This window comes from Lithobates pipiens, unplaced genomic scaffold (assembly GCF_037356315.1).
Source record: "Lithobates pipiens isolate NorthernLeopardFrog02 unplaced genomic scaffold, aLitPip1_a1.2 Scaffold_8, whole genome shotgun sequence".
Classification (NCBI taxonomy): domain Eukaryota; kingdom Metazoa; phylum Chordata; class Amphibia; order Anura; family Ranidae; genus Lithobates; species Lithobates pipiens.
In genome coordinates, this window is record NW_027507903.1 from 79,956,039 (window position 1) to 80,028,127 (window position 72,089).

Genomic DNA, 72,089 nt, shown 5'->3' on the forward strand with positions numbered 1-72,089 from the left:
CCAAATTGTAAAAAGACCTCTGGTCATTTACCAGCAAAATGGTCCGGTCTGAAAGTGGTTAAGAGGCACTTTACCAGCGTTTTTCGGGTGCTGGCAGTGTGAAAGGGCTTTTATAGCACTTGGGCTTTCACATTGGGATTGCAGATGAGGCTTCTTTCAAGCGCTTTACAGGCGCTTTTTTTAACGCTAACTCGCCTGAAAAACGCCTTAGTTTGAAAGGGGTCTGAGTGTGTGTACATGAATGGATTCCTTGATGCTGGTTGTACCATGAGTGCTGTATGATCATTCTTTAACTGGCGGTCATGCACATTTGGTAAGGTACATCTGTATGCACTGAGGTGATTGCAGAGGGGTTTTACCTTTCTCTTTTATTGGTGGATAAATATGGGTTGTAGATTTAATCGCTTTATGGTTAGTTTCACTATATGATGATAATTTTCAAATTCACTGAACTTTTCACTTAATTTTGAAGAGAAGATGGACACATTTGATCAATATTACTTCTTCTATTGATTCGTTATTTTCGCTATTTTGGCATATGAGCACAGATGTTTGTGGGGTTTTTTTTTTTTACTTTTTGATGTTTCTATATTATTATATGTATTTATTGTGATTTGGTCAATTTATTACGTTGCACTTTTTTTTACACAGTTCTATTTTTATTGCACCTAAGCGTTTTCCTTTTAATCAGTCTCTATATTTCACTACAGCTTTCCACTAATGCCACATACACACGATCAGAATTCTCATCGGGAAAAAGCTCTGATGGTTTTCCTGTCGGAATTCCAATGGAATTCTGCTCAAATGTCTTGCATATACACGGTCACACCAAATTCCGACCGCCAAGAACACGGTGGCGTACAACACGTACCACGGGACTAGAAAAAGGAAGTTCAATACCTAGTAGCCAATAGCTTCCATCTCGTAGTTGAATCTGAGCATGCGTGAGTTTTTTCGAGTTGAAATTGCATACACGCGATCGGAATTGAGAACATGTTATCAAACTTTTGTTGGTGGGAATTCGGCCAGCTAAATTCCGATGGAGCATACACACGGTGGCATTTTCCGATGAAAAGTTCTCATCGGTCTTTTGCTGGCCGAAATTCCTATTGTGTGTACACAGCAAGTCTGGTAGCAGTATGTTTCATCAACCTCCAGAACTTTCATTATTATTTGTTTTTAACATCCCCAGACTGGAGATGAAGGTTGTTCAAGGCCCTGTTAATACCATTACATTACAATGCATGGTAACACATCAAACACTGTCCAGATGCTTATGTACAGAAGAGCTGCAATATTAATTTGCCGATTATGGCAATCATGGTAAACTGGCCTCTAAAACCTCTTTCAGACACCTCAAGATGTAAGTATGACTGATAATTTAATTGGTATTACCCAAATTTCGATCAGAGCTCCAAAGGTTGAGCCTTGGCCTGTCTGTGGTTCCTATTTAATATCTCCATATTGGCTACTAAATGTTTTGGGCTGGACACCATGCTTTTATAAGCCTTTTAAATTTGTGAGATGACAGAAAGCTGTAGATATAGTTTTAGGTTTACAAATAAAGAGCATTACCCCTATCACCTTGGTCTTCAATTAACTTCAAACATGGAATGTTGCTCTCACTACTGCTTTCCATTTTAAACATGAAGGTCTATAGGATATATTAGAAAATGTAATTGTGTTATGGACTCAGAAGTGGTCCTCTGTAGATCACTGAGCATTTGGTATTTTGTTGGCTGCAAAACATCATATATTTTAAAAAAAATGTCTGCACTGTATCAGGACATCGGTCTACTCTGCAGCACGATAATAGCTTTGCCTTAAGATAAAGGAAAACTGCAATCAAAGGTGAAAGATTTTGTATGATTTGTATTCCAATATTCAGTGTGGTATTGACATGGAGCTGAACAATTAAGGCCAGTCCTGCTGATCAAAAATTAAACTAAATTGAATTTATATCTCTATTTAGACATTTCCCTAGTGACTGTTGTTTGGCAATCATCCCAAATCAACCAATAGAGGAATAATTAGGCTCTGTCTGACCCTTGTAGAGTATTTGTGTTCAAAGTAATTTAAAGTCTCACAGGATTACTTACAGTGGATACTCGGGATAAACTATGCAACCTAAGGGTATTTAAAATATTCAGCATTTGGAAGCTTCTATTGTATAATTAAGCCTGTCCAATTCTTGAGTTTGTCTATGTGAATGACATTACTAATTGTGCTAATGTCTTTGGATTTTCATATCTCCTACCCACTGTTAGAGATCCCTGGAGAAATGGTGAGGCTGTCAGGTTCCAAGAAATTTTCTTTTGCATAAATCTAGAAGTAATAGAGTGCTATGCTATCTCTAATAACATAAACACATACAATTCTTAAGAAGAAACTATATCTTATGACATATACAGTAAGTTTAACTTGAGACTGCAAATGGTGTCAACATCCCAATCAAAATATACTGTATATCCAAAGAAAAATTCTAACGTGAGTGTGTGAGACTTTTAGGACACTAACACATAAACGTAATTACTAAGAAGAATGCGCTGCGCCGGTTCATACTTTAATTTGTGCGCCAGATAAATTATTAATTGAGCGTGTGAACCGGCGCACGCATAAGCACAACAGATAATATGCCGGCGCACGCGATAATAATATGCCATTGATAATAGCACACGCTATATCATTAACAGTCCATTCACACAGGGGCAACACGACTTCCAGCGTGACTTTGAGAGGCAAGTTGGACACGACTTGAGTATGAATCACAGCGCGACTTGGGGCGACTTACAACACGACTTGGGGCAACTTACAACACGACTTTAAGTCGCCCCCAGGCCAGGCGACTTTAATTTTAAATAAAAAACTTGCATGGGTTCCCCTCCAAGAGCATACCCTGAAGGGCCTGGTATGGAATTTCGGGGACCCCCACACATTTTTTTTCTTAATTTTTTTTTTTTCTTAATGTTAACATGACCTGTGTGCAAATAGCGTTAAAAAAAAACATAAAAATGAACCAGCGTAAAAAATAAAAAGTTAAGTTGAGAGGTGCGCCCGTTCAAGTTATGCAAATGCATTTACGTTGCTTGACATTTACTAAGATTTTACAGGCGCAGTGAACCAAAGCAAATGCCGCTTGTGCATGCGCAGTGCATAAATTGACCTTGCGCAGTTCTAAATGTCTTTGCAGGCACAGCAGGCTTGTTCAGAGAAAGTTACTTTTCCATTCTATTTTGGGCATATTTGTTACTTGGACAGTTATAACTATATTTCCTCACATCACCCACATCACCCCCATAATATTGGCACTTCCACCTTCTTTAAATTCTGAATTGAAGATGCTTAGTAACGTCTGATAAATTACATTGGGTTGGGATTAGAGGTATTTGATATGTTTGAAGGAATCTGCGCATAGGGGATATTTCACTCTAGCCTTGTAGTGATTATAAATGGAGAAGACCCCCGGCGGTTTGGTTGGGGTGTCATTCTGGGTTATAGAATACAGACCTCGGTGAAGGAGGGGTATAGGTTGGGTGTAGTTTGTTGGTTTAGGTCACCCATGGGTATCTATTATGAGAATAGGATTGATCTGTTTATTAATTGTAGAGAATCTCTACAAAGAGATTTTTTATATGTTGTTTTAATATGATTCCCTGTAGGCTTGATTATTTAATGCTAAGGGTTAAGAGTGGTCACCATTTCACAATGGTTACTGGCATTTTTATTTCAATTTTGATTTTAACAGTATTGTTGTTTTTTATTTACATGTTTAAGTTTATTTTATTTTTAAGTTTATTTATTTTTATTTTCATTTTTATTTTTATTTATTTTTTTATATATTTTTTTTTAATCTTATTTTTCTTTGATTGGTATTCATGGTATTGTGCAGCATCTCTTTGGGCTCTGGCTTTATTGTTTTATCATGAGGGTGATTCGGGTTAGATGAGAGGAAGGAGCTGTTGTTGCCTGCTATATTGTAAATGCTGGCGCATTGGTGGCACGGTGACACGCTATCTGCGCATGCGCGATCTCGGGGTGCGGGATCTGCGCATGCGCGGCTTCTATTCATTTAGTATGTGCGACGCATGGTCTGCGCATGCGCGGCTCTCAATCCCTGGGTATGTGTGATGTAGGGCAGGGGAATAAAAGGAGGTGTGCCAGATCAGATAGCCAATCCCATGATTAAGTCTGGTATGACGAAACATGTCGGGGGCGTGGCTATCTGGCGAACATCATTGAGTTATTAGCTTGAGTACGTGATGGCGGGAGGTGACGCTGGACGGAGGGGATGGAGAAAGCTGGTTAAGGCGCCCTAATCGAAACACGAACCTGCTGTGTGGGACCAGGTGGGACGAGGGGTGAGAGATAGCTACCCGTTTCCCTGTATAGAGGTCCGCTGTGACCACCAATGCCCCGGCATACTCAAGCAACTGTTGAAGTTCAAGTGTGAAGTGGATTGATTTTGGATTTGGCTTATTCTTTCACTGTTCATGTGAGTGCATAGAGATTGGTTTTAATGATTAAAGTGTTTTAACATTACTATACTATTTGAGGCTTCCATTGTTATTCCTTTTGAGGTATATATATATATATATATATATATATACAGTACACTTCTAATCAGAAGAGATCCAGGGATACAGGCTGCGATATTGGCATGCCCTATAGCGTTCATCTTCTAAGAGGATTTAAAGTTTTATTGGCCAAGCACGCGAGTGTGAGGCTTATTAGCTGGTGAGTGTACTCACAACGGGAGATTCAGTCACAGAAGGTGTGGTGAAGGAGCAAAATAGTTGTTTTGGACACCAACTATCACTCTCACGTGGATTACTTACATTGGACTGATTTATAGTTTAAATATGTAATTGTCTATGGTGATGTCATTTTTTACAGTCGTTTGATTCGTTTATTTTGTGGGGTTCACTATACACTAAGTATAGATATATGAAGACTTATTTATCTTTATGTACACTAGGTGGGTGGTATTCAGAGTGATGCACTTATAACACTTGCATTTTGTATTGCATATTTATATGTGAATATATATATTATTTCACGTGTGGGAGGTAGATAGTGTGAGTTGTATTATTCACATGTTTATAGCGCTACGTGGCATCAGTTATTTTTTCATTTAAAAAGAAACAATTTTGGTGCACCTATTTGACTGAAGATGCTTTGCACCATTTCTATAGCGGCGCACCGATCGCCGCCTCCCGTACGCCGGCAATATGATAGGAAATGGGGAATTGCGCTGTGTTACAGATGCAAATGTCTTAGAAATACAAAAATGGCTGTTGCACATCGGCGTGCGCCGCAACTCATGGCGCAAACCGTTCGTAAATCAGCCCCACAGTGTATATAATAAAAAACACATTTTATTATAACAACAATAAAACAAATAAAACAGATAAGCTGGATATCTAGCGTTACATATTTCCTCTCATAGCTGTACATACAGTGGTTTCAATATCATAATATAGTTCATTGGTTGATAATTAGACCTCAACAACAACAGAATATCCGTATCTCAACGTATATTACTGACATGTTTTGAGTTCCCTCTTCTTCAGAGGCAAAACTGAACCTTCATATCAAAACTAGAACATATACAGTTATTTATCTGCAATAGGAGTCTACAAACTTTCTAAGGAAAGGGGCAGTTAACTGTCATTCAGGCTTTAGGCGGGATTAGAAAACACTCTGGCGTTAGTGGAAGTAAACAATGCCCTATTGTTGGTTTAGAGGGAGAAATAGTGCCCCATAGGTGGAATCAGTGGGAGAAATGGTGCCCCATTGTTGGTGTTTATGGAAGGAATAGTGCCCCATCATTGGTGTCAGTAGACAGAATGGTGCCTCAAGGGCCAGGTAAAGGCAAGCAAAGGGCCACATCTGGCCCACAGGCCACAGTTTGGAGACTACTGATCTACAAATTGAATATACATAACAAGAGCTATATAGTATCAGATATATGCTAGTTCAACACCATTGATGAGAGATATGAGCAATCAGCCTATGGCAAATTTTGAAAACAGTCCAGCCCGTGCACTCCAATGGCAGTCAGAGCCTGAGGGCAAGAGGGGCAGGAAAGCACGCAGAGATCCAAGGGTCAGTAGGGACACTTAAAAATATAAAGAACACTACAATAACCAAAAGAATATTTTTTCATAAAGCTCAAAAACCTATATTTAAAAATATAGCAACCCAAATGAAAAAATAAATAGACAGACCAAAGAAGCATGCTTGATGGGCTCTGTGCACAGGTACATCCGGCCACCGAGATCCACAGACCAGGGACATCAAAAGTCGTCACTCTTATGGAGGACTCCTTTTACATGCTTCACCCAGGAAGGAAGTGTCCAGCAGATGACAAGAAACCAATAAGTTTCCAGTCTAACAGCCAAGCATTCCCTCCATACTACAGAAAAAAGATATACAAAAGTCTGCCGCCCTCTGGTGGATCCCCCACTGCACATACACAAGGAAGATACCACAGCAGCGAAGACACCACCGCACATGTACGACATGGAGCAGCCATCCCCGAATGCAGTTTGCGTTCCAGCCAGAGAAATATGCCAGGCAGAACAGAATGTATATGATTAACCACTTCAATACCGGGCACTTAAACACCTTCCTTCCTGCACGGTCATGCTGCACTGTACCCAAACTAAATTTTTACCGTTTTGTTCTCACAAATAGAGCTTTCTTTTGGTGGTATTTGATCACCTCTGGGATTTTAATTTTCTTCTAAACGAAAAAAGACCAAACTTTTTGAAAAAAAAAATATTTTTGTTTCTGTTGCAAAACTTTTTAAAAAAGTTTTCTCCATCACTGATGGGCACCGATGAGGTGGCACCAATGGACACTGATAATGGGCACTAATATTCGGCACTGATGGGACACTGATGGGTGGCAATATGCAGCATGGATGGGTACACATAGGTGGAATTGATGAGCACTTGGGCATGGATGGGCACTGATAGGTGGTACTGATGTATACTAATGGATGGTACCGATTGATGCCAATCAGTGCCAAACAATAATGCCTGCCAATCAGTGATGCCCATTGACATCCATTGTGGGCACTGATTGCCATCCTGGTGGTCTAGGGTGGCATACCTGATGGTGACTAGTGGTGGCATCCCTGGTGGTCCTGGCGGTGTCCCTGGTGGTCCAGTGTGGACTCCCTCAGGGGGCCTGCACTGATAATCATTTAGCACAGACTCCCCCCATCAGAGGAGCAGCCGATTGGCCTAGTCAGGAAAAGCCAATCAACAGCTCTTCCTGTTTACATTGTGATCAGCTGTGATTGGGCACTGCTGATCACGTGGTAAAGAGTCTCTGTCAGAGACTCTTTACCTAGATTGGAGTTGCGGTGAGTCAGACTGACACACTCCAACAACGATCGATGCGGATCTGTGGTGTAAAAGGGGCCCCTGCTATAAAGGGGAGACTGATGTGAAGAAGGCCTGTGATGTGAAGGTGGGCTTCTGAAGTAAAGAGGAGATCTCTGATTTGAAAGGGGGAACTCTGATGTAAAGAGAGCTCTTTTTGTGAAGGGGGGGGGATTTTATGTGTAGTGGGTCTTTAATTTGAAGGTATGGCTCTGAAGTAAAAAAGGGGGGGGGGGCTCTGTTGTGAAGGGGCATCTGATGTAAAAGGAAGGTACTCTGATGTGAAAGAGGGCTCCTAATGTGAAGGGGAGCCTCTTTTGCAGTACTAATAAAATGGTAACATCATCATCCAGAGCAGATGGCAGATATAAGTTTTCTTTAGCCAGGTAAATACAGTGCCAGATTTATGGACAAGGCATAATTTCGGTGCTTTCCATGGGCTCTGTTTTCTGTAAATATTCCCTGGCTGCATATACAGTATTTACTGGCAGTAGGAGTGTGTGTTAAGCACCCCCACAAAATCTCCATGCCCCAAAATCAGCTGCCAAAAATCACAATTCACATTTTCATCCTCAGTGAGGGACTATTTCTCTGAAGCTGGGCCACAATGTTATATTGTAGGTGCATTCTCCAAAATATATAATAAGAATAATAATATAATAATTCAATATGTATATCTAAGGAGGTGGATTACTATGGGATTCATAAAGAAATGTTTATGAGATATAAAACTTTTATACATTTATTGTTTATTTTTACTAATGTTCATTTTATACTTCTGTTGGAGTATGAAATTTGTTAATTTACTATGCTAACCCAAAGGAACTTGTAATAAAGAGGGAGACGTCTATATTTTCTAAATGCTATATATTCAAACATGCCAGTCTTAACTTTCAATGACCATAATAAATACTGTATATATAAAATATGTTATAAGCAGCAATCAATGGTTCAAAACTGTTTAAGAGAGGCTATACCAGTAAAAAAAAAAATATATATATATATATATATATATATATATATATATATTGCACTTTGGATTCAGCAAACACCTAAAAATGGCAAGTTATATATGGACAAAAAGATTATTCCTCATGCCTAAAAAGTATTAAATATTTAATGGTAATTATACAGTATCATGATAATAAGGTCATTGAAAATGGCTCATTGACTTGATTCAAATTATATGCTACAGCAACAAAGAGAAAGGAGACTGCTTAAAACCAATCCAAGGAAATTTATGCCTACAGTTACAGTCATTTCCAGCCTTTTGTCATTCTTAATTTTAGAGCAATTATTTTCAATCACCAGTCATTAGATAAAAAAGGGTGACATAACATTTCTGTCCACATGCTTTTCTCTGTGATCTGAATGTTTTAAGTATTTGAGTTATTATATTTTAATATGGTCTTGATGTGCGGATGACAGCAATTGGACAGTTACCAAATAATGGTCAATGCTAAAAATTATCCAAAAGATCTATGGTTTATTGTCCAATAGGTATGAATTACAGTGTCTTATACTGCCATGTTTAGAGCCAGAGCTTAAAGTGTTACTAAACCCACAAAAGTAAAATCAGTGTGTATATGCAGTAAAGCATACTTGTTATACTCACTGTGGAACCTAAGGAGTTAGTCGTTTGCATTGTGTATAAAGGCTGTTTTATCCTATCTCTCTGATCCTCCTCTTCTTTCACTGTCTACAAAAAATAACCTGATATTTACAGAGACAGAGGACATGCTCAGTTTGGTGTATATTGCTAGAGAATTTTTTTTTTCCTTGGTAGAGGCCAATCAACACTGGGCCAATCAACACTGTCCAGATATGTCCAGATGGAGGATCAGGGGAGAACGAAAACTCCTCCTACAAGCTTTACTAGGAACTGATACAAGTCACAAGACTGCTATATACTGCTGATATGAAAAGGTATTTATCCGTCTAGATTTACTAAAATAATTGCATTTCCATCTTCTGTGTACTATGGGAGACCAGATATAGTGAATGCAGGTTCTGGGTTTAGTAACACTTTGAGAAAATGTCAAGTGTATGACCTAAACCAAGCATAGCTTAACCCCCCTGGCAGTATTCCCGAATGTGGCTCGGGGTGAAAATTCAGAACCATTAGTGGTAACCCCGAGCCAGACTTGGGATTGCATTGCAGGATCCAGGATGAGTATGCTTACCTTGTCCCCTGGATCCAGCAGTGTCTCCCCACATTGCGAGCGGCTCGTCCTCCGCTCAATGTATCACAGAAGCCGGGCTTCATTCCCTGCAAGCGCTGCGATGCACGGGGCAGAGAACAGCGCCAAATTCAAAAAGTAAAATACACACATTACATACAGTATAATGTAATCTTACAGATTACATTGCTGTATGTAATTATTTCACATCCCTTTTGTCCCTAGTGGTCTATGCAGTGCCCTGCACGCAGTTTTATATTATAAAAACTGTTCTTTCTGCCTGGAAACTGGAGATTGTCCTTAGCAACCAAAACTGTCCCTTTACATCAAAAGTGGTTTTAGACCAGCTAGAAAACAGCGATAATAAATTAGAATCACTCACAGAATTGAGCGATAGTGATTTGTGACATGCCCACCAGGAGGAACTTTTGGCAATGCCGTGCTTGCTGCACATGCTAGAGAGGGCCATCAACGAGTACCTGTGTGAGTATGGCATAACAACAGGCTCAGGCCGCCTCGGCTTTTTTCCATGCGGTAATGGCTGCTCATAAAGGTTGCATGCACTGTACTGTCACATTTGGGGAAGCCACAAGGATGATGAGCCGTGACAATGCATGCATCAGTGACACAATCCCTGTTGTGTTGCTGCTGGAGCAGACTCTGTGTAGCATTATGGACAGGGCACCAAAGCAGAGCAGTGGGACGAAGAGGAGGACTTCCTTTCCTCTCAAGGCCCACTTCATGTAGACAACATTGTTCCTATGCCACAGAACACACAAGAGGAGAGAAAGGAGGAAGAGGATGAGGAGTCATTGAAGCAGAGAAAGACATACATCAAACAGTAAGAGTTGGTTCATCCGCAGAACCCTTGGGAGTAGTTTGTGACTGGGAGGAGGCAGTTCCAGATACTATAATCCTCAGTGACCCTGAGGAGTCTGATTCTAATGCCTCCGCAAATTTTTGGTGCATGGGCTCCCGCATGCTTCAAAGCCTGCAAAAGGACCCAAGAATATGCGGCGTAAAGGAAAAGGATCACTATTGGATGAAAACCCTCTTGACCACCGTTATAGGGGGAAAGTCTCAGAACTCACCCTGTCCCCACAGAGAGTGCAGAAGATGAAATCTCTTGAAGACACCTTAAAGAGGAGTTTACCGAATGCTCTTCCAGACTCTCTCAAAATGTAGTTTTGAGGCTTCTGTTAGTCAAGAGAGGAGAGAAGGTGGTCGCCTAAGTGATTCATTTCTCTATTTTTTTAATCCTCGCCGCCCAGGGCTGTCAGCCTCGACATCCCATTGGCAGCATCTGCATCACATGGTGGATGATTATCTAGGGGTAAAAACAGAGATGGAGAGCTTTCTAGTGGATGATCCACTGTCTTACTGGGTCATGAAAATAGACCACTGGCCAGAACTTTCCCAGTGTGCTACTTAGCTGCTGGGCTGCCCTGCATTCAGCGTGCTTTCCAAACAGGCATTCAGTGCTGCTGGAGGTTTTGTTACTGATCATAGAACGTGTCTGTCCACAGACTCTGTGGACCATCTGACTTTTATCAAAATGAAACAGTTCTGGATTACCAGCAGCTATGAAGCCCCTGATGCCGATGTCCAAAGTGTTTTTGGCATGTGGAATCTCTGCAGGATTTCTAGGCTGCCTAGTGTTGTGGGTGTTGATTTCACCTGGAAGAATGTTTTTGGTGTAGGTTTCATGGGCACAATTAACACCCAAAGACCAATTTTTTCACACCTGTTTGACAGGTGCATATCATTACAATTTTTTTTGACAACAAGGCCAATTCTTGCTTTCATCAAGAGTACCTTTATAGGGTTGCGGTGTGAAGGCGACACCGACACGCAAAGAACAATTTTTCTGCACCTGTTTGACAGGTGCATATCATTGCAATTTTTGACAGCAAGGCCAATTCTTGTTTTTATCAATTATACCTCTATAGGGTTACGGTGTGAAGGTGCCACCGACAACCCAAGAACAATTTTTCCACACCCATTACAGAAGTAGAACTCCAAAGTCTGTGGTAGAGACACCAGAATGTATCCAAAAAATTTCTATCTTGTTCCCAGTGCACTACACTGTGGCCTCATCATACAGACTGGCTCCTCAAGCCATTGATTACAAAATAAAGAAAGCTTGCAGGGAAAATTAATTTTTTTGGGCTTTATAAATGCAATTATTGCTGCAGCAGCTTCTATACAGGGTACAGATGTTACACTTTACAGGTCGACTAATTTTTCCTGTTCAGTTCCCATAGACTTCAATGGAGTTCGTTATTCAGTTCCGAACTTTTGCGATGTTCGAAAGTTCTGGTGCAAACCAAGCATGGGGTCGTTCGGCCCATACCTACAATTTTGTTGATGATCATGCAGATTTATGAGTGTGTGGTTCAGTATTTTTAGACAATGAGCCCAGTACAATTTTATAGACTGCAAATATTACACACATTTATTATTGCAGTGTGTTTACCCCTGAAAACTTGACTGTACATCTTCTCATGTTTCACTGGAGGCCTAAAAACATAAATTGTTCTTTATTATTATACATTATATTTTAATAAGCCAGGCTAAATAGTATATTGTAGGTTTATATTCTAGAGCATCCTATGTTAATCTTTTTAACACAGAGGAACCCTTGAACTAAAAAATATATTAATAAAGGTTAGAAAAGAAACAGACAGTGAAAACCATAGTGTTCCCTTACATTTATAGATAGTGAAGTGTCCCCTTACACATAGTGGTGAAGGACTCCCTTAGATCGGTGGTCAGTGGGAAAAAGACCATCTTACACTGGTAGTCTTTGGAGAAAGGCTCTCTTACATTGGTGGTCATTATGGTAAGGGAACTATTAAAATGGTGTTCAGTGAGAGAAGGGCCCCATTTACACTGGTGTCCAGTGGAAGAAGGAGTTCATTACAGTGTGGGTAAAGGGAAGAACGGCCACCTTACAGATAGCTAAAAGATTATTGGTGTCAGATGCAACTTATCTAAAAGCCAAAAATGGCTTTTTGCTCATGGAACCCCTAGAAACCTCTGGAAAAACCCTTGTTGAGAAACGCTGGTCTAGAGTGTGAAATAACAAAAGGGTCACTTTCTTATTCTCTCGAATGTTCTTCTGATTTAGAAGTTATACATGTATTGCTTGTAAATTTCAAAATATTACATTTGTCTCAACTATAATAAATGTTTTATATGTTTATGTGAATAAAACTATATTGTATATAACATTTATGACACTTTGAGCTAACTCAATAATGGGGTAGTTTAAAGCCTAGCTCAAGGAAAACAGCTTAGTCGAAGTACATATTTGGAAACTATACCTGCTTAAGAATTTGTATTTCTGTAAATTCATTTTTGGGATATACACAGCACAGTCAGGTTAATGACCTCACTTTTAACTATTGCATTAAACAATATAGCTAAGCTGACTCCCTGCCTTCAGCCGGGTACATTATTGCCTACGTCCATTAAAGTGTAGGTATACCGAAAAGTTGTTTTACTTTCGGATTGTGTCAGGAAGAGCTAAATCTTCTGTCAGTTAATATGTTTACTGCCTGTGTCCCAATGTGGAGTTTTCCCTTAATTTCCTGTCTCAGAGATCCAATAGAAAGAGGAAATCTCAACAAAGTGAGTAGAATTCCTCTTTGAGACAGTTGTAGCCCATTGGGAGATTTACCCTCATCTCTTCTTCTGGTAACAACTCCAAAATCTTGACTTTTCCATCACTTATTGTCTCATACCTAGTGGGGGCACAAACAGCATTAAAATTGTGATGGGAGTTCTAATCCTTCCCTACTCCATCCAAGTAAAAAAAAAAAAAGATTTGGCTATACCTACACTTTAATTGCTGTTTTTTATACCTGACTAGAATTTAGCTTTAATGTAATTTATAGTTTTAGATGCTAATATATTTTCCCCTCTTTACCTATTTTTTCTGTTGCAGCTTTTTGAGCACCTTCTGTCTAGAAAATGAAAGACATTAACTATGAGACTATGAAGCAGTTCTGGTACATTGCACATTTCTTAGATAATAATAGAAGCAAAACCTCACCAAAGAACTGAAAGACCATAACATGGAACAATGAATGTAGTGGTAAATGAAATAGCAGAGAATTTAACCAAGAGGTAAAAAGTATTTTGAGAAGCCCTATTTAAAATATGCTGGTGATTTAAGTAATTTTATGCTGTATGTGTAAAATGATGTTCACTTTAAACCAGGGAAGTGCAGTCAGGGGAGGCAGGTGAGGCGGAGCCATCAACATACATAAACAATATATAATAATTATTTGTATATTACTTACTTATGGTAATTAACCAGTTGCCACCAAGGCCAATTCTGACACTTCTCTCCTACATGTAAAAATCATAATTTTTTGCTCGAAAATTACTCAGAACCCCCAAATATTATATATATATTTTTAACAGACACCCTAGGGCAGAGGTGTCCAAACTTTTTTCAAAGAGGGCCAGATTTGATGAAGTGAACATGCTCGAGGGCCGACCATTTTGCTTGACATTCTTTAAACCATTAAAATTCAGTCTAAGTGTGTTCATCCGAGCACTAATACACGGCCCAACAAGAATTCTCTTGCCTTTGTGCTGTGTGTGGTGAACAGATGAGCTCGGGTGTGTTATTTGGATATACTGTATTTAATCGGCTTATACCACACACCTTAACTTTAAAAAGGAAGTCTCAGGAAAAAAAAAAAAAAATCTTAAATTTTAAATAAAGACATGTGAAGCAAAATAAGGGTCAGTGCCCATCTGCAGCCCCCAGCGTATTGCCATGAATTCAGCCCCCAGCGTATTGCCATGAATTCAGCCCCCAGCGTATTGCCATGAATGCAGCCCCCAGCGTATTGCCATGAATGCAGCCCCCAGCGTATTGCCATGAATGCAGCCCCCAGCGTATTGCCATGAATGCAGCCCCCAGCGTATTGCCATGAATGCAGCCCCCAGCGTATTGTCATGAATGCAGCCTCCCCCGTATTGCCATGAATTCAGCCCCCAGCGTATTGCCATGAATTCAGCCCCCAGCGTATTGCCATGAATTCAGCCCCCAGCGTATTGCCATAAATGCAGCCCCCAGCGTATTGCCATAAATGCAGCCCCCAGCGTATTGCCATAAATGCAGCCCCCAGCGTATTGCCATAAATGCAGATCCAAAAGTGGATCAAGGCTTGTCATAAACCCATGTAGACCTCCAAATGATCACTATGAGGCAGCAGAGCTCTGCAGGAATGTGGTTAGGTGAAGCAGGGACAGAGGGGCACCAGACTAAGTGCAGCATTAATTGTAGGTTTATTTATAAAAGCAAATTAGCAACTCACAAGATAGATGAATCATAAAAGCATGTGTACTAGTAATTGCCAGTCCTGGGGTCACTCCAAGGACGGACGATGTTTGTATCCATGCTCGAGGCTGCCACGGCCATCAGGATGATTTGGAGTGACCCCAGGACTGGCAATTACTAGTACACATGCTTTTATGATTTATCCATCTTGTGAGTTGCTAATTTGAATTTATATATAAGCCTACAATTAATGTTGCACTTAGTCTGGTGCCCCTCTGTCCCTACTTCACCTAACCACATGCCTGCAGAGCTCTGCAGCCTCTTGGTGATCCTTTGGAGGTCTATATAGGTTTATGACAAGCCTTGATCCACTTTTAATTAGTGAGTGCATTTTTATTGCCTTTTATACTTTTTAATTAATTGTTACACCTAGATGGAGGCACCCTCTTGTGTTTTGTTGTTTATTCAGCACTGACAAGTGATCCCCAGGACTGGCGATTACTAGTACACATGCTTTTATGATTCATCTATCTTGTGAGTTGCAAATTTGCTTTTATAAATAAACCTACAATTAATGCTGCACTTAGTCTGGCGCCCCTCTGTCCCTGCTTTACCCACAGAGTCCACTGTTTTGCTCTAAGGGTTCTGCCTCCAGGTGCTGATCGAACAATTTCATGGACTAATTTATGGATTATTTCCAATTATATGATCTATTACTATCATTATTATTTTGGTTATTCCGGTTGTTAACCTATTCACATCACTCTAGCACCACTGTTCCCATTTTGTTTTATGTGGTTAGGTGAAGCAGAGTTCTTGATGGAAGCACAACTGTCAGGATTCAGGAGGCGCCCTCTTTTGTTCTTTATATGTGCATTAGGATCTCAAGACCTAATCTGAGAGGAGCTACATCCACTTCACCTGGCATAGTTGGCAACATTGTAAAAAAAAATTATAAGGACACTTTTTTGTCTGTAGGTGAAGTCTTATTATAATTATGGGGCTGGGTGTTCATTTGTAGGTGTGGCATGGCGAGAAAAGAAAAATGTGGTGCGCTAAGTGTGCCGCAGCTAAAATAGGAGTGGTTTAAGTAAAATATTGGGTGTGGCTTAGAGGGGCATGTCTCAAAGGGGTGTAGTTAGAGTCTGAGATGAACGAGGGAGAGAGAGAGAGAGAAAAAAAGAGATAGGAAGGGAGGGAAGGAGAGAAATGGAGGGAAAGAAAGAGGAATGGAGGGACAGCAGGCCCAGATCCTATATGGCAATAGAAATATGTCTATACCAGAAAGTTTAACAATCAGCAGATAAAGATACTCCAAACACTTGGTGTTAGAGCTTCAATCATCACGGCACCATGGTTGATATGGTGTCAGGATGATTGAAGCACATTATTTCTATTATTACATTGTAATATAAAATTAAATCATTCAACTCACCATAATGCAGAATCAGTGGGAGCCCTGTGCATGTCACTTGCCACTTCGCCTGCCACCAGATGCCATCAGGTGCCCCCAGCAGAGTCCCTCTTTACACCAGGTGTCCCCAGCAGAGTCCCTCCTTATATCAGGTACCCCCAGCAGAGTCCCTCCATACATCCGGTCAATCACAATGCTGGAGCCCATGAACCTGGAAATAACTCTGGGAGACATGTCGCCGGTCACATCGGTGTACAGGGACTGCTGAAACAGCTTCAATCTAAATCCCCATACACACTATTAGATTTTCTGAAGATTTTTGTCTTCAGATTTACCAAAACCATGTAGTGCAAGGGCCAGCCTGGTTGCATACAAATTGAAACTCTTAAGGTTTGACCTCATATTATATGGTTTTGGTAAATCTGAAGACAAAAATCTGCAGAAAATCTAAAAAGTGTGTATGGGTCTTAAGGTAAGTATTTCATAATGAGCTAGTATGCGATGCATACTAGCTCATTATCTAGCATTGTCTTTTTTTTTTTTTTTTTTTATTGAGAGTTTACAACCACTTAAAGATAAAAAAAAACCTTCTGACTTTACAATCACTATAAGTTGCTTCTTGAGTTTTGAGTCTAGCACTGTTTTGGAAAAAAATAGCCAATAAAGAAATAGTATAACTGCAAGACAAATCATATTGTAATTGTATATACAACTGCAAGACAAATAATATTGTAATAGTATATACAACTGCAAGACAAATCATATTGTAATTGGATGTTATTGAAAATTACATTTCTTTTTCATTCTGCAGCTCTGTAATTTTCTGTAAAATGCAATGCAGTATGGCAACCTGGAAGTGTTCTGTAGATAGAATGTGTACAGAACGCCCCCCCCCCCCCCCCCAGAAATATAATTTCCTGCTTGTGTGATTGCCTTAAAAATTATTCTAGACGTCTACACTAAGATACAAGTTAGATTTTTTGGCATCCCCTGCAACAAAAATGTCATTTTTGGTGAGATACTCCTAAGTGAAGTCTCATCTAAAGGGATTCAGACCCTGCCACTTCCCTCATTTGAACCCTGCAAGTGAAGCAGCTGATTGAAAATGATAATATCACTCCCATTCACATTTATTTTTACACATGGACACAGACAAACAGCTATTTCATCAGAATAACAAAAGGTCATAATCTGCATCAAAGTTTGTTAAAACCCTTGTAATGTACATAGATCACCCAGAGGGGGAAGTTTTTTTTTTTCTCAACAAAAGTGGAGTTACTCTTTAAAAATACTTGAATAGATTACATATTTTTAAACCTGAGTTTAGTGTCACTTTAAAATTGGGCCATCATTATTAAAACAATGTTGTGAGAAGTAGCATTGACCTTGTCATTGGCGGTATGGTTTGTCAGTATACATGACTGTCATGTCTATATGTGACTAAATCAAAACCTGAAACACGTAAGAAAATGAAATGCATTTAACTACTGTACACTTACCACTGTAAGAAAACAAAAGCTGCTTCCATTACACATTGTCCTGCTACATTAATCTTTAATAATGCTTTCCATTTCACTCCTACTGAGGAGATTGCGCTACATGTGGGAGATCAACTTCTTCTGAATATAAATAGACATTCACTGAATAAATGAAATAAGGCAGCAATTCATTTTGCTCACCACTGAGCTTACAGCCTCACGCCAGTCATTTTTGTAGGTTTAGACAGATCAGAGAAGTTAAAGCGACATTAAAGGCAGCGGCGGAACTATAGGGGTCGCTGCAGTCGCACTTGCGACTGGGCCCTGCAGTTCTGTCGCTGTGGGGGGCCCAAGACCTGGCATCTCCCCTGCACCTCTGGCTGGCACTTTAGAAAGCACTGGGGGGAGGTGGAAAGCGGCGATCGGCAGCTCTATGGAGCCTGTGAGCGGCGGGATCTGCCTGGGGCTTGTAGTTCTCTCTTCCCGATTGTCAGTATATACAGTGGAGAGGAAAGGGGAGGGGCCTCTGACCCTGGCAGGTATCAGTTTCACTTTCAGTGAGTCGCTCTGCTTGTACACTGTTTCGGATACATGCCCTGGTCAGAGGCCCCTCTCTTCTCTACTGTATACACTCGGTAGAGAAGAACTACAAGCCCCAGGTAGATCCCCCTGCCTGAGGACACCATAGAGTTGCCGATTGCCGCCTCCCACCTCCACCAGCCAGGTACAGGGAAACCTCTGGAAGGGGGGTCAGCTGTCTGGGTGCCCTGATGTAAAGGGGGGCCCTCTGGGGACACTAATGTAAGGAAGGGGCCCTCTGGGGAGACTAATGTAAGAGGTGTTGCTCTCTGGGGACCCTTATGTAAGAGGGGTTGCTCTCTGGGGACCCTTATGTAAGGAGGGGGCTCACTGGGGACCCTTATGTAAGGAGGCGGCTCACTGGGGACCCTTATGTAAGGAGGGGGCTCTCTGGGGACTCTTATGTAAGGAGGGGGCTCTCTGGGGACTCTTATGTAAGGAGGGGGCTCTCTGGGGACCCTTATGTAAGGAGGGGGCTCTCTGGGGACCCTGATGTAAGGAGGGTCTTTCTGGGGACCCTTATGTAAGGGGGGGCTTTCTGGGGACCCTGATGTAAGGAGGGGGCTCTCTGGGGACCCTGATGTAAGGAGGGGTTGCTCCCTGGGGACCCTTATGTAAGAAGGGGGCTCACTGGGGACCCTTATGTAAGGAGGCGGCTCACTGGGGACCCTTATGTAAGGAGGGGGCTCTCTGGGGACTCTTATGTAAGGAGGGGGCTCTCTGGGGACCCTTATGTAAGGAGGGGGCTCTCTGGGGACCCTTATGTAAGGAGGGGGCTCTCTGGGGACCCTTATGTAAGGAGGGGGCTCTCTGGGGATCCTGATGTAAGGAGGGTCTTTCTGGGGACCCTTATGTAAGGGGGGGCTTTCTGGGGACCCTGATGTAAGGAGTGGGCTCTCTGGGGACCCTGATGTAAGGAGGGGTTGCTCTCTGGGGACCCTTATGTAAGGAGGGGGCTCACTGGGGACCCTTATGTAAGGAGGTGGCTCACTGGGGACCCTTATGTAAGGAGGGGGCTCTCTGGGGACTCTTATGTAGGGAGGGGGCTCTCTGGGGACCCTGATGTAAGGAGGGTCTTTCTGGGGACCCTTATGTAAGGGGGGGCTTTCTGGGGACCCTGATGTAAGGAGGGGGCTCTCTGGGGACCCTGATGTAAGGAGGGGTTGCTCTCTGGGGACCCTTATGTAAGGAGGGGGCTCACTGGGGACCCTTATGTAAGGAGGCGGCTCACTGGGGACCCTTATGTAAGGAGGGGGCTCTCTGGGGACTCTTATGTAGGGGGAGGCTCTCTGAGGACTCTGATGTAGGGGGAGGCTCTCTGGGGACCCTAATGTAGGGGGAGGCTCTCTGGGGACCTTGATGTAAGGGGAGGCTCTCTGGGGACCCTGATGTGGGGGGGGGGGCTCTCTGGGGAACCTTATGTAGAGGGAGGCTCTCTGGGGACCTAATGTAGGGGGAGGCTCTCTAAGGACCCTGATGTAAGGAGGGGCTCTCTGGGGACACTGATGTAAGGGGGGCTCTCTGGGGATCCTGATGTAAGGGGAGGCTCTCTGGGATCCTGATGTAAGGAGTGGATCTATGGGGACTCTGATGTAAGGGGAGGCTCTCTGGGGACCCTGATGTAAGGAGGGGCTCTCTGGGGACACTGATGTAAGGGGGGCTCTCTGGGGACACTGATGTAAGAGGAGGCTCTCTGGGGATCCTGATGTAAGGAGGGGATCTATGGGGACTCTGATGTAAGGGGAGGCTCTCTGGGGATCCTGATGTAAGGGGGGATCTCTGGGGACCCTGATGTAAGGGGAGGCTCTCTGCGGACCCTAATATAAGTAGGGAGGTTCTCTGGGGTCCCTGATGTAAGTAGGAAAGTTCTCTGGGGTACCTGATGTAAGTAGGGGAATCCCTGGGGACCCTGATGTATGTGGGGGACCCATACTCAGATATGTAATGACATATATATATATATATATATATATATATCTCTAATATACATGTGTATGCCCGCCCAAGTGTATGACTTTCTTTTCTTCGCTGCTATGGGCTCTAGCCCGACATCTTTTGTAGAGCTAGCAACAACCTTGGTGGGGGCCCTTCATGGTTTCTTGCACTGGGGCCCTGAAGATGCTAGGTACGCCTCTGATTAAAGGTTAATACAAAATAAAAAAAATAAAAAAAATAACAAACATGTTATACTTACCTGTTTTGCGGAATGGTTTTACATAGAGCATCCCAGATCCTCCTCTTTATGGGTCCCCTGCTGGTGCTCCTGGTTTCTCCTCTTCAGCCAATGCCCCCAATAGCAAGCGGCTTGCTCTGGGGGCACTGGTGCGTGCTCGCTCCTGAGCCCCGCTGTATGCATCCATAAGACCCACAGAGCAGCTGCTCGACTCCACCCCCGCTCTCCTCATTGCCTCCCTGTTTGCGATTGACAGTACCAAGAACCAATGGCTCCCACTGCTTTTTCAGCCAAGAGAAATGAGAGACTCGGGAGAAGCTCAGCTCTTGTGCACATAACTGGATTGAGAGGGGGCTCAGGTGAGTATTAGGAGGGGCCGCTGTACATAGTTTTTTTTTTACTTTCATGCATAGAATACATGACGATAAAAAACATTTGAGTCTTTAACTACTTAACGACCAGCCGCCGCAGTTGTACTGCGGCAGGTTGGCTCTCCTGCTCGAATCGCCCTCATTATACTTTAGGCGCATACATTGCGATCTGTGGGTGTCCGCCGGCCACCTACAATGGCTCCACAGAGAGGCAGAACGGGGATCTGCCAGTGTAAACAAACAAACAAAACCCCTGTTTTGTCAGGGGAGTAGAGTGATATTGTCTATTCCTAGTGATTAGGAACAGCGATCTCTCTGTACTCCCAGTCAGTCCCCTCCCCCCACAGTTAGAAATACCTCCCTAGGGAACATTTAACCCTTTAATTGTCACTGGTGTTAACCTCTTCCCTGCCACTGTCATTTATATGGCACTTTTATAGCACTGATCGCTGTATAAATGTCACTGGTCCCAAAAAAAATGTGTCAAAAGTGTCCGATCTGTCCACCGCAATGTCGCACTAAAAATTGCAGATCGCCGTCATTACTTATAAAAAATAAATAAATAATAGAAATGCCATAAATCTATCCCCTATTTTATAGAGGCTATAACTTTTGCGCAAACCAATCTATATACACTTATTGCTATATAAAATATGTAGTAGAATACATATTGGCCTAAACTGAGGAAGACTTGTATTTTTTTTTTTTTGGTAAAGATATTTATTATAGCAAAAAGTTTAAAATTGTTTTTTTTTTTTTAATTGTCACTCTTAAATTGATCACCGCAGAGGTGATCAAATACCACCAAAAGAAAGCTCTATTTGTGGGGGAAAAAAGGACATAAATTTGGTTTGGGTACAGTGTTGCACGCCCACGCAAGTCAGTTAAAGTGCCGCATCGCAAAAAAAGGTCACTAAGGGGGAAAATCCTTCCGATCCTTAAGTGGTCAAAACCACTTTAAGGCTGGGTTCACACCGCTGCGATGCGGGAACGCCGCGAATCCGCTGCGTTTTCCCGCATCGCATGACTCCCGCCGGCAGTTCACACTGCCCTATGCGGACGGCTGGGAGTGTCAATGATATGTTAATGACACCCCCAGATCCGTCCGCATATCGCAGTGCGATCTGCCGACTCGCACAGGAATCGGATCGCATTGTGTGAACCCCCATGCGATCCGATTCTGTTGCGGACCAAAAAAAGGGTCCCGTGCGAGTTTGCTGCGGGAGCGATGCGAATTCAGCCATACTATCTGTATGGCTGAACTCGCATCGCTACGGAGATCGGATGTGATTTGCGGTGCGAATCACATCCGGATCTCCCCCCGCAGCAGTGTGAACCCAGCCTAAAGTATAACAGTGTGCCTATGAGCCCACGTTCACATTGGGCTGATTTGATATGTCAAATCGCATTCCAAATCAGAGCCTATTGCCGGAAACAGCACCGTCTAAATCGGTGCTGCACATCTTCCCAAAAGTCGTTTCTGCACTACTTTTCAATAGACATCTGTGCATGAACTCGTACAGATGTCTGTCAAATCGCCCCCGAAGTCAAACTGAAATTCCAGTTTGAAATTTCAGTTCAGCTGAACGCTTTCAAACCCGTCCGCCCTCAGTGTGAACCTGGGCTTACGGAGATTCACCCTCTCTATTTGTCTTCAAGTGGTTGTAAACTTTGATACTGTAAATACTCGGGCTTCATTCACACCTGAGCGTATAGACTGGCGTTTTTCGGGCATTTTTAAAAAGTGTTTTTGCAGTTTTTTACAAGCATTTTCAAAGCATTTTAGAAGTGTATTACATGCGTTTTTCAGCTTCAGGCATTTTTGTTTAGCCAATAGAAAACACTGGGGGGAGGAGAGGGAGAAGAAATTAGGGGTGAAGAACTGCTATTAGAGCAGAAAAGCTCTTAAAAAGTCAGGTATTTATAATGAAGTCTATTGGGGCCAAAAGCGCTTGTAATCTGTCAAAAAGAAAGTCCTGTACTTTTTTGAGTGACAGGCATTTTCCTTCAAGCGACAGAACGCACAGATCTGAACAGGGGCCATTGAAATGAATGGGATTTGGCTTGTTGAGCGTTTTAGAGATAGAAGCAGAAAATTGCTCAGGTGTGAATGGAGCCTGAGTGAAGTGACTAGCCTCAGGTGATACACAGAGATAAAATAAATTCTCCTACATATGTTGTACCTGTTTATATGCAGCCCTCGAAGATACGAAGATCAAAGGCTTTTAATTTTCAGCTCCAGAAGGTAAGGACAGGGATCTAACATCACAGACTGAACAGCATAGAGCAGAGAGCTGAGTGTAATGAGTGAAGGAAATGTACATATACCCCCCCCCCCCCCCCCCCCTCTACATTGTCTCATAGGGAAACATGCACAGCTTAAGTTATAAACAGTGTTAATTTCATCGACTAAAACATTTTAGTCGATTAAATGAATCAACTAAAACTAAAACAATTGAGATGACTAAAAAAACGACTAAAACTAAAATGGCATTTTAGTCAAAAGACTAAAATGGCATTTTAGTCAAAAGACTAAGACTAAAACTAAATTGAAATTTGACTTCAAAATTAACACTGGTCTGTAGTGCATGTTCATACCTCAATACCTTAAATAATATATGAGATTTTTCACTCCAGCAGTATATAATGAGTTTGGAAATTGTAGAGAAATGTTAACTAATACATTACAAGTTAATTACACCCATTTGATTTTAGATGACTAAAATGAGTTTTAGTCGACTAAAATGAGTTTTAGTCGACTAAAATGTACTGGAAATTTCGTCAACTAAATATGACTAAAACTAAAAGAATTGCAGAAGAATAAAATGGAACTAAAACTAAAATGCCATTTTAGTCCTAAGACTATCACATTTTCTGCAGATTTTTTCCTTCAGATTTACCAAAACCATGTGCAAGGGTCTGCCTGATTGCATACAAATTGAAACTCCTAAGGTTTGACCTCATATTATATGGTTTTGGTAAATCTGAAGGAAAAAATCAGCAGAAAATCTGATAGTGTGTATGGGGCTTTAGACTAAAACAAAAACGAATTTTGCTGCCAAAATGAACACTGATTGTAAATCAATTGCTGTGTGTTGAGGGGTGTAGGGTCATCTCCTGCAATTGCTTGGTGTCATCATAGACTGTCAGAAGTGACTCATGCAGATAGCAGAGGAAGAAGAGAGGAGACAGAAATCTGACTAGGTGCTTTGAGTTGAGGCAAGTATACTCTGTAGAAGGGTGTGCTTTGCTCATTTTTTCATTTTAGGGGTTTACAACCACGTTCATGACTGTTATCACCAAAAGTGAAAGAAAATACATAATTTTGAGTGGTCACTAAAACAGGAATAGAAGGGAACTATGCCTTTAGTTACACCACTTCTGCTGACTAGCATTAAATCCCTCAGTTTGGATGGATTTCTTCTCATTTCCTTGGTTTTGTCTATGGATGGGGGTCTACTGCACCTGTGCACGTGGGATAACACATTGCCCGAAGGCGTGCTCAACATTGCCTGGGACCAGATGGAGGCTGTGCCTCATGTGAAAAATAGAACATTAAGTGATCAGGATTTTTATAATGCTAGCCTGCTCCCGGTGACCTGAGGAGAAGGACAGTGGGGGAGGGAGTCAGAGCACTAACCCCCTCGCTACCACAGGACCTGTCACCTAACCAGGTACCACGACAATGACCGGTTGCTGTAGCTGTTTTCCTTCTGGTTACCCATGGTAACTACGTCCTTTTCTTTGCCTTGCAAGTTACCCCTTTGTAGTAATATTATACATACCCCATAGTGCTATTACAGACCTGGGTTCTTTGGGATTATGCCAAGAACCAATATGCACCCCTTGAATGACTTCAGACCAGGCCTTAAAGCAGTTGAAACAATTTTTACTGAAAATACAGCAAAACATGTATAACATTGTGTAGCACCCTCTACTTTAGGATTTTTGTCAGTACAGGTAAATTTAATCAGGCCTAGCTGTGAGCTAGGCCTGTTTGTTTTGATCTATGTGGGCTGGAAGTGGCTCAGTGTAGGCTGGGGATTCACAGACAGCATCACCTTCCTGTCACCTTCTTACTGAGGATTCTAGAAAGGAGGAGGGGAAGTGGGGAGGGGCTGTCTGAGGTGTCTCAGGGAGCCCTGACCAATCACCCAACTAGGATTGGCAGGCCTCCTTGAAACACCCAGGATCAGCGAAGCTGGGAAGGAGTTGCCGGGTAGAAGAACTGGGGGATGGAGTACTAATTGTCATGGCCTTTGAGGAAGCTCTCCAGTCGGGGGGGGGGGGGGGGGGGTTACCTTGGGCCTGGAACTCAGGAATGGAAGGGACCCATGTACAAACCACAGGGGTGTTCTGACCAGGAGCAGGAGAGGACAGTGGAAGTTACTGCCAGGGAAAGGCTACAGGAGGGATCCATCAGGTGTCGGTAAATGGCATGCACATTCGGGAGAGCTAGGGAAGCATGCCAGAATGGACTGGTAGTGTGCAGTCTGAGATGGATGTAGAGCCAGCGGGAGAGACTGTGATGCCTTGGGCAGTGGAGTCAGGTAGCTACAGCCAGGAGGGCTGGTGGGGCCTGAAGAGGACTGCCTGGCAGCAGTAGTCAGGGGCATATCTGCTGCGAGGAAATCAAGACGTTTGCCTTGGGTGGCATTTTTCGGGGGGGGGGGGGGAGCGGCACCACAGAAAGACTGCTGTGTATGGGCTGTGGTGCTTTCTCCTGGGAAACGCGGCTCCCTGCTCCACAGCCACCTCTTCAAAACTCTGCCAGAGCTACAGTGTGCTTTGGGTCAGGGCCAGGGGCAGATTGGGCACTTCTGCACTGGGGATCAGAGGCTTCTGAAGCACAATACCCCCACCTCACATTGGCTCCCACAACCTCCCCACCAATCCAGGTCCTTCCAGGCTGGTTCTCAGCGCTGCTCGCCATTAAGAGCTGAGAGCCAACACAGGCAGAGGCGAGAGTGCTCACATGTCATGATCACAGTAAGCCGGCAGCTCACACACAGAACTCCACTCTCTCCTTTCGCTCCTGTAGCTCCACAGGCGCCCTGATCCTTTGATATTCCCACTCCTCACCACCAGATTCCTGTCACTCCCCGAAACCTGGAGATGCCCAAAGGCAAGCTGACAGCACCCAAAAAGCCACCAGTAAATCAGAAGCATTTGGGATAAGCACTTACACCTCTGCAGTGGGGGGGGGGGGGGGATTTGTGAAGAGTGAGGGGGGGAAGAGATAAGAGCTATGAAGAGTGGGATTTGTGAAGAGTGGGGGGGTTGTGAAGAGGTAAGAGCTGTGAAGAGTGTGGGGGAGGGGATTTGCGAATAGGGTAATTTGTGAAGAGTCGAGGAGTTTACAAATGAAGGGGTGGATCATAAATAGGTAGGGGTGGGACAAATTTAGATGGGGAGATGGTAGGGGGGCATGCCTGATTTTAGTCTTGCCTAGGGCAGCACAAAACCAAAATACACCACTGGCAGTAGTCCACCAAGGACATCTAGCATTTAACCTTTTCTGGCTACACCACAGGAGTCTGCGGTCCCTGCCTGCAAAGGGCATTTCTACAAGGCCTGTGCTAGCTGTGCCTGAGGAGAAGTGATATGCTGGAAAGAGAGAGAGAGGAGGTAATAGTCTGCAAGCAAGTTTGTGCAGGAAGAGTGTGAAGTGTAAATATGCACAGGGAGTTCTGTTCCAATGCAAATGTTTCTACTGAAATACTGGGCATCTCATAAATCCCCTAACCTACACCCAAGTTTTATCCCTCAATAAAAACACAAAAACAAAGTTAACAGACTATTCATTTAATCTGTGTGCTTGAGAAAGTGAATGCCGGGCTGGGCAGGGTGACAGACGGACTACAACTTTCAGCAGTCCCTACAGGGGTAACGTTACACATGAATAAACGTCTTTTCCCTACCTATCTCTAATTGCATCTGCCCCAGCGTACCGGCATTGGTAAAGTCCCTTTCAGGTAAAGTCTACAATTGAAAGAACTTCAGTAGAGGTGTTCATGGTTATGGGAATCCCTATGAGTCCTTTGTTTGGCAGCACAGTGGTGTAGTGATTAGCACTCTCACCTAGCAGTAAGCAGGGTCACTGGCTCAAATCCCAACCATGACACTACCTGCCTGGAGTTTGCATGTTCTCCCTGTGCCTGCGTGGGTTTCCTCCCACACTCCAAAGACATGCAGGCAGGTTAATTGGCTTCTGTCCAATATTGGCCCTAGTATATGAATGGGGACCTTGCATTGTGGGCTCCTTGAGGGTAGGGACCGATGTGAATGTGAATGTACAGGGATAGGGACAATTGTAGACACCTCACTCAGGATGGACTGGTGTCTTTATTCAACCTTACAAACTGTGAGTCGGTGCCCTGATGGTTGACCACAAGTCCCAGCAAACTGCTGCAAGGTTCCCGTTCTCGCACTTGCTTTTTAGTGCCCTGGGACCCAAACCTCTTCCCCTTTTATATCACATGAGAGGGGAGGTCGGAACCCAGAAAATGCCTGACATACAGTAAGGCCGCGTACACACGGGCGGACTGTTCGCCCAACTTTGTCCGCTGAACAGTGTTTGGGCGGACAGTCCGCTCGTGTGTGGGCTTTCAGCGGACAGTTTCAGCGGACAGTTTGACGAACAAGGTTTTTCGGAATTTCCGAAAAACTGTCCGCTGAAACCTTGTTTCAGCGAACAGTCCGCTCGTGTGTAGGCTTGTTCGTCAAACTAAGTTCCGCGCATGCTCAGAAAGGATTTACACGCCGAAAGTTATAATGCAGTGTATAGGACGTCGTATTTTTCGTCCCGTCGTACGTGCCGTTCACGTCATCGCGCACGGTTTCAGCAAACTGTTCGTCCGTCGTGTGTGGCCATGTCCGTCCATGCTAAGTTTGAGCGGACTGTTTGCCGAAACTGTTTGACGGACAAAGTTGGGCGAACAGTCCCCGCGTGTGTACGCGGCCTAACTGGTAATATTCTTACCACTTGGAGGGAGTTAAAAAAAAAAAAAACTTCACCTTACCTATCCTAAAATTAATTTTAAGTTAGAAAAGGCTTATTACCTGTATTATTAAGAATGTTCCCTCCTCCTACCTATCTTGCATACCCTGTATAAAAAAATCTGTGTAAATACATCTTTTTAATCCAGCCCCATCACGTGACCCTTCAGCTTTAGGTCTCTGGGTTTGAATTCCTGCAGCGGTGATGCATTGTCAGCGCTCCCTCCTCAACCCTGTAGCAGATGCTTTCTAACCAAGGGGGGCCAGAGCTGCTGGCTCCTGTGACTGAACCAGATGTTTTAAAAAAAAAAAGGCATTCACACTGCTGGTTTTATTGTTTTGGGGTTTTTTTGGGGGGGGGGGGGTTGTCTGTTTTTTTTAACAGGTGCAGTATAGGAGGCAGAATATTTAAGAAAAAATGTTATTAACCTTATCTTTTACTTTAAAATCCTTAAAGTGGAACTTCACCCTCCCAATCATACAAGTCATTCATTCATTCATTCATTCATTCAATCAACAAAGACTATTTTGAATCCTCATGCTGCTAACATTGATACATAGATAGGAAAGTATATCATATTTGTTTTAAACTTTTCTTTTACATTACTTCAGTTACTTCCTGGTTTCTTGCCTAGGCAAATGATGTCATACATCCCAGGAATCTTCCTCCTCCTGCTGGAATGCCTGAGCTAAGAGCATATGGATTCCAGGAAGTAACTGGTACATGAATCATCTGCCCTTACTCAAGATAGCCAGGGCCAGAAATGCTAGGGAGTCTTTTTCAAAGTGCTTTCTCAACAAAATAAAGCATGGAGACATGAATAGATGGGGGAGTTTACTTTGAATATTAAAAATGAATTAAATGGTGTTTTTAATTTGTGGTGTTCAGATTCCGTGAGATCCGCTTTAAAGTGGAAGTACAGTCAAACATTAACCATATTTAAAGTATAACTCCACTTTTGTTGAGAAAAAAAATTCCCCTCTGGGTGATCAATTTACATTGCAGATTCTTTCTAGCAGATTCCTTTGTTATTCTGAGGAAATCCATGTGTGTTTGTCTGTGCCTCTGTTCTGAGTGGGTCTAATGGGATTGGTTTTATATATAACTGTCAGGTGTGCAGCTGCAGGGCACTAATGAGGAAATCTGCTGGGCCTGCATCCCTTTATGCATTCTCATAAAATTGGCTGCAGATTGAAGAGGAAAGGTCATTTTTAATAGCATTCAATTACAATATTAGTGTCACAATTATATCTGCTATATTTATTTATTTTTTTCCCCCCATGAAAGTGAAGTTACCCTTTAAATCTACTCCCACCGCCATTCTAAGCTTATTCTATCTACCCTGTGAAAGGAAAGATCTATATGTTTACCTATTCTAAGGGTACTCTGGTCTGGTCACATGATCTGGTCCCAGCTTCAGTATAGAGGAGGGACAGCCGACAACGGATGCCCCACACTAAGCCTATGGCTGAGGTCATCACCCAGGCTCTGCAGCCGTTGTCAGTGATCTCTCTTCTTCACTGAAGCCAGTGCTTTGGACCATGTGACCGAACCAGAGCACCCTCAGCATAGGTAAGTATACAGATCTTTCCTTTATAGGGTAGATAGAATAGGCTTAGAATGGGGGTGGGAGTAGATTTGGGTAGAGTTAGTGTTTGACTGAACTTCCACTTTAAACTTGTCCTTGTATGCAAATACAAAAAAGAAAAAATGTACTAGCCTATGGAATCCAGCATTGTCTTCTTGCAGGAGAGGCTCCCTTGCGCCCCTCAGTTCTTGGGATGAGATCCAGAGCATGCGCAGACACATCGCAGATCGCTGCCAGGTCCAAAAGACCTGGCAGAGACTTACAACGTGATTGTGAATGAACCGGATCCTCCTGTGCATGCCCCGATACACCCACAGGAGAGACCTGGCATTTGGCAAACACCCACAGGGTGTCCGTGCATATGCAGAATCCAGTGCACTGCCTTTTGGGATATGTGAGGTAGACATCCCAGGAGGCAGCGGCAGCTGGACTCATCATCTTCACCTAGGCGTGGATTGAGAAATTGAAGATGTAAGAAAAAAAAAATCATGATCCAAGCTGTAAATTACAACACAATGCTGTGTTCTTGTGAGTTGTTGACATGACATACAGTTTTGCTCATAAGTTTACATACCCTGGTAGAATTTATGATTTCTTGGCCATTTGTCAGAGCAAATGAATGATAACACAAAACCTTTTTTTTCACTCATGGTTAGTGTTTGGCTGAAGCAATTTATTGTCAATCAACTGTGTTTACTCTTTTTAAATCATAATGGCAACAGAAACTACCCATATGACCCTGATCAAAAGTTTACATACCCCAGTTAATACCGTGTGTTGCCCCCTTTAGCATCAATGACAGCTTGAAATCTTTTGTGGTATTTGTGGGTGAAGCTCTTTATCTTCTCAGAGAGTAAAACTGCCCATTCCTCTTGGAAAAAAGCCTACAGTTCCTGTAAAGTCTTGGGCTGTCTTGCATGAACTGCACGTTTGAGATCTCCCCAAAGTGGCTCAACTTCACTTTATTCTGCTGTAGCCAATGACAGGTCGACTTGGCCTTGTGTTTTGAAACATTGTCATGTTGGAATGTCCAAGTACGTCCCATGCGCAGCTTCCTGGCTGATGAATGCAAATGTTCCTCCAGTATTTTTGGATAACATACTGCATTCATCTTGCCATCAATTCTGACCAAATTTCCTGTACCTTTATAGCTCACACATCCCCAAAACATCAGCGAACCACATCTGTGTTTCTCAGTAGGAATTGTGTACCTTTAATCATAGGCCTTGTTGAATCCTCTCCAAATGTAGAGTTTATGGTTGTGGCCAAAAAGCTCAATGTTGGTCTCATCACTCCAAATGACTTTGTGCCAGAAGGTTTGAGGCTTGTCTCTGTGCTGTTTGGCATGTTGTAAGTGGGATACTTTGTGGCATTTGTGTAGTAATGGCTTTCTTCTGGCTACTCAACCATGCAGCCCCTCTTTCTTCAAGTACCTTCTTATTGTGTATCTTGAAACAGCCGCACCACGTTTTCAGAAAGTCCTGTATTTCACCTGAAGATATTTGTGGGTTTTTCTTTGCATCCCAAACAATTTTCCTAGCAGTTGTGGCTGAAATTTTAGTTGGTCTACCTGACCATGGTTTGGTTTCAACATAACCCCTCATTTTCCACTTCCTGATTAGAGTTTGAACACTGCTGATTGTCATTCTCAATTCCTTGCATATCTTTTTATATCCCTTTCCTGTTTTATACAGTTAAACTACCTTATCCCCGCAGATCCTTTGACAAATATTTTGCTTTCCCCATGACTCAGAATCCAGAAACGTCAGTGCAGCACTGGATGAAAGATGCAAGGGTCTGTCAGGAATCGAGAAACTCATTGACCATTTATGCACACACACTAATTACAAGCAAACAGATCACAGGGGAGGATGGTTACTTTTAATAGATTATCAAACCCCTTTGTGTCAACTTGTGTGCATATTATCAGGCCAAAATCACCAGGGTATGCAAACTTTTGATCAGGGTCATTTGGGAAGTGTCTGTTGCCATTATTTAAAAAGAGTAAACATAGTTGACTGATAATAAATGGCTTCAGCCAAACACTAACCATGAGTGAAAGAAATGTTTTTGTGTTATCATTCATATTCTCTGAAAAATGGCCAAGAAATCCCAAATTCTGCCAGGGTATGTAAACTTATGAGCACAACTGTATTTGCCTGGACCTCTGTTAGACAATAAATAAGAAGAGGTAGGTGTGGCGCTGTTCTAGGGTCCCGGCTTCATTTTTTTTAAAGGCTTATATGCATTTGAAGCAATGTGAGTGGATGATGCGGAGGGAGATCTAAAGCAGAAAGATACACCTAATACCGCAAGCACAGAAAGATATAGATGATACAGCAGACAAAGATCTGGTGATTGCTGCACAGTGGCAGATACTTTGAAAGCGAGATACCCCTGTGTGGGGCGAGTGGTTCGGGTGAGTGTAATACCTATAGGGGTCTATAAGGAGCACGGAGCATGGATTTGAAGAGCACCTGTCATTTTACTTTTATACATATTTTACTTTTTGATAATTTGGAATGAATAATGGACTGTATATGATCACAGTGTATATACTTTTATATACTTTTTTCGCATTATGTTTCTTATATATGAGGATCACCAAGGCACGGTTTTGAACAGCACCTGTCACTTTAGTTTATTTTATGTATTGAAAAATGCACTATATATGATCACGGCACACTCATTTATTCTTGCATATGTGCATTGTCAGCACTTGCACACACCAGTTTTTGCACTAAACACTTGATACTTTAAATACATTTTAGCAACTTTAATGTTTTTATAAATTTTTATATTGGGAGTATAATATAAGGATACACACAGTGCCACACAGGGTCATGCAATAATTGCACCCTAGAACAGCGCCACACCTACCTCTTCTTATTTAATATTTGCACTCACATTCCACCTAGGTGGTTGTACCGGTAGGGGCAGCAGTTCATTTTACATCTTACTAATTGCCATAAGTGCAGGACCACCAATATATTTTACCCTCTGTTAGACATTGCTGTCTACTGTGTTCCCTCTTATGACAAGTACTAGACAGATTTAATGTAAGATAGCAAAATAGAATCAATTTTTCTTACACCTGTGACATTTTATAAAATGTATTATCAGGACAAAATGATGTTTCAATTGCAAACACTTTACAATTGCAACTGTAAATACACAGATCAGCCATTTCATTATGACCACTGACAGGTAAAGTGAGTAACAGTTATTATTTATCTCACTACAATGGTATCCAAAAGTGGGAGGTGGGGGGAATATATTAGGCCGCAAGGGAACATGTTGTCCCTGAAATTGATATGTTGACTTGATATGTATACTTTCCGCCCAAAAAAACATGTTTAAGATTCACTATTCCTCTTGTTGCCCAAACCTGCGGGTCAGGAACAACATTCAGATGCGGGAGGTTTGAATTAACCCAAAGGGGGGGTATGTGGGGTGAACGTCTCCGGAGAGCTATAACAAGCCCTCGCCCTGTGCCACAACAGAAAAATGGTACGCATCAAATCTGTAATTCCGGAGTGGGATTTTGATCCCCTGAACACCAATTTACTTAGGGTGGAGTACAACCTCATGATGGCCACCTCCAGAGTAACCGCTGGGTTATCTTTAGGTTGGGAGAACCACCATCTCACCGTTACCAGGACTGCCTCCCAGAAATAAGCCTGAAAGTTAGGCAGGGACAGGCTCCCCTGGGTGAGAGGGAGCTGTAAAGTAGAGATGGCCAAACATGGAGGCCTCCCATTCCACACAAAGGATGATATAATTCCCCATAGTTTGTTAAAGAAGGAAGCTGGAGGCCCCAGAGGGGAGCTATCAAGAGATAAAGGAACTTAGGTAATTATACCATCTTAACAAGGTTCACTCTTCCCACTGGAGTAAGAGGGAAAGACCTCCAGGCCATACATTTCTGAGAGAAATTCCTAAGCAACGGCAAGAGGTTCAGCTCAAAATATGAGGACAAGGGGGCCCTTATAACTACACCTAAATATTTAAGTTCAGTAGTCCAGGTCAACGGAGTACTAATCTGGGTGCGGGGATCTGGGGAGTGTAACGGGAATAGGAGTGACTTTCCCCAGTTAACCTTGATGTCTCGAAAAGGATCCAAAAACATCTATGATTTGAAGGGCTGGAGAAAGAGAGATGTCTTTCAGGAACAGGGGAGTGTCATCTGCATACAGGGATATTTTGTCTACAATCACCACCACCTGGATGCCCTCAACCGAGGGAGCAGACCTAATGCGCGCCACTAGGGGTTACATTGCCAACACAAACAGACCCTGGGAGAGCGGGCAGCCCTGTCTAACCCAGAGTCAGGAGGAAAGGAGAGGAAAGCAAGTTATTAGTATGTATGAGGGCTGTAGGGTTGTCATAAAGCAATTGTACCCAATTAATAAACCGAGGGTGAATCCAAATTTATGTAGGACGTTCCAGAGGTGGCGCCACTCCACTGAATCAAAAGCCTTTTCGGCATCCAAGGAGGCCACCACCCCTGAACCACCACCCCCCCCCCCCCCCCCAGAGAGATTTGTAAGGAGGTGTTGGATATTAATATCGGTTCCCCTACCTGGCATAAATCTGGATTGACCCACATGTACTAAAGCAGTGATCACAGTGTTCAATCGACCGGCCAGGACCTTAGCCAAAATTTTTGCATCCACATTAAGGAGGGATATTGGCCGGTACGAGGAACCCTGCTCCAAAGCCTTACCAGGCTTGAGAAGGACCACAACAACCACTTCAAACCTGGAGAGAGGAAGGACCCCTCCTCCAGTGCTTTTTGAAGCATAAGCCTAAATGTAGGGAGCAGTTCCTCTGCATATGTCTTAAATAATTCAGCAGGGAGGCCATCAGGGCCCATTTTATTACCATTTTGCAGGGAAGCTGTGATAAAAGCCGATCCCTGGGAGCTCAGAAACTACACGTCTGCTCCCAGTGCCAACCCGGACATGCCTCATAAGGCATCATGTTTGTTTGAAGTTCTATCAAAGTTCAGAATGTGTAGAGAGAGGTCAGGATGATGGGCTAAACTCCAAATAATGCCATGATGTTTTCAAACTATAGTTAAATGGCAAAGCTGCAATTTTTGTTTCTATGTTCTGAATTAACCACTTATCGACTGCCCACAGTACTTTTACTGCTGGTGGGCGGGCAACCTGGTACATGTACGTCATCCAGTCTGTTCTGGGTTAGTAGCATGAATGTCGCATCTTCCACTTTGGTAGATGACTTGTTCTCAGTGGACGGTGAGGGTGCCAATGAGCACCATCGTAGTTCATTAACCACTTAACAACCGCCCTATAGCCGAATGACGGCTACAGGGCGGTTTCTTAACTCTGGGAGGCCGTCATATGACGACCTCCCAGAATTCCACTCTCGCGCGCCCCCCTGGGGCGCGCACTCGAGAGCATCCGTGACCGCCGGGTCCGGGTCCGTGACCGCCGGGTCAAATGACGGAGTGATCACTTGTAAACAAACCGGCGTCATGTTATGATGCCGGTTCCTCCCTCCCCCTCTCTGTACCGATCGGAACAGCGGAGGGGGAAGAGATCGGTGTCAGCAGCGATGTGGGCTGCATCTGCAGTGCCCACATCGCTGCTCACCGAAAATTAACCCCTCAATTCCCTGCCAATACTCTGCAATACCCTGCAACACCCGCCAATACCCTGCAACACTCTGCAACACCCGCCAATACCCTGCAACACTCTGCAACACCCACCAATACCCTGCAACACTCTGCAACACCCTCCAGTATCCTGCAATGCTCTGCAACGCCATACTCTAAGATACCCAGCCATACCCAGCCATAGTCGGTGATACCCTGCAATACCCAGCCATAGACACCACCGCTGTCCGATGCTTCTACTGACTCGCCAATACGATCAAATCCAGAATCTTTTTTTTTTTTTTTCAGGCTTCCCAGCTTAGAGGTGAGTCTTATTGACCCCATATCTCACTGTAAAGAGGACCTGTCATGCCATATTCCTATTACAAGGGATGTTTACATTCCTTGTAATAGGAATAAAAGTGATCAAAAAATTTATTTTTGGGGAAAAAAATGTCAAACTAAAATAAATAAAGTAAAATGAACAATACATTTTTTTTTTAAAGCGCCCCTGTCCCCATGTGCTCGCATGCAGAAGCGAACGCATATGTAAGTCCCGCCCACATATGAAAATGATGTTCAAACCACACATGTGAGGTATCGCTGTGAACGTTAGAGCAAGAGCAATAATTCTAGCCCTATACATCCTCTGTAACTCAAAACATATAACCAGTAAAAAAAAAAAAAAAATCGTCGTCTATGGGGATTTTTAAGTAGCAACGTTTGGCGCCATTCCACGAGCCTATGCAATTTTGAAGAGTGACATGTTAGGTATTGATTCACTCGGTGTAACTTCATCTTTCACATTATGCAAAAATTGGGCTAACTTTACTGTGTTTTTTTAAACACAAAACTGTTTTTTTTTTCCAAAAAAAAGCATTCGAAAAATTGCTGCGCAAATACCGTGTGAGATAAAAAGTTGCAATTACCACCATTGTATTCTCCAGGGTGTTTGCTAAAAAAACATATATAATGTTTTGGAGTTCTATGTAATTTTCTAGCAAATAAATGATGATTTTTACATGTAGGAGAGAAATGTCAGAATTGTCCTGGGTGCTCCAGAACGCCTGATGGCGCTCCCTGCATGTTGGGCCTCTGTATGTGGCCACGCTGTATAAAAGTCTCACACATGTGTTATCACCGTACTCGGGAGTAATAGCAGAATGTGTTTTGGGGTGTAATTTGTGGTATGCATATGCTGTGTGAGAAATAAACTGATAATACGACAATTTTGCGAAAAAAAAAAAAAAAAAGTAAAAAAAAATATTGATTTTGCAAAGAATTGTGGGAAAAAATGACAACTTCAAAAAACTCATCATGCCTCTTACTAAATACCTTGGAATGTCTTCTTTCCAAAAAGGAGTCATTTGGGGGGTATTTGTACTTTTCTGGCATGTTAGGGTCTCAAGAATTCAAATAGGCCGTCAGTACTTCAGGTGTGATCAATTTTCAGATATTGGCACCATAGCTTGTGGACTCTATAACTTTCACAAAGACCAAATAATATCCACCAATTTGTACTTATTTTAACCAAAGATGTGTAGTGGTATAAATTTTGGCCAAAATTTATGAAGAAAAAATTAATAATCTGCTAAATTTTATAACAGAAACAAAGAAAAATTCATTTTTTTACAGAATTTTCTGTATTTTTTCTTTTATAGCACAAAAAATAAAAAAAACAGCGGTGATTAAATACCACCAAAAGAAAGCTCCATTTGTGTGAAAAAAAAGGACAAAAATTTCATATAGGTCCAGTGTTGCATGACTGAGTAATTGTCATTCAAAATGTGAGAGCACCGAAAGCTGAAAATTGGTCTGGTTATTAAGGGTGTTTAAGTGCCCAGTGGTCAAGTGGTTAACACTTCCTCCAGCTTTCAAACTGACAGCCAGTATGGAGGCATGGGCAAGACAGCTGAAGAAAGATATTGCAGGAGCTTGCCATTGCACCCACAATCTAATGATCACAGGTGCAGTGCTCTGTAAGCTCCTGTGAAAAATATGAGAAATGCACTTTTTTTTTTCTACAAAAATGTGTATTTATTATTTAAAAAAAAAAGCAAACTTAGCCTTTACGCCTCTATATAAGGTACCCATATTTTTAGTATCAGAATTGTCATTCGCGCTCCCTAAATTTGTCAGCTATAGAAGTTCCTTGAACCAAAAGGAACAATAAAATATGTTTTGGCATTTGTAGACAAGGAACACTTCAAAAGTTGCACAGACAGTATTAAATACTATCTGGAATATAAGCATAAGCAAGGGATCTTATTTTACTCTAGATCACCAATAATTGCATCTTAGCCAGATGATATAGGTATACCTAATGACATCCTTATGTAAATTAAATCCACATTAAACAACATTATGGCAACCTGAGTAAATGATTTTTTAATATTTCGGTAATTTCTTATGCAAAGTAGTTGTCATCAACATCTGCGACTCAGTGAATAGTGCTGATGAATGAAAACTCCTGCCGACCAGAGTATTCATAGGAATACAATATTTATTTGATATTACCATAGCTATTGTACTGATATGAAGCCACAGCAAGGCACAAGCAGTAAGAACGCAAAGGTATGCCCCCGTCAGAATTTTAAAGATTTGAGATGCATACAAAGAGCACAGGCTACTTTCTTGGAAATGATATTGCTGTATCCCACCAATTCACTGGTCCATGATCTTGGAATGTTCTGATGCTGGACACGCATTGCACGCTCCTTGTTACCTATCACATACAGCAGGCTGGAGAACAATGCCAGTACTAATACGTTTCTCACAGCCAACAATCTAATTCAGAGCTGCCTTGTAAAGCTGAATGTGCAGCTGTGTGCATTGTTCCTTCGCCACCTGTGTTCAGATTCATTAAAAAAAAAAAAAAATACACCACAGGGCTAGACAAAAATATATTTTTTTGCCAATGTATAAGAAACCTAAAAGAAAACTCGCCATGAGAAAAGTACAAAGACTGTCATTGCTGGCCTTCCAGGATGGTCGTCAATATGTTAAGTCATTGACGCAGTCCAGCAACTAGAAATTCCTGAAGGCTAATACTTTAAGGGTGTCCTTTATAGAGGCTTTGATGCCAGCTTAATCCTTTCGCTGCCAAAGCCATTTTTGCGTTTTTTTTGCAAACATCTTTAAAAAAAAAAAAAATTTAGGCCTGAAGATTACCTAAAACCCCCAAATCATTACATATTTTCTGAAAGCAGACATTCTAGAGCGTAGACCTAGAGCGTAAAATAGTGGTAGTTCCAGCTTTTTATGTTACACGATATTACTGCAAGGGTCTAGGAAACTCAATATATACACTAAAGTAAAGTTTTAGGGTACATAAACAATAAATTACCCATTTTTTTTGTAAAATATGAAAGTTGCACTGACCTGCAATGCACTCCTGGAAGAATGGTCAAACATTCCCATAGACACACTCCTAAACATCTTGTTGACAGCCTTCCCAGAAGAGTTGAAGACTGCAAAGGGTGGGCCAACTCAATATTGAACCCTACGGACTAAGCCTGGGATGCCCTTGAAGTTCCTGTTCGTGTAATAAATATCAAGTTGGGAGAGGCCTTGGGGGGGGTTGACATTCTAAGTGCTTGGGTGTAACTTAAAATATTTTTTTTTTTTTTACTCAAAGTCCCCTATGTGATGATTTTATGGTGTCAGGTTCTCTTTAATGAGACATAGTGGGTCTAAAAGATTCTGGATGTCTCCCTTGTTCTTCACTAAATGTAATTCAATGCAGATCACATTGCATTACATTCTTTCCCGGCCATGCTGGTCGGGGAAACTGACAGGGGACACACAGAAGTGAGGTCAAACATGTCGCTACAGGAACAGCAACAAAAAGGAGAAGAGCAGACATGTGTCCGCTGAGCTTCCACCCAGTGGCACCCACTATGCTGGTCCCTAGCCCGCAGATGGCTGAGCGGAGCTCGGGATACATGACAAGGGCACTTCTACTAGGGGGTGTAAAAGCAATCCGGCGCCGGAACCGATTTCCTCTGGCAGGCGACACTTTGGTTGTCAGATTTGAACATAATCCCAGTGGCTGCAGCCACCAGGAGTGTATGTAAAACCCTGCTGCTGTCAGGTCCGTACGACTTACAGACTTTGCAGCAAAAGGGTTAAAGCTGAAGTGTGGTAAATTAAAAAGTAAACATCTATAATAACCTATATGGTTGCCGCATCCAATCAATGCTGCAGCTGTCGTCCACCAGCTCTAAGACTGAGAAGCGAGCGATCACATGACCGCTGATCACTTAGTTCTCGTGTCTGCTCTCAGCAGAGTGGTGACTGCCAGCTCTGCCCCTCCAGTGCTCACTGGTGTGCCAGGCAGGAGAGGGGGCAGCTGCAGCTGGCTCAGGCTCGCAGCAGAGGCTGAGCCATCTGTCGATCAGGCATCTAGGTGAATCCCAACATTATTGTGGGGATCCTTCCATGGCCTGGACTGGCCCTGTGACGTCAGCCAACAGTGGGATTTAGCAAGTGCACTCATGTGAGCCACGGGAGAAGTATGGCCAAAAAAGCTATACTTCTCTTTTTACAAAAATTAAATAAAAATTACAGGTAAAAAATAAATCAAATTTTTTTTTTTTTTAAATGCTCAAATGTTTTGTTTTTTTCCTTGAAAATTGTTGAAAGCCTGCTAGCAGTTTGCTTTACGTGGTAATCAACACTCCCATTAGGATCTGTGTTCAACATTCACAAACAATGTTACTTTAAAGCCTTGTACACACGGTCAGTTATTGGATGGCAGTCTCAAATCAAAAGTGAAGAGGGCACTCACCATCAGTACATTTTCTGACGACAGAATTCAAAGTCAGAAGTGACGTAATGTGCTGAATTGTTTTGTATGTTCTTTCATTTCTGAGCATGCGTAGTCTTGTACTAATGAAAAGAAAATCGCACGTTGTGGTCACATCAGACAAAAATTTTCAAGCCTGCACATCGGCAGATCATTCATCGGACAAAATTTATCTTCAGATTTTCTGACCGTCTGTATGGGCCTTTAGAAAGAGCCTGTAAAGTGCTTAAAAACTGCCGCCCATTCTCTACAATGAGTGCTTTCACACCTGAGTAGTACGCTTGCGGGACGTTCGGAAAAGTCCTGCAAACAGCATCTTCATTGCGGGTTGGGAGTGTTGTATACAGCGCCCCCAAAACGCTCCCACCCATAGCAATAAATGGGCAAGCATTTCCAATACGCTGCAAAACTGGACTTTTTAGTTTTGTTTTGTTTTTTAAAAAAGCACCCTTCTAGCAGCCGAAAAGCGCAGCTAAAACAGCGCTAAATCCCCACATAACATCTTGCAAGCACACCACCCCATTGTGAAAAGGCACACTGCAATGAATGGGAGGCGGTTTTCAGAGGCTATTTATAAAGCGCCTAAAAACTGCCCCAGTGTGAAAGGGGTCTAATACAAGGTGAACCTCGTGTGAAACAGGCATGATTTTGGACCCATGCTTTCTCTACCTTTAATGCCTCCCTTTTTGTGTTGCTGCTCCATCCCTTCTGCTGCGTATTGCTCACACCGCCCCAGTCAGTTTACAATGCATCACGTATTTTTGAGTCCACAATGCAGAAAGAGATAGGAAGCCAACAGGCAATATTGGTGGCTAGTTATTACTCGTTCACACAATATAGGTCCTTCTTCAGTTGTTGCCACAATATTAAACTGTTAGGTTTATTAAACATTTAAAGAAGAATAGATCAGCAGCCAGATCTGGAGCATTTGGCATAATGTGTAAGTATGCACAATGCACTTACCCATTATAGCAGATTTATGCAACAAAGTGCCCTCCACCAGCAATGTACAGGCCACACTCCCCTTTGTTGCTTCTCTATGCACCGTCACCTGTCTATCCATCTGGAAGGTGCTGAAAATCGATCAGGCATGTACAACGTATATGCACCCCAGGCAGTTTTCACAAAAAAAAAAAAAATGTATATATATATATATATATAATAACATGATAGGAAGGTAAAGTTGTTTTTTTGGTAGGAGATTTCTAGAGGTGAATTTACGAAGAGAATCTGAAGCAGCTGTGTATGGCAACCAGCTTCTTTTTCATTTTCAAAGCTTAAAAAGGAAAAGTTCACCTTTGGGTACATGTTCCCAATGCTGCAGCCACTGCCCGATCCTCAAACACAACCATGTGTCCGGAGCAACTGAAGCAATGGATCATGTTACCCATATGTTGCTGTCACATTTTGGAATAATGTAGCATATAGACACAAACAATGGTGACAGTGGCCGGTGAACACTTTTGAGGTGAAATTACTGTTGGGAATAGTCATGAACCAGGCCAATCCATAAATACAAACTTGCATTCAGTTTATTAAAAATTGTACAAGGTACTAGAAATGATATTAAAACTGCCAACAATATCAAGCCAAGGTCCCTAGGCATGTATGGAATAGGGTCACCCAGTGCCTCGGTGGGGGCGTTACTTTAAATTCAAAAGCCCTGGGGAGATGGAAAGCGAGCCACTCGAGATGCCAGGCAGATGGTGCCAAGCAGAAGCTTCAGAGTATCAACGTGGAACACAAGCGTGAATGTTGCTGTGACAACGCATTTCACATGCATGCACTTTGTTAAGTCACAGGAATGACAGCACCCAACATATTAAAAGTTAATTGTGTACCAATTGAGGAACGAGGAATGGGCAGAGCAACTGGCAGACCTGGATGCTACTAACCCATTAATGTTCTTCCAATATTAGCTACCGTAAATACTATATAAATTGAATGTATGCTGAGCCTTTAGACATCTGAAGGCTCAACATATTATTATGGTATAATATTTTAAATTAAGGAGTTAAAGAATAAAAGTATTTAATTAAATTGCATTACATCACATCACCATACATTAATCAATGTCAATATCAACATTGGAGACCTTGGACACCTTGCGGGAGTCCCGCATGCTTGATGCATGTTTAAAATGTGTTTTCATTCATTTCAATGGATAGGTGCATTTTTGGTGAGCATCAAAAACACAGCATGGTTGTGTTTTTGGTGCGCTTTTTGAGTCACATGTCCATGGAGTCAGCCAGCCAGAAACCGAACCAAAAATGCATATGCGTTACTGAATTTATTTGATTTTATTTTCAGCAGAGCAGTGTGAAAGAGCCCTAAAATAGCCCTGCATCTCTGTACTACAAAAGCATTGTATCAAAAAAAAAAAAACACACAAATATAAGATCACTGTCTATTACACTGCCACTTATAGAATCGCGCAAGTCCACACACACACACACACACACACACACACACACACACACACACACACCTATCTCTGAACATTTTTAGCTGCTGACTTTTAATATTAGGACACTTACCTGTCCTGGAATCCGGCAATGTCCTCACCCCAGCTGATGTTTCCATCGGCTCTCAGGTGCTGCCGCCACCATTCGTGGTATGGGAAACTGGCAGTGCAGCCTTTGTGAATGACCTGGCAGCAGGGGGGGTTAGGAGAAGAGGGGCTGACCATCCGAGTGATGTTGTCGCAGTGAGATCTCTCAGAAATGGGGGCAGGCACCTGTCAAAAAAAAGAAGTATTGTACCCGCTCCCCATTGAAAGGTGCCAAATGTGAGGTGGGGGGGGGGGGGCAGATAAGCGAAGTATTTGTACATTCAGTACAAATCCATTTCCCAATTTAAAAACATTAGGGAAGTTAAGACAACCTTACAAGGTCTTAAATTAAAATTAAAGAGCAACTCCACTTTTGCTGAGGAAGAAAGAAGAAAAAAAAAAAAAAAAAAACCCCTCTCGGTGATCTATGTACATTGCAAAGATTTTACAATCTATGTAGCAGATTCCCATCTTTTGTTGCTGTGAAGAAATAACTGGGTTTCAGCAGACTAATCGCATATTTCTCTTGCATGGGAGGGTCTGGCTCATTACTCAGCTGATGCACTTTGTGTTCTAAAGAGGAAAGCTGCAAAGTCTCCATCCTTTTAGAAGGGATTAACCCTTGAGGAGTATCACACCAAAGCATACAGTACCATTGCAGATGAAGCCTAAAATTTTATTTGTATCTTAGTATTGGTTTTATGGGAAAATCAGTGAGCGACACACATGCTGGAAATTACATTTCTGTGCAAGTTCAGTACACCAACCATGTACAGAACGCCTCCAGGTTGCCATATTGCATCAAATTGTATAGAAAATGATCACGCTGATTGAGTGAACTTACTGCACACACCTGCCACCATGACTTGTGGCTGGATTATACACTTTGTATATTACTGCTGTTATTGTGAGTGCATCATCCTGTTAAACATGTTTTAAGCTTAAGATACCATGAGGCTTCTCCTTTCCTTTTATATATGTTGATGCGGTGGTTGTGAATACCATTCAATTTGGTCTTATGCCGATGACCCTTTGAGCAGAGTGAATTTACTACACGACAGTCTGCACTGAAGATCCATGCTGGAGATGGATGGTCCTTTGACCAAGCTAGCGGGTGGTTACCATTTTTCATGCGCGTATTTAGCTCTCCAAAGCTGAGATCTATTATATTTGGTACTCAAGTACTGACACACTTTATTGGACTTTTTTGGCACTGTGAACACTTAATTTTATTGGACATTACATTTATTTTTTCCATTATTTGGGACTTTGTTATATATTTAGAACCCCTTTGCACTTTATTTTTTTTTTTTCCACTTTGAGTCATCTTTCTATCACGTTGACGCAATTTCTTGATTCTTATTTGAATTATATGGTGAATTTATTGGGTGAGCACACCTGTCTTTCTTAAAAAGGAGATGTTCATTTTAACAAATAAATGCATGTCTTTTTTAATTTTATTTTATTTACACTGCAAAAAAGGGAGAAAGTGTATTTATTTTATTTCTTTATTGGGAGCCTGCAAAGCATTGTACCCATATGCAGGGCTCTTGCAGGCTGTGCGCTCATCTCGTACAAGCATTCAGTTACACACTGACAGGAAAAAATAAAATAAAAAAAATTGTATAATCTATATATACACACACACACACACACACACACACACACACACACACACACACACTTTCTAGCTGTCCCTGTTGTAGATTTTACCTGACTTCATATCCAGAGAAACAACTGTCACAGCGAGGTCCGTAAAGGAGCCCCAAATTAACAGTAAAACCTGACAGGGGGTTCTAAGCATCTATCACTCCATCCAAGAGGGACACACAGAAATGAACATGCCAGACTGGAAACAAACTCATCACATTAGGCTGGGTTCAGACTAAAAAATATGGATGCAGCTGACAGCAGGGGTCCAGCGTGTCCCTGTTGTCCATTTTAGGGACAAATCGGGCCTGAATATTTGCCTAAATTCAGACCTGAGACAGAGCCAAAGACACACAGCACCCCTGAGCAATGCGCTCCGCGGCCACCTCAAAGATGTGTGAACCTGCTCCATTGAGAGACGGTCACAATCTCCTGTCAAGCGAACAGATACGAGGAAACCCTCATCCAAGTCACACTAGTGTCCCAGTCTTAAATTCTACTATATACAGATATTATGAAGGAATACAATATATCTGCTCCAAGTCCTTGACGGGTTCAGGCCCTTTGCACACTTTATATGTATTCACCACATAGAAATGAAAATATGAGCCCAGAGTAAATAAAAATTTATTTTGCAGACCAAACACACACAGTCTTGCTTCATAAATGCAGTTTGGACTGTTCTGAAATGCTGTACAAGTGCCAAATAGAAGCACACTGCAGTGACAATATAAATATAAGGTTTATATCCACGTCTATGATGATTCCGCCATATCCACATCCTCCTGTAATTTCTGAACCATTTTGTCTTCCAATTTTTTGGCTTTTCCTAAAATGACAAAGAATGTTCAATTACATCACCTGCTAGAAGTGGAAGGCCTCCAATGCTCTACAGTCGTACATGCTGCAACCACCCATGTATCCAGCAACAATAATCAGGTCGCAAACCTTACACATTATGTTTTGTTCATAAACCAACCTAATCTCTTAATATATACCTCCATTTGGTTAAAGCCATGATCTTCCATTTGCATTAATAAACAGGCGTAATCACTGAGAGCGAAGGACAATATGTCTGTTATTCTGAAATTCTCCTGGTTTTAAAGGGGTGTTCCAGCGGAAAAAAATAAAAAAAAAATAAAAAAAAATCTGATCCGGAAGTGGGATAGGGTACCTGTCAAAAACCAGGTACTCGCCTCCCCCCAAAGTGCTAAATGTGGCAGTGGAGGGAGGGTGCAAACAAGCAGAGCTTCGCCTTTAGCTCTCACACAGTGCATGCCTAGACTTTCCTTCCACAGCTGAAAAATAAAGAAACATTTCTAATAGGATGCTAACTTTCTAAAGAGTGTAGAAAGCTGAAGACCGCAGATAAGATATACATGTAAAACTTATGTACGGAGATTTGTTTCATCTCTGTATCATTTGAGGCTGTTCATTGCACTGGGTATAGGAGTGGGGTTACATCCACTTCAAACATAGATAGCAACAGCTAGGAATTCCACTTGAACGTGGAACTTTAGTCATAAAAATAAGTAACGCTAGATCACTTCAAGCCGGCCCTTTTTCACAGGTATAGCTACAGTATCTCACAAAAGTGAGTACACCCCCCACATTTTTGTAAATATTTTATTCGATCTTTTCATGTGACAACACTGAAGAAATTACACTTTGCTACAATGTAAAGTAGTGAGTGTACAGCTTGTATAACAGTGTAAATTTGCTGTCCCCTCAAAAAAAAAAAAAAAAAAAAAATTTTTATATATATATATATATATATATATATATATATATATATATATATATATATATATATATATATATATATATATATATATATATATATATATATATATATATATATACACAGCCATTAATGTCTAAACCGCTGGCAAGTGAAAATGTCCAAACTGGGCCCAAAGTGTCAATATTTTGTGTGGCCACCATTATTTTCCAGCACTGCCTTAACCCTCTTGGGCATGGAGTGCACCAGGTTGCCACTGCAGTCCTCTTTCACTCCTCCATGACAACATCAAGGAGCTGGTGGATGTTAGAGACCTTGCGCTCCTCCACCTTCCGTTTGAGGATGTCCCACAGATGCTCAACAGGATTTAGGTCTGGAGGCATGCTTGGCCAGTCCATCATCTTTACCCTCAGCTTCTTTAGCAAGGCAGTGGTCATCTTGGAGGTGTGTTTTTTGGTCGTTATGTTGGAATACTGCCATGTAGCCCAGTCTCCAAAGAGGGGACCATGCTCTGCTTCAGTATGTCACAGTACATGTTAGCATCCATGGTTCCTTAAATGAACTGTAGCTCCCCAGTGCCGGCAGCACTCATGCAGCCCCAGACCATGACACTCCCACCACCATGCTTGACTGTAGGCAAGACACACTTGTCTTTGTACTCCTCACCTGGTTACCGCCACACACAATTGACACCATCTGAACCAAATAAGTTTATCTTGGTCTCATCAGACCACAGGACATGGTTCCAGTAATCCATGTGTTTAGTCTGCTTGTCTTCAGAAAACTGTTTGCGGGCTTTTTGCATCATCTTTACAAGAGGCTTCTTTCTGGGACGATAGCCAAACAGACCAATTTGAGGCAGTGTGCGGCTCATGGCCGGATCACTGACAGGCCGATCCCCCACCCCTTCAACCTCTGCACCAATGCTGGCAGCACTTGTACATTTATTTCCCAAAGACAACCTCTGGATATGACGCTGAGCATGTGCACTCAACTTCTATGGTCGACCATGGCGGGGCCTGTTCTGAGTGGAATCTGTTCTGTTAAACTGCTGTATGGTCTTGGCAACCATGCTGCAGCCCAGTTTCAAGGTCTTGGCAATCTTCTTATAGCCTAGGCCATCTTTATGTAGAGCAACAATTCTTTCCAGATCCTCAGAGTTCTTTGCCATGTTGACCTTCCAGTGACCATGAGAGAGCGAGAGCAATGACACCAAATTTAACACACCTTCTCCCCATTCACACCTCAGACTTTGTAACACGAACGAGTCACATGACAGCGGTGAGGGAAAATGGCTAATTGGGCCCAATTTGGACATTTTCACTTTTGTTGCCAGCGGTTTAGACATTATTGGCTGTGTGTTGTTATTTTGAGGGGACAGCAAATTTACACTGTTATACAAGCTGTACACTCACTACTTAACAGTGAAGAAATGACATTTTGCTACAATGTAGTCACATGAAAGAGATATAAAGATATTTACAAAAATGTGAGGGGGGTGTACTCACTTGTGAGACACTGTATGTAAAGCATAAAAATAAGTGTCTATACTGTTTAAATTCCAGTAATAGTCTCATCCTGCTCTGCACATGCTCGGTTTTCTACAGCTCTATTTTTCAACATGCCCAAAAATGAATGCTGCTTAGGGGCTCAGAGAGTCAGCACAGTGAAAGAGGAACAAGGATGGGAGGCAATTTACAGCACACACTCATGTTCATTGCTAAAAAAAAATAAAAGTTTTTTTATAAAATTGTTATGCATTCGTACAGCGTGTTAAACTAATTGTTCATCACAGGGCTGAATCATTCTTAAAGGATAAGTAAAAACTAAATATTTTCTGTTGCAGGAGCCTGTAAAGCAGGTCTCCTGCAGATCTGTCAGTATATCGGCTTGCTCGTTCCAGGAAGCTAATAAATTGTAGCCCATTGAAAACAACAAGCCAACAGATGCAAAGCCTGCTTGACCTTGTAGTTTTCCACTCACAGGAGACTGAATGAGCAACGTGGCTGGGAGAAGCCCTGCTCAGCCAGGGTTTTTTATTTTTTATTTATTTTTTTAATTGTGACAGCTAGCGGGGATCTGTCAAATCGGGGAGTGGGGCCAGTCTATTCGTAACATGTTAAGGTGGACTTATCCTTTCATACAAAAAAAAAAAAAAAAAAAAAAAAAAAAAAAAGCCAAAAACAGATGCTAACTTACCAGCATGAGGAGCCCGGATAAGATGTATGTTTTGTTTGACTTCTTTGATGTCCTGGGCTTTCTCTAATTCTTTGCCCTTTTTCAACCTAAAAACAAAACAAAAAGGAAATGTAAGAAAATATGTGCTATGAAATGCATTCATATAGCTCAAAAGATAGTGGACCAAACCTCACCTGTTCATGATAAACTGTGCTTGCCGCTTCCGCTTGATCTCTTCTACCCTCTTCATTGCATCAACTACAAAAAATATGTAACAGTCCTTAAACATAGTGCAAAAACATAACCCAAAGACAAAGGTTGAAAATATACACATTTAAAAATTTGATGAATAGAATACCAAGTTCCATTTAAATTATGTTGGGTGTTTGTGCGCGCGCGCACACACACACACACACCCAGATTGTAAGCTCCTTTAGGAGCAGAGATAGGGTCCTTTAACACAGGGCAGACTCCAACTGTGATCGGCTTGCTCAGTTTATGCAGAGCAGACACAGATACAGCTTGCTCTCCTTAATGGGCTTTGGAATGTAAACGTGCATTTACACCTGACTGCCATCCCATCTGATCTGCTGGAAAGAAGGGGAGCGGAACCCCATCCCTCTGCTTTGAGGATCAGATCGGCTTGGATTTAGGTAGGTGTAAATGGCACATATGTCACGCCATAGAGGAGAATGGAGGTTTCCGATTGGGTCTGCCTGAAAAACAAAACTGATCAGAGCGTTTGTGTAAAAGGGGCCATAAGCTATGTAAAGTGATTGGTAAAGAATGTCAACGCTATAGCAATAAAGCAAAGGTTTCTTAAATCTGTTTATCCTGCACAGCAAGATCATCAGCAACATCTACAAACATTTAGGCTGAGTTCACACTGCTGATGCATGCAGCAAGGGTCCAGTGCATCATTATTTTCAGTTTCAGGGACAAATCAGAAACTGAGCCAAAGGCGCACAGGATTATCCATAGAGAGCCGGTCACAATCTCCTGGGGGGGAACCCGCTGCCAATTCGCTTAAGTGTGAACCAAGCCTAAGGGCAAGATTGTCAATAAGACAAGACAAAGACAAGACAGCTTTTTATTGTTAATAGTGGCAGTCCATGTTTTCTGGCTCCCTGAAATTACCTGTTGGGTACATGAATCAACATACTGGCTCATTCACACTATACATAATTGGCACACTACTGGCTCATTCATTCTATGGCTAACTTGTCAATTCCACTTTAGAGCTGTTAAAAGACAGTATAGTTATTTTAAAAAGGAGTACACATTGACGTTATCTTGCAGCGTTTACTTTAAAAATTGTTGATGTGACTTTATGTGTATACACTCGCTCTTATGTGTCCCACTCAGTCTCTGATTTAACTGCCCTCTCTTATATCAAAGACCTCCATTATTTTTACTTTGTTGACCATTTCCTCCTTAGGTTAAGCTACCGCTGGGCCCGAAAGAGCTTCCCTTTATGTCTCCCAAGTAACATGCATCCACTCTCTGGAACTCCACATGCAATAAAGTCAACTAGGGCCATAGGACAGATGGCAAGACTGTAGCTTCAATTGCAGTTATTCTGGGCATCGCAAATATTACCAAAATCATAAATGCAAAGCATTGTCAAGGTAACAAGTATAATTTTAGGGTCTCTTAGCAACGAAAGATATGAAAAAAAAAAAAAAAAAAAATTACCAGTCTTGCTCCACAACTCCCTCTGGTACTTGACAGGTTCGTTTCTTCTTTTTTCAAATTCAAATGCATTATCCTGCAAAGAAACATTTTTAAAGCAACTACTGATAGATCATGTTCTGTATTTATACATTAAATATTACTTTGCTAATTCCAATGTGATTTTTAAAGAAAGCGACTTATGGGAGAAACATGGACACTGCAACAGCTGACCCCTCCTTCTGAAAATCCTGGGTGCCTGGCCTTTATGTAGACCCTCTGGCTTTAACCACTTTAGCTCTGGAAGATTTACCCCCTTCCCGACCAAGCCATTTTTTCTGATATGCAACTGCGTTACGTTAACTGACAAATGCGCGGTTCAACAACATTGTACTCAAAACGCATGTCATTTTTTCACAGACACAAAGCAAGGTATTTGATCACCTCTGCGCTTATTTTTTGCACTATGAAAAAAATAAAAAAAACACCACTAATAATATTAGCAATAGTAGTATTAGTAATAAATACGAAATAATAATTTTCTGCCATAAAACATACAAAAAAATAATTTGATTGGTTTGGGCAAAGGTTATAGCGTCTATGAAACTATGTTTTTTTTTTCCTTTACACTAGTAATAGTGGCGATCAATGACTTATAACGGGACTGCAATATTGCGCCGAACAATCGGACACTGACATTTTGGGAACCAGTGATACTAATACAGTGATCAGGGCTAACAATACGCACTGTCACTGTACTAATGACACATCTAGGGTGATCAAAGGGTCAACTGTGTGCCTGACCAGTGTTTGTGTACAGTGTGGAAGGTGCTTTTACTAAGGAAAGACATGGATCCTAGTCCTTGCTTTCCAGGAACACATGATCCATGCTTTTCCTTCTGACAGAAAGGAAACCTTCCTTGTTTACATAGGCAGAGCGCCGTTCTGGCACTCTGCCTAATGAACAGCGGGTGTTGGAACACATCGAGTCAGTGGTACCCGCAAATCAGCTCCCACTGTGTATAATCACTGCGAGTGCAGGCCGCCGGTGGCCTGTACTAGGTACATGATCTGGAGCAGCAGTGCCACCTTGATGCCGTATAAGTTATACGGGCAGCAAGTGGTTAATATGTTGAGTTACTTACCCAGAAGAATGCTGATTAGGACCTGCGACTTCCTCTGGTTCACATACTATTGAAGCTGATGATTAGCAAAAAGCTTCTAGCATTTTTTAATTTTTTAGAAAAAGAAGTCAGCAACGGCAACTCCAAATTTCCCCCACAACCGTGGCCAAAAGTTTTGAGAAGACACAAATAATTTTCACAAAGTCTGCTGCCTCAGTTTTTATGATGGCAATTTGTATATATTCTAGACTGGAATGTTATGAAGCGTGAGCAGATGAATTGCAGTGTCCCTCTTTGCCATGAAAATGATCTTAATCCCAAAGGAAACAAAAAACAATTTCCACTGCATTTGTGAAGAAGACTTCAGGGCGCCCAAGAAAGTCCAGCAAGCACCAGGACCATCTCCTACAGTAGATTCAGCTGCAGGCTGGGGCACCACTAGTACAGAGCTTGCTCAGGAAGACTTCTGGAGAATGGCATGGTGTCATGAACGGCAGCAAAGAGGCCACTTCTCGCCAGGAAAAACATCAGGGACAGACTGACATTTGGCAAAAGGAACAGGGATTGGACTGCGGTAAAGTAATTTTCTCTGATGAATCCCCTTTCTGATTGTTTGGAGCATCCGAAAAAATATCTTGTGTAGAGAATAAAAGGTGAGCGCTACCCATCAGTCCTGTGTCATGCCAACAGTAAAGCATCCTGACGCTATTCATGTGCGGGGTTGCTTCTCAAGGGAGTGGGCTCACTCACAATTTCACCAAAAAACACAGCCATGTAAGAATGGTACAAAAACATCCCCCCCGAGAGCAACTTCTCCCAACCATCCAAGAACAGTTTGGCGAGGAGCATGATGGAGCACCTTTCCATAAAGGTGATAAGTGACTTGGGGAACAAAACAAAAATTTTGGCTCCTTGACAAGGAAACTCCCAGACCTTAAATCCTATTGAGAACTTGTGGTCAATCCTCAAGGAGGCGGTGAACCCCACAAATTCTGAAAAACTCCAAGCATTGATTGATTATGAAAGAATGGGCTGCAGTCAGGATGTGGCAGACAAACTGATTAATATATACAAGTTGATTAACAGCTTGCCAGGGCGAATTTGCAGAGGTCTAGAAAAGGAAGGGTCACCACTGCAAATATTGACCCTTATATTAAATTTATACAAAAAGCCTTTGACACTTATGAAATGCTTGTAATTATACTTCAGTATTATTAACATCTGGCAAAAAGAGCTAAAAACACTGAAGCATCAGACTTTGTGAAAATGAATATTTGTGTCATTCTCAAAACTTTTAGCCGTGCATGTCTTCAGGAAGAGTGGTGCAGTACCACTGCCACCACCTACACAGAATGTACAACTCCACAAAACAGCTCAAGTGTTATAAAGACCACATTACCAAGGTTCATTACATATGGTATGGCCATACAAGTTTTAAATTGCCAATACCTGGACCAGCCTATGTATTGTACGCCATTTCTTAAAATCTTTACCTGTACCAGTATACTAAGGAATCCACTAAAGAAAACCTGCCAAGACTGCAGATATCACTGCCTCCTACCTATATTCCACCTCAAGGATAAGCTGATGCATGGAAGGCCTAAAGTGGTAGCATGTATCATCTGTCAGTCAACCAGACATCTTGTGCGCCACCGCACTGTAGAACTGGTTTTTCCTTATTTTCACATTAAGAAAAACTTACAATATTCACTTTGACATTTTGTTCTGTTTAAAGTGGTTGTAAACCCTTACAAACCACTTTGACCTATAGGTAAGCCTAGATTAAGGCTTACCTGTAGGTCCAAGAAATATCTCCTAAACCTACACGGTTTAGGAGATATTTACAAAAAGACAGGCACCGCTGTCTAGGCGCACTGCGCAGGCCGCAGATCATTGTGACGGCTCCCGTGCGCATGCGCGACGTCATCGTGGGTCCGGTGAATCACAGCGCTGGAGCAGAGACCTGGAAGTCACTCCGGGATACATGGATGAAGATGTAGATGAAGATGGAGGACCGCTTCGGGGGCTTCGTTCTCAGGAAAGTTATTCATAATGAGATAGTATGCTATGCCAGGGCTCGACAAAACCCGGGCGCCATGTCGCATTTGCGACTAGAATTAGCGAACTGGCGCCTGGGGCAGCACAGCTGGGGGTATGCTGTCTCCGCGGACCCCCCCCGGCGCGATCGCGTCGGGCCGCGCCGCCGGCGGCCGGTAATTTAGCCCCCGGCTTTGAGGCCTTCTACGATCCTATGGTTCCTTCTGGAATCTGGCGCCCTCTTGTGGTGGCCGTTGGAATTACAACCAGCAATGCTAATGGATGCAATGCTAATTTCCCCTGCCTGCCAGCCTATCTTCCTTCCCTTTACTCAGAACCCCTAAAAATTATATATATATTTTATTCTAACACCCTAAAGAATAAAATGGTGGTCGTTGCAATACTGTCTGTCACACCGTATTTGCACAGCGGACTTACAAGCGCACTTTTTTGGGGAAAATGTATTTAATAAAAAAAAAAAAAAAAAAAAACAGTAAAGTTAGCCCAATTTTTTTTAATATTGTGAAAGATAATGTTGCGTCGAGTAAATCGATACCAAACATGTCATGCTTCAAAATTGCGCCCGCTCATGGAATGGCGACAAACTTTTACCCTTTAATATCTCCATGGGCGACATTTAAAAAATTCTACAGGTTGCACTTTTTAAGTTACAGATGAGGTCTGGGGCTAGAATTATTGCTCTCACTCTACCGATCGCAGCGATACCTCACATGTGTGATTTGAACACCGCTTTCATATATGCGTTCGCTTCTGCACGCAAGCTTGGCGGGACAGGGCGCGTTTAAAATATATATTTTTTTATTTTAACTTTTATTTTTTTCACTGTTCTTTAAAAAAAAAATAAAAAATGTGTGTCACTTTTATTCCTATTACAAGGAATGTAAAAATCCCTTGTAATAGAAAAAAGCATGACAGGTCCTCTTGTATATGAGATCTGGGGTCAGAGAGACCTCACATCTCATATTTACACTAAAATGCAATTTAAAAAAAATTTGTCATTTGAAAAAAATAAATAAAATGTCCCTCCTAAGAGCTATGGGCAATGACTTGGAGACAGGTGAGGGGCTGGGGGCTATCTTCCCCTCACTCGTCTCCATGTCAGGCCAGGGACAGGTCCAGATCGCCGTCACGGACCTGGCTCCTAACTTTTTTAGCTGGCTCCTAGATTCCAAGCAAATTTGTCAACCCCTGTGCTATGCTACTAGCTCATTATGCCTTTGCCTTGCAGGTTGCTTTTTTTTTTTTTTTTTTTTTGCCTTTACTTCCTCTTTAAGTTCAACAATAAAACCAGATATATCTTGCCAATTACTCTTTATACACTGATATTTAACTGTGGTTCAGGGATTGCTTACCACCGTCAACTCTTTACCAGCTGCCTTTCTGAAGGCTTTTGTCCATCTGATCTTTCTGGGATTTCTCTTCTTCTTGAAGTTTTTGTGACATTTTGACCGGCAGAATCGAAACGCCTGCAAGGAAAGAAAAGTTGTATTGATGCATTTGATACGAAAACGCCCATCTTTAGGTTTTTGACCAACCCACCCGCCCCTCCACCCACCCGCCCCTCCACCCATTTTTTTTTTTTTTAAAGTGGTTGTATACTCCATTTTTTAACTTTTTACCTACAGGAAAGCCTATAATAAGGCTTACCTGTAGGTAAAAAAAATATCTCCTAAACCTGTACGGTTTAGGAGATATTCCCCTCGGTATGCGCCGCTGACTGCAGCGGCGCATGCGCACAAGGGGATTCTCAGCCTGAAAATGCGGCAGTGGCCGGAATGAAATCTCCCGCGCGCATGCACGGGAGTGACGATATCGCGGCTCCGGCCACTCACAGCGCCAGAGCCACGATACCCGGAAGATACGCCGAGGGAGCATGTCAGATCCCTCGGCGTGGATCGGGCCAGATGTCGGGGCCTCGTTCTAAGGTAAGTATTTCATAATGAGCTAGTATGCGGTGCATACTAGCTCATTATGCCTTTTGCTTTGCAGGTTAAAAAAAAAAAAAAAAAAAAAAAAGTGCGGGTTTACTACCGCTTTAAGTTTAAAATGTACTACTTTTCTTCTTTAAGCTGCAGTGCTGCCCTCCGTGCCACCCTCCAGCCCCAACCCCACTGCCAAGCTGAATGTGTCATGCAACTCCTTTCTGTGAGCCCAGGCCACCAATGGCACACCTCCTGGACTCGTAACCAACAGCCTAGGCTCACAATGTAATGCTGCATAGGAAAGAGCTCAACGTGAGCACTATTCTATGCAGCATTGAAGACCGCTGACCACTAGAGATAGAGAACCAAGTTGGTAAACTTTTTTTTTTTATATATGCAGAGTTGAACTGCCAAGTCCCGCATTCGCAGGACTTGACCATTCAACCGCTTGCCTACTGGGCACTTCCTTTCCAGGGCAGTTTTTAGTGCTGTCGCATTTTAAATGACAATGGGGGGGGGGGGGGGTCATGCAATAATGTACCAATAGGATTTTTTTTTTTTTTTTTTTACAAACCACGAAATTTCTGGTTTTCTAAAGAAAATACATTTGGAATTCAACCCATGTATGGCCGTCCTTAGAATGGCTGCAGCTGCTACTCCAGGCCAGGTTTACACTGAACAACGGAGCAGCTCAAAGCAGGGGTATGGCGAGTCCCTCTTCACCATTTCCGGTCTGATTTCTGCCCTGATTTTGGCTTAATTCAGACCTGAAATGGACCAGAAAACACACAGGACTCCTGTGCAACTCGCACCTGAGTCGCTGCAGAGATGCGAGAGCCGGTCACAATCTCCCGTCATGCAAATTGGATGAGGGGAAACCCACATCCAATTCGCACTAGTGTGAACCCAGCCTTAAAGCAGAAGGTCCACGAAAATGTATTTATTTATTTTTAAGTCAGCAGCTACAAATACTACAGCTGCTGACTTTTAAAATAAGGACACTTACCTGTCCAGGGTGCCCGCGATGTCGCCACTCGTCCCTTGGATGCTGCCGCCATCTTCGGTAAGGGAATAAGGAAATTAAGCCTTGTGGCTTCACTTCCTTGTTCCCTACTACGCGAGACACGCTGCGCAATCCGAGAGTGGTGGGATGGGAAGCGTCGTAGACTCCCATGGGAATCTATGCCCAGAAGTGGGTGAAATACCGGTCTTTGATTAGTATCTGCACCCCCCTCCCCCTGAAAGGTGACAAATGTGACACCGGACGGGGGGGAGAGTTCCGAAAAGCAGAGGTTCAATTTCTGTGTTCCTCCCCTTTAACAAATCCCTCAGAGACTTCCTTTCATTGGGACACACACCCTCCATGCACCAGAACTATATGCTTTTCTTTCCTCAGACACTGACAGTGCTGAGAAAAGGAAATGCCAATAACTGCCATTTGTTTACACGTGATCCGCTGTGATTGGACACATCTGATCACATGTTAAAGAGTCTACATCATCAGCTCTTTACCCCGATTGGTGATGCACTGTATCCGAGGGAAACAGCTCACCACGGATCCCTGCGTTGCGCCCCCCAGTGGCACGCACGGGCAGTGCAATGTGAAGCACAGTAAAGCCCCCCTCCACCTGGTCATCATTCTGCTACAGGCTGGGCAGGAAGGTGTTAATGCCACCAAAAGATAAAAATGACATATAGGGATCGGTGTCGCACGAATGCTAAATTGTCATTCATACTGAATATTTCTCGACTGTAAGCTCTTGGAGCAGGGTTCCCTGGTTCCTCTGGTTATGAATTGTATTTGTACTGTCTGCCCTCATGTTGCTGCACAAACTGTTGGCACTATATAAATCCTGTTTATATAATAATAATAAAGCACTGAAAGTTGAGAATTGTCCTGGGCAGGAATGAGGTGAGAGTGATCTGTATTGAGGTGGTAAAAGGTGAGTATTCCTCTCTATTATATCCTCCCTGCATGGAGGAGGGTGGAGGGGTGATTGGAGGGTCACCGAGATGAGATTGTTGGGCCCTGTGTGGAATAGAGATCACATTGTACACACACAGCAGCTCCCCCTCCCCCACCTATTACCAGCCACATGTGATCACAACACTGGTAGGTGATCTGTTCCTCCGGCCCTGCCCTCGCCTACCTTACAGTCGTTCCTCACAAACATCATGCCGTGTCCCGGGTAGATGGGCGCCGAGCAGAAGTAACACTTCTCGACCCTCATCTCGGCGGCTCAGCCCAAGGCCCCTCCGCTGTGTAGCCGTAGAAAACGTGAAAGGAAGTGACGTCGAGGGAACTTTGTTTTTTTCCAAGATGCCAGAGCGTCTTATATCAACAGCTACACAGGACATTATTCTACAGCGCCACCTGCTGGAATATGATGGCGCTCCACCAAGGGAACAGACCTTCGCTGGAAATAGGAAATATCTGTAGATGGAACCCAGCAAACGCAGAGCGCTTCCAAATGCATTTCCTCGCTGCTGTCTCTTTTGTAGGCTGGTACTCACATTTAAAGCGGTAGTAAACCCGCAAATTTTTTTTTTTTTTTTTTTAAACCTGCAAAGCAAAAGGCATAATGAGCTAGTATGCACCGCATACTAGCTCATTATGAAATATTTACCTTAGAACGAGGCCCCGACATCTGGCCTGATCCACGCCGAGGGAGCTGACATGCTCCCTCGGCGTCTCTTCCGGGTATCGCGGCTCCGGCGCTGTGAGTGGCCGGAGCCGCGATATCGTCACTCCCGCGCATGCGCACGGGAGATTTCCCAAGAACCCCCTTGTGCGCATGCGCCGCTGCAGTCAGCGGCGCATACCGAGGGGAATATCTCCTAAACCGTACAGGTTTAGGAGATATTTTTTTTACCTACAGGTAAGCCTTATTATAGGCGTTCCTGTAGGTAAAAGTTAAAAAATTGACCATACAACCACTTTAAATAGTGTTTTACCACATTAAAGCGGAACTCCAGCCCCCCCACCCCTCTTCTCACCAAAAAAATAAGTCAGCAGCTACAAATACTTTACCTGCTGACTTTTACATACCTCCCAACTTTTTGAGATGGGAATGAGGGACACCTATCAGCAAAAGTATGCAGGCATAGGACACACCCCTTGCCACGCCCCCTTAAAGGAGAATTTTACAAAAAAACAAGATTGGTTAAACCCACAAGTGCTTATTTTACCACTACTATTCCTTTATATTGTTTTTTGGAATTTACAAATGCAGCAATTTAGAAATAAGGTGAAAGGTTTACACAGTTACATAGTTAGTCAGGTTGAAAAAAGACACAAGTCCATCCAGTTTAGCGCTGAAAAACACTTTTTGATAAATAAAAGGTGCATTTTATATACATCTATATGGATCAGACCAAAATGAGTGACAGATGAGGAGGAATGAGGGACAGCGGTCCATTGCTCCAAGTCGGGGACAGTCCCTCGAAATCAGTTGGGAGCTATGCTTCTAATATATGGACACTTACCCGTTTAGGGATCCCGCAGTGTCGGCACCCCAGATGATTTTTCAATCGCTCTCAGATGCAGCCGCCAACATTCCTTGTAAGGGAAACCGACAGGGAAGACTTGCGACTTCACAGCCAGTTCCATACTGTGCATGCATGAAACGCTCTGAGCTTTGTGAGTGGCCCGGCGGCAGGGAAGGGAGGCCGTGGTGAGGTCCCCTGGAAGTGGGGATGGGTACCTGTCAAAAACAGGTATCTGCTCCCCCCTCTCCCCCAAAAGGTGTAAAATGTGGCTGCTGGGGGGGGGGGGGGGGTTTGGGAGAGGTTAGGCTGAGGAAGCAAACAAGTAGAGCTTCCCCTTTTGGATGGAGCTCCACCTTAACGACAGCCATGTGAGAGCCATGTTTGCCCACACAGTGATGTACAGGTGTTCTGCCCATCCCTATGCAGGCAGTCTCATCCATGTTGTGGGTGCACAACATTGAGCAGACAGTGTGCACCTAGGGCCATGCACTCAATACATCCCAATGAACATGAATGGGATTGCTGCACAAGCATAGACGGAACACCTGTGTGTAGGTGGAGTGCAACATGATGTGGAGGCAGTCATTCACCCAGTTGGGTGCAATGAGAAGCTTGTATTGAAGTAATGTAGCAACAGTTCACAACAAACCTGGTGGGAAAGCTACCCTGTCGGGTCACTTACAGTTTCTAACAATGTGAAGGAGCACATTCCAGCCAGACTTGCTGCCTCTGATGAGAGGGGGTAAAATGCGTCCTGGTCACCTCGTGCCCAATCAGAAAGGTGTTCAGAAGAGATGCAACCCTAAGCTTTTTCTCCTCATCAGGAACCTTTCCCTAGCATTAGTACTGTCCCTACTTTACCAACTTGCCAGAAGGGCCAAACCTGGGAGCCAGGGCCTTAAAGCAGAGCTCCACCCAAAAGGGGAGGCTCCACTCATCTGCCTCCTCTCCTCCTCCACTGCCACATTTGGCACTTTTCAGGGCGAGAGCGGGTAGCTCGTTTTGACAGGTACCGGCTCCCACTCTTGGCTGACTTTGCGGGGGCAAACTCAACCCGAAGTTCAGCACCCCTATTCCTTCCCCTGCAGCCGGGCCATTTACATAACGCAGCAGGGAACTGGCAATGACGCCGCAAGGAACACTGCCAGGTTACCTTAGCTGAAATGGCAGTTGCAGCTCCTGAGAACTGATGGAAAATTTGGCTCGGGTGAGGACACCTGGACAGGTAGGTTTCCATATATTAAAAGTTAGCAACTACAGTATTTGTAGTTGCTGACTAATTTTTTTTTCTGAAGACGCTTGGGGCTCTGCCTGACCCAAAATGGTCATGAGTCACATGGTGCGACAGCATCCAATCGGATCACATTGCCAGTGACCCAGAAAACCATAGAGCAGTGATGGCGAACCTTGGCACCCCAGATGTTTTGGAACTACATTTCCCATGATGCACTGGCACTCTGCAGTGTAGTTGAGCATCATGGGAAATGTAGTTCCAAAACATCTGGGGTGCCAAGGTTCGCCATCACTGCCATAGAGGAACCATGTTCCTCCTGGCTTCCTCTCCAACTGCAGTGCCACTGCAGATAGCACCACTACAGTGCAGAAAGTAGACTGCACTTGCCTACATGTATATCCCCATGCGAGAAAGCGTTGTGTTCACACAGATGTACACTGTGGTACACCCACGTGAACAAAGTCTTAACCCTTCATCATCTAAATCAGGGGTCTCCAAACTGCAGTAAGAAGGCCACATCATATATTTTACAAACATTCAGCGGCTGCCAATAAAATTTAAATGAATGAATAAAGTTTTTGTGGAACTTTCTATTGAGTCTGATATGATTTAAAACAACAGGGAAAAAATCTCAGTAAAACAAAGAAACTCCAAATAAACTTGAGCCCATCAAAGTATGCCTTTACCTCAGTGTCCCCCTTTATATCAGAGTCCCATTTACATCAGGGTCCCCATCTAAATCCCCCTTACATCAGAGTCCCCAATCAGAGTTTACCCTCACATCTGTTTAATTAATTAATTAATGCCCCCCCTACATTAGGGCCATTATCAGAGTCCTCCCTTACATCAGGGTCCCCATTAAAGTCTGCCCTTACATTAGGGTCCCCATCAGAGTCCCCCTTTATATTAGGATCCCTGTTAGTGTCCCTCCTTACATTAGGGTCCTTATCACAGTCCACCCCTATATTAGGGTCCCCCATAGTTGCCCACATTGTAAAAAAAAATTTCGGGCCACTTTTTTGGCAGTAGGCGGAGTTGTGTTATAATTAGGGGACGGGGCATGCGGTTATAGGTGTGGCATAGAAAAAGGTGAAAATGCGGCAAAATATGGGTGTGTTTTACGTAAAATATTGGGTGTGGCTTACATGAGGGCGTGGCTCAAAGGGGTGTGGTTAGAGTCTGAGATGAATGTGGGATGGAGAGGGAAAGGAGGGGGGAGAAAGGAGGGGGGAGAAGGGAGGGGGGAGAAGGGAGGGGGGGAGGGATGGAGGGACAGCAGACCCCCAATCCTACACCACAATAGCAATATGTGTTTTCCAGAGTTTGACAATCAGCAGATAAAGATAATCCAAATACCTGGTGTTAGCACTTCAATCATCCCGGCGCCATGATTGTTATGGTGTCAGGATGATTAAAGCGCATTATTTCTATTATTACATTGTAACATGAAATGAAATCATTAAACTCACAATAATGCAGAATCAGTGGAAGCCATGAGTGCGTCACTAGCCACGTTGCCTGCCACCAGATGCCAGATCAGGTGCCCCCAGCAGAGTCCCTCCTTACATCAGGTGCCCCATCAGAGGTACCTTCCTCACATCAGAGGTACCTTCCTCACATCTGTGTTCATCAGCGGAGCCCCTCCTTACATCTGGTGCCCCTCTGACATCCAGACTGCGCCCTCTGATATCCAGACTGGCCCCCCCACATCCACAGACTGGCCCCCCTGACATCCACAGACTGGCCCCTGACATACACAGACTGGCCCCCAACATCCACAGACTGGTCCCCACATTCACAGACTGACCCTCACATCCACAGACTGGCCCCCACATCCACAGACTGGCCCCCACATCTCCTCCAGACGCGGCGCGCCGTCGTTGCTGCGCAGAATGACTTTGAACTGCGGCGCCGCCCACTGCACTTCACAGACACTGGCAGTGGGGGTGGGCGGCGCCGCAGCATCTGATCTCTATTGAAGACCAGCTTCTGGTCTTATTTAAAATGGCGGCCGACGGAGACATTGTCTCCGCCGGCCGTGGACCTCTAGCGGCCGACGGCAGGACAAAAATGGGACAAACCGAATTTCCCGGGACATTTCCTGGGACAAAATTAAATCGGGACAAATGTCCTAATCCCGGGAATGTCCGGGACAGTTGGCAACTATGGTCCCCATAAGAGTTCCCCCTTCCATTAGGATCCTTATCAAAATCCATGCTCACATCAGAGTTTTCTTCGGGGTCTGTGGATGTTGGAGAGAGACAGAAACCATTGGCTGACCTGAAGGACCTATGTGAGTGGTCGCTGAGGGCCAGACAAAATCTTGCTGTATGTGGCCCATGGGCCATAGTTTGTAATCCTTTGCTCTAAATGATTGTTTTGGTTATTTTAATGTGCAAAATAATAGTGCAGCACTTCAAGAACACATGAAACAAAAAAAACATGAATAAAGGGTGCCAAGAGCCAGAGAAAGATTCCATTAGTGAAGTATTTAAGGTTAAAAACATGCATACAGCAAATAAAGGACAGTGAATCAACAAACTCATATCTAAAAGCCACTGTCAACCTGGAATCAAGCACCGTTGTGACGTCAGCACCAAAATCGCCACCCAATGCGTATTCATACTCATCAAAATCTCCAACTACGTCACTTCTGAAGACTCAAGCAGCAGATTTCAACGAGTTGGCTCGACTTGCCATGCGCGTGTGCATGCACCCGACAGAAACCTCAGGCAGCTGTTGGTGAGCTTAATGAATTTTCCTCAGATCTACCAATCGGCGCAGTGCACATGCACAAACCTTTTTTGAAAACTCATCAACTCCAATGATCGCTGCCAGGGGTTATTCTGTCGAGCAAACGTGTGCATGGGCAGTAGAACCAACTCATTGAAATCTGCTACTGGAGAGTCACCAGAAGTGACGTAGTTGGAGATTTTGGCAAGTTGGCTATTTTGACAGAACACCGGCACTGAACTAGCCCACACAGTAAAACACTGCGCTTTAGTAGCATGCAGGCTAAATGTTACCAAAAAACCCAGCGCAAAGGAAAATGCTTGTGTATAAAGATGTCCCTGAGATCGTTTGTCTGTATGCATGTGGGATTGTGATGTCATTAAAGTGGGTATAAAGCCTTTTTTTATATATATAAAAAAACAAGTATCCCTATACTTACCTGCTCTGTGCAATAGTTTTGCACAGAGCAGCCCTGATCCTCTTTTTCTGGGGTCCCCTGCCAGCACTCCTGGCCCCTCCTCTTCAACAAGTGCATGAGCAAGCACGTATGGATGCCCCCAGGGAAAGCGGCTCCCCCTGGGGGGCGACCATGCGTGCTCGCTAAGTCCCACTGCTGCATCCATTGACACAGACAGCGGGACTCGGCCCGTACTACCATGTCCCCAGATTTGATTGACAGCAGCAGGAGCCAATCACTCCCGCTATCAATCTGTTCAATGAGGAGAGAGAGACAGTCATGGGAGCCCATGCACTCATGCACATACCTGAGCCCATCTGATCCAGCTAAGGAAAAGGGGGGACCTGGGGGGAAGCTGCAGCACAGAAGGTTTTTCACCTTAATGCATAGAAACCTTAAGGCTTCAGAACTTGGGGAGCAGTTGACAGGGGTGTTAACGTGCCGTAGTCGCAATACTTTGCACCCTCGCCATAGTTTATTCCCCCATACACGCTTGGTAAGCAATACCTCAGCTGAATGCGACCCCTTCAAGTGAATGCCAACGGGGTATAAATAGGTGGTGAGGACACATCAAACACCCAATTTAGCTACAGATGAAAACTTAGCCTAATATGAGCAACTAGGTCAGGAACACAGCATGAAAGTGGACTGTCCTTTAAATGTGAGGTTCTGCTGTTTAGTAGACCCCTGCATGCAAAAATAAAAATACATACCTCACACCCTTAGCTTCAATCACCAGTGTCAAGGCAAGCAGGCCACATACAAGGGTTTTTCCTTTTCTTTCTTCACTCAGCATTTGAGGACCAACAAAGGCAAGGATTAACGTGGGGAATAAAAACTAGCCCTGGAAAAAAATTCATACCAGCCCTACAGCACTATTATACCAGCACAACAGCATAAGTCATTATTTTCTTGTTCATGAAAGGGAAAGCCATACATTTTAAAGCACATTTGAGTGTATTATATATAAATATGAAATCACATAGGGCTTATATATATATATATGCAAATTCCAGTTAAAAGTGGTAAGTGGTCAATCATCAAGGGGGACCCCAGAAACGCAGAACGTGGGGGGGACCACCTTCTGTAAAAAGAATACACTAAGGTAAGGGGGGGGTGGGTTACTAATATAAGGGGGAAACCCTTTATATCAGTGCCCCCTTACATTATCATATTCACTCTCCCCTTACATCAGTGACCCCTCCCCCCCTTAGACTGGCCTGGCGGCGCTGTCACTGACCTCCTCTCAGGTGCACTGTGCAGGGCTCAGTCAGTCGGCTCCAGCTTGGTGGCTCTGGTTCTATCCTATAGTCTCTGCTCCACAGTCCACACATTTCTGACTCCTCCCATGACCCACATACCAGCGGCGCTCCCACTCTTGACTCCTCTCCAGATTCCCTCAGAGACTGCAGACATGATACAGGAGATGGTCAGAAACTGCAGACTTGATGCAAGAGCTCAATGCAGCCTCACTGTGCCCACCAAATGCAGCTTTACTCTGCCCTTGAATGTAGTCTCACTGTGCCCACAAATGCAGCCTCACCATGCCCACCATTGCAGCCTTACTATGCCCATCAATGCAGCCTCACTGTGCCCATCAAATTCAGCTTTACTGTTCCGCGAATGCAGCCTTACTGTGCCCATCATTGCAGCCCCTACTGTGCCCCATGTCCCAGTCTGCAGTCCCTGTCCGTGGGAAGGTGTGTTGTTGATGCTCGGTACAGTACCTTGCATGTCAGCAGGATATCCATGACGGCCAGCAGCAGGCAGGGTCTGGTCTCATTTTGGATGGGGACGGTGCTCCTTCCAGAGGATCCATTTGCTGTGAGATGGAGTGGTCCCTGGCCACCTGCACCTTCAGCCGTCCTCATTTTCCGGCCCCAGTCAGCCTGTCCTCTGGTCCTGGGGAAGTGGAGAGCACTGGGTAGGAGCTGAAGAGAAGGGGGAGAAGAGAGTACTGGCGGGGTTGGAGAACACATGGATGGGGACAAAGAGCAGGGGGAAGTGGAGATCACAGGGGTGGGGAGTGGAGAGCGCTTGGGGGGGGGACTTGAGAGCACTGGGGGGCCAAAAAGAACAGGGGTGGAGAGCGTGGTAGTCTGAGAGCACTGGGGGGGGGGCTAAGAGTGTGGGGTGGCGAAGAGCACTGGGGGGGGGGCAGAAAAACAGGAGTGGATAGCATGGGGCGGGAGAGTGCTGAGGGGGTACAAAGAGCAGGGGGGAGTGGAGAACAATGGGGGGGTGGAGAGCACTGGCGGGGTTGGAGAGCACATGGGTGGGGGGAAATGCAGGGGGGAGTGGAGAGTGCTGGGGGGAGCCAAAAAGAACAGTGGCAGAGAGCACGGGGGTAGAGAGCACTGGGGGGGCTGGAGAGCGATGGATGGAGCTTGAGATCACCAGGGGGCCAGAAAGAACAGGGGTGGGAAGAATGGGGGCTGGAGAATGATGGGGAGAGCTGGAGAGCACTGGGAGGGGGGGGGGGGAGAAAGTACAGGGGGGGAGAGCACTGGGGGGGAAGAAAGAACAGGGGGGAGAGAACTGGGGGAGTGGAGAGCACTGGGGGGGGGAAGAACAGGGGGGACTGGAGAGCACTGGGGGGGGGGAAGAGAACTGGGGGGGAGTGGAGAGCACTGGGGGGAGAAAAAACAGCGGGGAGAGCACTGGGGGGAGTGGAGAGCACAGGGGAGGGGGCACTGGGGGGAGTGGAGAGCACTGGGATGGTGGCTAGAGGATAGGGAGAGCTGGAGAGTGGGGGGGGGGGGGGCAGGAAGCACAAGGTGAACTGGAGGGGGGAGCAGTAAAAGAAGTTGGATAGGAGGATCAGCAGGGGGTGTTACATATATAGGAAATGAGCTTTCTATATTTCTCCATGTAGCCGCTGAATGCTTGATTCTCCTCCTTTCCCTCCTGCAAGCATTCAGCGGCTGCATGGAAGAATATAGAAAGCTAATTTCCTCTATATGTGACCCCCCCTGCCGATCCTTCTATCCAGGCATACAGGGCGGGCTGTATATGTGGGCATCTCCTCCTATGGATCACACAGAGCTGGCTGGCTCTGTGTTCGGCGGCGGTGCTGTAACATGGTCCCACCCCCTAGACTGGCTCGTGTGATAGAATCAACATTCCGCCTATCACACAAGCCAGTCTGGGGGGGCGGGACCATGTTACAGCACCACCGCCAAACACAGAGCAAGCCAGCTCTGTGATCTGCAGGACAGAGGGGAGCATTGCAGCCGCAAATAAAAGCGGCCCCAGGGCACTGAGGGCAAGTGGCCTTCCTGGAAAATCTCCCGGTATACCGGTAGGCCAGTCCGGCCCTGCCAGAGCACCACCTCAATCCAGTGATGTGCACAAGAGCAGCAGCTCTCCCAGGTCTCTCCATCCTGATTGGCTGAGACAAAGTTCCTAATTGCTGTTAAGAATATGCAAAGAGGAAAGATTGGGGATGGGGGCAAGCCGCGCTGTGTGTCTTATGGACACACACAGGTGGCTCAGGAGCAAGCATGCACAAGTGCCCCCATAGCATTTAGGTTGATATGGGGGGAACTCAACAAGGGGGAGGGTTCAGGAGCACCAGCGGGGGACCTGGGAAGGGGATGATCTGGGCTGCTCTGTGCAAAACCACTGCACACCGCAGGTAAGCATAACATGTTTGTTTTTAAAAAAAAGTGGGCCTTTACTATCCCTTTAAGAACCCATATTCACACCAGGGATAGTAGGACTGCACTGAACCCTCCAGCTCAGCCCAATTGCAACACAAGGCACAGTGCATCATCTCATATCTGGTCATTTCACTCCACTTCGTTCGGTGTCCCCTAAAATAGAAAAAAAAATGTACGGCACGCCATACTTTTTCTCAGTGCAGCGCAATGCAATCACTTTGTGAGATTTCATTTAAGTGCATTAAAGAAAAATTGCAGACCATGGGCATTTTAGATGTTACGTTGGTCCAGCTTGGCTCAATGTAACTACGTATATGCCATAACTGACCGAGGCCACTGGAATCCGGAAAACCCTGAAGCAGACACCACTATTCCAGTGATCTCCACTTGCTTTTGGGCCTTGAGCTAACCAGCTACACTGGTTTACTGAACACAGGAGGTCGGCCATTTGGTACTGTATGTAGATTGTAGGAGGATGTATTGCATTTTTTGAATGCACGCAAAGACTGATTAGACTAGACAGAGGCCGTGACATCTCTTTCCCGCCTTTTTACCTCATCCATTTTACAGCACACCAGAGGAAATGTTCTAGTTCTAGCCACTGGCGTGAATGAGCCCTAAAGGTTAAAGAAACTGCATACTCAGTAAGTGATTAAATCAGCTGCTAAAAGCACTTCAACTGAGGATTTAATATCACTTTAACGTGGAACAGCCTGAGCACAGGTTCACTTGAAGGTCCTAATGGCATTTAAGGTCCCACAGAATAATAAAAAAAAAACATTTCATGGACGCGTAATAGGCATTGTAACCTTTTTTTTTGACTGACCTCCATTTTAAATTTGAACTCAATGCTCTTCATCAGAATACCAGGAGCCCAGCTTGTAGTATTCACATTAAATCCAGACACATACATCTGAGGGTAATGAACAAATTTGATGGAAGTAATTCCCAGACGGACACCGATCAGAGCTGACAGCCTTTGTGTCAGCATTCAGAACCAGCGGTTATTAAAAATTTGAAATGTTCGGTTAAAATTGCATTAGAGGGAATGTGTAGGGTATGTTGCCAGAGCACAAAGTCTGAGTTATGTCGTTTAGCAGTACTTTTTATTAAAAGACTTATCGATTTAAATGCTTGTACCAACATATTTTTTGTTTCTGTATTAAATGTCGAGATTTGAAGATTAACCACTGGAGCGCAACGCTATTAATGACAAGATATTAATCACATAGGGAGTGCATTGCTCTTAGCGACCAAGATGACTCAAAGCCCACGTTCACATTGGGCCGATTTGGCATGAGATTTGACATGTCAAATCAGCGGCTGTTGCCAGGAATGGCACCATCTGAATCAGTGCGGCGCCGCCCCGATTCCCAAAAGTATTAGCTATACTATTGCCAACTTCGGGGGGCAATTTGAATAGACATCTGTGCATGAACCCGCATAGGTGTCTGTCAAATTATTATTATTATACACAATTTACATAGCACCAACAGTTTACGCAGCGCTTTACAATGTAGAGGGGGGACAACACAATTACAGTACAGTTGAATACAAAAGATACAGGAGGGCCCTGCTTATAGAGCTTACATTCTAAAGGGAGGGGGTGGTACAAAAGGTAATAGCTGCAGAGAATGATTTGATAGGGGTGGCTCAGGGACAGGTGGGTGTGGGATAGGCTTCCCTGAATAAATTAGTTTTCAGGGATCTCCTAAAGGTGGACAGGGTTGATCGGACAGACTGGGGCAGGGAGTTTCAGAGGATGGGAGTGGCTCTGAAGAAGTCTTGAAGGCGAATAGCCCCGAAGACAGACTGCATTGCCAGTTTGAAATTGTGCGAGTTCAGGTGAACTCATGCGATTTCTAACTCGCAGCAGTGTGAACCTGGGCTTAGGGGGCTGGGTTACTAAAGGCAAATAGACTGGTCTTTTTGTAAGGGAAGTTTCCCTAAAGCTTAGTAAATGTGGTGTATATGTGTGTGTAATAGCGTGCAAGGAAAAATCAAAAAATAAACAGCATTTTTGCTTGCACATGATTGGATGATGGAAGTCATCAGCGCGTCACTCCATTCCCCAAGCTCTTGGGAAAATTCCCTTGCAAAGTTTTTGTTTTGATTACATCAACCTCACAGTCTTTTATTATGACATACAACAGTCATTATAACCCTTGTGAATCACTCCGAAGTATGTATTGATATGGTTGCTCCCATGTACATATTGTAAGAAAATAAAATATTTGGTAGCATAGCAGGTTATACACTCTAAGGCCCCTTTCACACTGGGGCGGGGGTAAAGCGCCACCATTTTTAGCGGTGCTTTACCATCGGCGCTTTGCCCGCTAGTGGCCAAAAAAAGGTTAAAACCACCCGCAAAGTGCTGCTGCAAAAAAAAAATTAAAACATTTTAACTTTTTTTCTTTTGCTTTAGAATACAGTGGGGAAAATTATTATTTGATCCCCTGCAGATTTTGTAAATTTGCCCACTTACAAAAAAATGAAGGGTCTATAAGTTTTATCATAGGTGTATTTTAACCACTTGCCGACCGCCGCACGCCGATGTACGTCGGCAGAATGGCACGGGCAGGCATAAGGGCTTACATGTACGTCCTTGCCTGCCCGCCGGTCGGGGGCCCGATCGGGCCCCCGCCCGGTGCCTGCGGCGGTCGGTATTCGTTCGGGAGCGATCCCGGACGAGGGGATGGCCATTCATTCATGGCCAACCCCTCGCGATCGCTCCCGGCGAATGAAAATGTCCGGTGACATCACTTCCTCTCCTGTAATGTAAACACAGGAGAGGAAGTGATGTATTCTCTCCTCCGTGTCGGTAGTTTTCGTTCTGGCACCGAGGAGAGAGGTTCGGTGAGTTGCACCAACACACCCCACATACAGTAGAACATGCCAGGCACACTCACACCCCCCCTTTACCCCCCGATCACCCCCCCAATTACCCCTGCCCCCCCAGTCACAGTGACACCAATTGCTTTTTTTTTTTATTTTTTTTGCATTGGTGTCATTTGTGACTGTAGTAACTGTTAGGGCAGTTAGGGTTAGCCCCCTTTAGTTCTAATGTGCCCCCCTAACCCCCCCAATAAAGGTTTAACCCCGTGATCACCCCCCGTCGCCAGTGTCACTAAGGCTGGGTTCACATTGCAGCGGTTTATGAGAACGAATGTGATTCGCACCGCACTGCAGTGCAAATCACATCCGATCTCTGTGCGATTCGAGTTCAGCCATACAGATAGTATGGCTGAATTCGTGTCGCACCCGCCGTACCCGCCGCAAATTCGCACGGGACCCTTTTTTTGGCCCGCAGCAGAATCGGATCGCATGGGTGTTCACACCATGCGATCCGAGTTTGCAGATCGCACTGCGATATGCGAACTGATCTGGGGGTGTCATTAACATTTCACTGACACTCCCAGCAGTTCGCATAGGGCAGTGTGAACTGCCGCCGGGAGGCATGCGATGCGGGAACCCGCCGCGGATTCGTGGCGTTCCCGCATCGCTCCAGTGTGAACCCAGCCTAATAAGCGATAGTTTTTCTGATCGCTGTATTAGTGTCACAGGTGACGCTAGTTAGGCAGGTAGGTATTTAGGTTCGCCGCAGCTTTTTATAGCGCCAGGGACCCCCATATACTACCGCATAAAGCCCCCTGATTGCCCCCTAGTTAACCCTTTCACCAGTGATCACCATATAACTGTTACAGGTGACGCTGGTTGGTTAGTTATTTTTTTATAGTTTCAGGGCACCCGCCATTTATTACCTAATAAAGGTTTAACCCCCTGATCACCCGGCGGGTGTCATTTGTGACTGTAATAACTGTTAGGGCAGTTAGGGTTAGCCCCCTTTAGTTCTAAGGTACCCCCCTAACCCCCCCAATAAAGGTTTAACCCCGTGATCACCCCCCGTCGCCAGTGTCACTAAGGCTGGGTTCACATTGCAGCGGTTTATGAGAACGGATGTGATTCGCACCGCACTGCAGTGCAAATCACATCCGATCTCTGTGCGATTCGAGTTCAGCCATACAGATAGTATGGCTGAATTCGTGTCGCACCCGCCGCAAACTCGTACGGGACCCTTTTTTTGGTCCGCAGCAGAATCGGATCGCATGGGTGTTCACACCATGCGATCCAAGTTTGCAGATCGCACTGCGATATGCGAACTGATCTGGGGGTGTCATTAACATTTCACTGACACTCCCAGCAGTTCGCATAGGGCAGTGTGAACTGCCGCCGGGAGGCATGTGATGCGGGAACCCGCCGCGGATTCGTGGCGTTCCCGCATCGCTCCAGTGTGAACCCAGCCTAATAAGCGATCGTTTTTCTGATCACTGTATTAGTGTCACAGGTGACGCTAGTTAGGCAGGTAGGTATTTAGGTTCGCCGCAGCTTTTTATAGCGCCAGGGACCCCCATATACTACCGCATAAAGCCCCCTGATTGCCCCCTAGTTAACCCTTTTATCACCATATAACTGTTACAGGTGACGCTGGTTGGTTAGTTATTTTTTTTATAGTTTCAGGGAACCCGCCATTTATTACCTAGTCTCACTAGTGTACCCCTAAATTTAGGGGTGTCTAATTTCCAAAATGGGGTCATTTGGGGGGGGGGGGTTTGTGCCATCTTGGCATTTTATGGCCTTCAAAACTGTAACGCCCTTAGAAAGCCTGAAGGCGGTGCTTGGTTTTCGGGGCCCCGTACGTGGCTAGGCTCCCAAAAAGTCCCACATATGTGGTATCCCCGTACTCAGGAGAAGCAGCAGAATTTATTTTGGGGTGTCATTTCACATATGCCCATGGCATGCGTGAGCAATATATCATTTAGTGACAACTTTGTGAAAAAAAAAAAAAAAGTTTGTAATTTTCCCGCAACTTGTGGCAAAATATAAAATATTCCATGGACTCAAAATGCCTCTCAGCAAATAGCTTGGGGTGTCTACTTTCTAAAATGGGGTCATTTGTGGGGGTTTTGTGCCATCTTGGCATTTTATGGCCTTCAAAACTGTAATAGGTAGTGAGAAGTGAAATCAAAAATTTACGCCCTTAGAAAGCCTGAAGGCGGTGCTTGGTTTTCGGGGCCCCGTACGTGGCTAGGCTCCCAAAAAGTCCCACATATGTGGTATCCCCGTACTCAGGAGAAGCAGCAGAATTTATTTTGGGGTGTCATTTCACATATGCCCATGGCATGCGTGAGCAATATATCATTTAGTGACAACTTTGTGAAAAAAAAAAAAAAGTTTGTAATTTTCCCGCAACTTGTGGCAAAATATAAAATATTCCATGGACTCAAAATGCCTCTCAGCAAATAGCTTGGGGTGTCTACTTTCTAAAATGGGGTCATTTGTGGGGGTTTTGTGCCATCTTGGCATTTTATGGCCTTCAAAACTGTAATAGGTAGTGAGAAGTGAAATCAAAAATTTACGCCCTTAGAAAGCCTGAAGGCGGTGCTTGGTTTTCGGGGCCCCGTACGCGGCTAGGCTCCCAAAAAGTCCCACATATGCGGTATCCCCGTACTCAGGAGAAGCAGCAGAATTTATTTTGGGGTGTCATTTCACATATGCCCATAGCATGTGTGAGCAATATATCATTTAGTGACAACTTTGTGTAAAAAAAAATAAAAAATTTTTTTTTGTCATTATTCAATCGCTTGAGGCAAAAAAATAAAATATTCAATGGGCTCAACATGCCACTTATCAATTTCCTTAGGGTGTCTACTTTCCAAAA

At 43.8% G+C, this 72,089-nt stretch overlaps 1 protein-coding gene across 1 annotated transcript; it reads right to left on the reverse strand.

The window, feature by feature from the left end:
- Positions 1 to 44,704: 44,704 nt before the first annotated feature.
- RSL24D1 (ribosomal L24 domain containing 1) lies at positions 44,705 to 57,108 on the reverse strand. Its single transcript, XM_077473375.1, has 6 exons — positions 56,946 to 57,108; positions 54,226 to 54,339; positions 49,716 to 49,788; positions 48,215 to 48,278; positions 48,042 to 48,127; positions 44,705 to 44,930 (listed from the first exon to the last, which is right to left on the reverse strand). The coding sequence occupies exons 1-6, from the start codon at positions 57,024 to 57,026 to the stop codon at positions 44,857 to 44,859; spliced, it is 492 nt and encodes a 163-aa protein (XP_077329501.1). The 5' UTR covers positions 57,027 to 57,108; the 3' UTR covers positions 44,705 to 44,856.
- Between the last annotated feature and the right edge of the window lie 14,981 nt (positions 57,109 to 72,089).

What these genes read in the sequence shown, in the direction of transcription:
- RSL24D1 (XM_077473375.1), bottom strand. Translation starts at nt 57,026, where the DNA reads ATGAGGGTCGAGAAGTGTTACTTCTGCTCGGCGCCCATCTACCCGGGA. An exon ending in GGAGTTGTGGAGCAAGACTG is followed by an intron (nt 48,279 to 49,715) that starts GTAATTTTTTTT and finishes TATTTTTTGTAG; the next exon opens with TTGATGCAATGAAGAGGGTA. An exon ending in GCACAGTTTATCATGAACAG is followed by an intron (nt 48,128 to 48,214) that starts GTGAGGTTTGGT and finishes TTTTGTTTTTAG; the next exon opens with GTTGAAAAAGGGCAAAGAAT.